The sequence below is a fragment of the Electrona antarctica genome (assembly GCF_951216825.1).
Source record: "Electrona antarctica genome assembly, chromosome: 2".
In the NCBI taxonomy this organism is placed as follows: Eukaryota; Metazoa; Chordata; class Actinopteri; order Myctophiformes; family Myctophidae; genus Electrona; species Electrona antarctica.
The window spans coordinates 51,484,999-51,557,087 of record NC_136807.1 but is presented as its reverse complement, the minus strand read 5'-3'; the positions used below and the strand labels follow the sequence as shown (position 1 = coordinate 51,557,087).

The 72,089-nt window shown below is 44.6% G+C and overlaps 1 protein-coding gene across 1 annotated transcript; it reads right to left on the bottom strand.

Moving 5' to 3' along the window:
• Nucleotides 1-13,088: 13,088 nt before the first annotated feature.
• LOC306934026 (filamin-A-like) lies at nucleotides 13,089-71,411 on the bottom strand (the record flags this gene model as incomplete). The annotated part of the gene is made up of 41 exons (XM_079516441.1): nucleotides 13,089-13,186; nucleotides 21,938-22,282; nucleotides 23,114-23,254; nucleotides 23,984-24,089; nucleotides 24,959-25,027; nucleotides 26,665-26,912; nucleotides 28,767-28,895; nucleotides 30,153-30,342; nucleotides 32,958-33,117; nucleotides 34,208-34,331; nucleotides 40,762-40,925; nucleotides 42,723-42,846; nucleotides 44,105-44,119; nucleotides 44,453-44,619; nucleotides 46,788-46,911; nucleotides 47,179-47,342; nucleotides 47,437-47,560; nucleotides 48,001-48,164; nucleotides 50,103-50,226; nucleotides 50,339-50,502; nucleotides 50,584-50,707; nucleotides 51,786-51,949; nucleotides 54,180-54,303; nucleotides 55,861-56,024; nucleotides 56,106-56,229; nucleotides 56,328-56,491; nucleotides 56,585-56,708; nucleotides 58,920-59,083; nucleotides 59,202-59,325; nucleotides 59,755-59,918; nucleotides 60,007-60,130; nucleotides 61,567-61,730; nucleotides 61,815-61,938; nucleotides 63,602-63,765; nucleotides 65,449-65,572; nucleotides 65,683-65,846; nucleotides 68,013-68,136; nucleotides 68,432-68,559; nucleotides 68,689-68,812; nucleotides 69,410-69,573; nucleotides 71,377-71,411. 41 exons carry the CDS (start codon nucleotides 71,409-71,411, stop codon nucleotides 13,089-13,091), a joined length of 5,823 nt encoding a protein of 1,940 aa, XP_079372567.1.
• Between the last annotated feature and the right edge of the window lie 678 nt (nucleotides 71,412-72,089).

The following is a 72,089-nucleotide window of genomic DNA, read 5'->3' as shown; positions in this document are numbered from 1 at the left end:
TAGCATGTATGAACCATGTTTACCTGTATGACTGTAGCAACCATGTTTACCTGTATGACTGTAGCATGTATGAACCATGTTTACCTGTATGACTGTAGCATGTATGAACCATGTTTACCTGTATGACTGTAGCAACCATGTTTACCTGTATGACTGTAGCATGTATGAACCATGTTTTACCTGGGACCCTGGCCTCGGCACTCTGCAGACCCAGGCCCCACGCCTGCACCCTGTGGGGGCCCCCCTCCCCCAGGGGCCCCACGGTGTAGCGGTAGGGGCTTCCCGGGACGTCCTGGCCGCGGTACCGGACACTCACGCCGTGGACCCCCGTCTCCGAGGGCACGAAGTTCACCCGACACGCGTCGCGTCCCGTCGCGCTGACGCCGGCCCGGCTCACGCAACCTGACGGACTGGAGACCTCGGCGGAGATGTGCTGGAGGTCCAGACCTGGTCAGGCAATGAGACATGCCCATTTAGGCCTGACGTCAACATTTAAAAAATGTCTCCTAAATCATCACAGTTTTCTGAAATACCTGTTTCTATGTGAGTGGTGCTCAATATTTCATGTCAAGGACCTCAAAAAATATATGTAATAGGCCGCCGACCCCCATCTGTTCCAGGGACCCCCACCCCAGAAGCAAAGATTTGAGTTAAAAATGTTGGCTCTGAAAGAATATTCAAAGATTTGCAGCACATTTTAACGATTTTTCAAAAATAGCAGACCTACAAGCTCGTAGCGCGGAACTCGCTATGAGCTTGTAGATCTGCTATTTTCCAATAGCTAAAGCATAACATAATGCTTAAAACACCAACAGGGGTTCCCGTCCAGAATGGGTTAATAGGTCCAGACCTGGTCAGGCAATGAGACAGTATTTATGTATGTATATATCACGATATCTGTAACTGAAAATGAAAAAATAAACCATAAAAGGCGAACATCTGGAATCATGTCTATTTATTCCAAAATCTTACAAGATTATTTGCGTCACAAACTGGCCAATAAGTACATGAATCTTGCCTCATACAAACAGGAAAACACTGACTGCAACTTTGCAACTTGTCCACATCAATGGGCAGCCTACTACTACTAGTACCAACTAATCAATATCACCATATTGGGAGGACGATACTATATATATATGCCGTGATATATCGCGATATCGATATATCGTCCTCCCCTACGCCAGATTTTCCAATGGGTTTCTCCAGGCTTTTCTTTCGGAGCTGAATGCGAACGAAAATAAAAGGCCTGGCTATACCGACTCCGCGGCTACTGCGACACAGACCGACCAGGGCTGATGTGACCTTCTGGTTACCGGACGGTACCTCTCAGGCTCTCACCACCGCGAAGACCAGCGAGGGAAGCAGAGAGCATCATGGGTAAAGCTACAGTATATATAGGCCTATAGTATGATACCTGGTATCTTGAGGTTGATGCCACACGCCTTGCCCACGTTGGCGACGATGGCGGCTCCCTGGTAGTGAGTTATGCTGTCCGTCCCGTGGCCTCCGTCTGTCACCGTGGCTCTGAAAGGACTGCCTATGAAGGGACCAATACACAGTTACACACATGAGATTACTGTCCATCTTGTGTCCTCCGTCTGTCACTGTGGCTCTGAAAGGACTGCCTATGAAGGGACCAATACACACATGAGATTACTGTCCATCTTGTGTCCTCAGAGTGTCACTGTGGCTCTGAAAGGACTGCCTATGAAGGGACCAATACACACATGAGATTACTGTCCATCTTGTGTCCTCCGTCTGTCACTGTGGCTCTGAAAGGACTGCCTATGAAGGGACCAATACACACATGAGATTACTGTCCATCTTGTGTCCTCAGAGTGTCACCGTGGCTCTGAAAGGACTGCCTATGAAGGGACCAATACACACATGAGATTACTGTCCATCTTGTGTCCTCAGAGTGTCACCGTGGCTCTGAAAGGACTGCCTATGAAGGGACCAATACACACATGAGATTACTGTCCATCTTGTGTCCTCAGAGTGTCACCGTGGCTCTGAAAGGACTGCCTATGAAGGGACCAATACACACATGAGATCACCTTCACTTAATGTGGCCCTCAGGTTAATGTCAGAATACTGATATAATATTGGTTTCAGCTGTTACAATTCCACAACATGCAAACATGACCCGCTTTAATTACTTCAGTCTAAATTAGTAGCTCAATGCTCAACACAAGTATAATTAAAGGCATTTGAAATTACATAAAAATGTTAATTTTCAGGATTCCAATTCAAAAATAGCAAAAATGTAAGATTTCAATTCGAGTATAGCAAAAATAGCCGATCTACAAGCTCAAAACGCGTCGCGCTGCGACGCGTTTTGAGCTTGTAGATCGGCTATATTTGCTACGACAGTATATGGCCCTATAGAGCGTCGCAGTCCCGCCTCCTACCATGGAACAGGAAATGATTCTCCGTTAATTTTCCTCATAGACATTTCAGAAAGTATTTATTTAAAGACGTTTACGCCGCGGACAAAGCCAACTCGAGTCGTGACAAATCATGACAACAAACACAATTTTTTGGGCCGAACAAATAATTAGAAAGAAGAAAAAAACGGCAGGTTACAACACTTTTTTTGTTGTTTTTCTTCTTTGTAAGTATTTGTTTGGTCCAAAATATTGTTTGTGTTGTCATGAGTTGTCACGACTCGAGTTGGCTTTGTCCGCGGCGTAACCGTCTTTAAATAAATACTTTAAGAAATGTCTATGGGAAAAATGCATTGGGTTTCATTTCCTGGTCCAGGGTAGGAGGCGGGACTGCGACGCTCTATAGGGAGTGAGAGTGGAAATATAGTGGCCCTCTCCATCGTCAAAGTTGCCCACCCCTGGTCTGGAGGGACCAATACACCAAAGAGGTTTGAGCGATTTACAATGTGTTTTGTGTTCCTTTTTCTCCCCAATGTACAGTATTTGTTCGTTGCATTAAATAATGCACTAACTAACCACTAAAGGAGTTAGACCCTCGATGCTTAGTAAAAACAGACCTGAGTTTCACGGTACTTTATGAGTTATTTTTCCATCTACCCCAACTCTCCCAACCGTGACATAATGTGGTGTATCTTATGGGGGAAAGATTTGCATGTTTACGTAGCCGCTATAGCGTAATATGAATAAGTCACTCTGAAGATATATGAGAATATATGAGATTCTAAAAAATGAACAGTGTAATTCAGGTGGTGCCGTGGATGAAAAGGTTATTTACAGGAGGTGACCGGAGACAAAGAAAACGTTTTTTACAGTAGTACCTGGAACGTGTTCGTCTGTAAACCAGAGATGCTGTAGGCTCCAGCCTCGTACAGTACATACATACCTGGAACATATCCGTCTGTAAAGCTAACAGAGATGCTGTGTAGGCTCCACACTCCTACATACCTGGAACATGTCCGTCTGTAAAGCTAACAGAGATGCTGTGTAGGCTCCACACTCCTACATACCTGGAACATGTTGGTCAGTGAACCTCACAGAGACGCTGTGTAGGCTCCACACTCCTACATACCTGGAACATGCTGGTCAGTGAACCTCACAGAGACGCTGTGTAGGCTCCACACTCCTACATACCTGGAACATGCTGGTCAGTGAACCTCACAGAGACGCTGTGTAGGCTCCACACTCCTACATACCTGGAACATGTTGGTCAGTGAACCTCACAGAGATGCTGTGTAGGCTCCACACTCCTATATACCTGGAACATGCTGGTCAGTGAACCTCACAGAGATGCTGTGTAGGCTCCACACTCCTACATACCTGGAACATGCTGGTCAGTGAACCTCACAGAGACGCTGTAGGCTCCAGACTCCGTGGGGCAGAAGGACACGCCGCACGTTCCATCATCCAGCTCCTCCGTCTGGATCTCCACGGCGCTGGGACCCTCGATGGCCAGAGTGAGACCCCCGTAGCCTGTTGACCATGATGTGATGTCATTAAAGTTAAGCGTTAAAACCCCCGTAGCCTGCACGTGATGTCATTAAGTTAGAATGTGATTTCATTAAGTTAGAGTTAAACCCCCGTAGCCTGCACGTGATGTCATTAAGTTAGAATGTGATGTCATTAAGTTAGAGTTAAACCCCCGTAGCCTGCACGTGATGTCATTAAGTTAGAATGTGATTTCATTAAGTTAGAGTTAAACCCCCGTAGCCTGCACGTGATGTCATTAAGTTAGAATGTGATTTCATTACGTTAGAGTTAAAACCCCCGTAGCCTGCACGTGATGTCATTAAGTTAGAATGTGATGTCATTAAGTTAGAGTGGGACCTTGTGATGTCATTAAAGGTTAATTTGTCATCATTTTTCAATGTTCAAAATAATATGGAATAAATATATCGTCTCTGTGGGGTGGAAACCTCATATGTTCGAAACTGTCACTCTTCAGGGTTCAAATTGAAACTGTCACTCTTCAGGGTTCAAATTGAAACTGTCACTCTTCAGGGTTCAAATTGAACTGTCACTCTTCAGGGTTCAAATTGAAACTGTCACTCTTCAGGGTTCAAATTGAAACTGTCACTCTTCAGGGTTCAAATTGAAACTGTCACTCTTCAGGGTTCAAATTGAAACTGTCACTCTTCAGGGTTCAAATTGAAACTGTCACTCTTCAGGGTTCAAATTGAAACTGTCACTCTTCAGGGTTCAAATTGAAACTGTCACTCTTCAGGGTTCAAATTGAAAAGCTCAACCAGGTCAAAACGCGACGCGAAGCGACGCGTTTTGACCTTGTAGATCTGCTACCTTTTATGCTTTTATATGTGGCGCCGCCATATGGTATGTCAGTAGGCCGTTAATTTACGGAAATCAAAACACAAAAAGTTAACCCATTCTGGGCGGGAACCCCTTTTGGTGTTTTAAAGCATTATGTTATACTTTAGCTATTGAAAAATAGCAGATCTACAAGCTCATAGCGCACCACCGAGTGCCGCGCTATGAACTCGTCGGTCTGCTATTTTTTTTAAATCGTGAAAATGTGCCTCAAATCTTTGAGTTTCAGTTTTTAACTCAAATCTTTGCTTCTGGGGTGTCCTTGACATGAAATATTGAGAACCACTGATATAGAAACATATTCAGAATTTTTAAAAAGTCATTTTTTTAAACCCACTTAATGGGTTAAAATATTGGGATGAGAGGTTTCTGCCCAACAAGAAAACAAAGAGAGAGAGAGAGTGTACTGGCCTGCCTGGCGCGTGTCCACAACAAAGTGGGACATGTGGTGGGTGCGTCCCGCGGTCAGCCCCGGGCCGAACACCTCCACCCGGCTGGCGTCTCCGATCTCCAGCTGGGTGATGGTGAGCGGGATAGGACTGTTGGCCACGTGCTGCCCACCCTTCAGCACGCTCACCAGATGCTCCCCCACCTCTTTGGGAATGAACGAGATGCCTGCACGGAACGGAACGGAAGGGAACCGCAAGTAAGAAGAGAGGAGGAAAGCTATTTTTTTTTAAACATCCAAACAATAATTCACAACCATGCACCTGATTTCTTAGCCTGGTTAATAAACCAGACCGAATCAGCCGTTGGCAAAAAAAAATTGCCTACCAGCGGATTACGGTCTGGCGAGGCTCAGTAGCATGCCTCTTTCCTACAACCGAGAACAGGTCGGACCAATCGGGACACGGTATGCAATATGGGCGGGCTTTGGTACAGTGACGTTCAATGCTTGAGACTTTTGACTGACAGTAGCTCTGACCAATTGCGTCAAAGAGAAAATGTTTGAACCCGCCCCCCGGGAAATGAAATCCAAGTGGAGCCAGCCCAGACTAATATACCGCGACAGTGTTGTGTGATATTAGTCTGGCTTATTAGCCAGGCTACTGATTTCTGGCCTAATTCAGTGTTTCTCAAAGGAACGTTTTATTTTACCCTGCAGTGGTGGAAAAAGTACTCAATAGTTTTACTTAAGTAAAAGTACCAATACTGCAATTCAGAACTACTTTGTTACAAGTAAAAGTACGGAATTGAAAATGTACTTGAGTAAAAGTACAAAAGTATCGGGATCAAAATGTACTTAAAGTACTAAAAGTAAAAGTATTCATATTGCAGAATGTCCCATTTCACAAGTTCAAAATGTGTAAAAAATCTATTGAAAATAGTCGATCTATTGTAGATCGGCTATTTTCAAATGGCCGAAATGTATAGGGTTGAAGTGGTTAATGTATGTTTTCTAATCAAAATTAAAATCTCCAAAGTAACTAGTAACTAAAGTTTTCAAATAATTGTAGTAGAGTAAAAGTCCAAATTTTGGCTCTGAGATGTTGTGGAGTAGAAGTAAAAGTACTGGAAATTGGAAATACTCAAGTAAAGTGCAAAGACCTTAAAATTATACTTAAGTACAGTACTGAAGTAAAAGTACTTAGTTACTTTCCAACCCGCTATGTTTAGTGATGACGCATTGCTCAACGTGTTATAAAGTGTTAAACCAATATTTAAATTAAACAAATAATAAAAAAGTGAAGTGAAGAAAGTGGTGCAACTCCGTGTGGGGTCCCCGGGGGGAACGCACCCAGGGTGCCGGCCCGATTTCGGCGAGCCGCCCGCGTCCGAAACGGTTGAGAAATGACAGAGTTACCCAAACGGTAACTCTGTCATTTCGCAACCGTTTCGGACGTGGGCGGCTGTACCCTGTATTGTACTGTACTGTACTGTACTGTACTGTACTGTACTGTACTGTACTGTACTGTACTGTACTGTACTGTACTGTACTGTACTGTACTGTACTGTACTGGCACACCCAAAATCACCATATATACAGTTAATATGTGCGTGTGTGTTTGTGTGTGTGTTAGGTTGCGCACAGGTGGTGAAAAACAACCGTGCTGTTTTCGTGCTCAGACGCACCCAGCCAGCCACCCAGGAAGGCAGGCAGGCACCCACCCACACACACACTTAAGGAAGTGGTTGCACCACTTAAAAATCACACCCGTGTGAACTGAGTGGTGTAAGGTCTTACACCACTCTATAAAAAAATATAAAATAAAGGCGAAAGCCACAAAAAAAATAAAAGAAAGGACTGTACAGTAATAAATACATTAACTATAAATCAATTAGCACTGATCAACTGTGGTCTGACGTAATGTCTGACGTAATGAAATCACACCCGTGTGAACTGGGTGACCATAGCAACCATGCTCATTTTTTGGTACGAACAGACACGTAAACTAACAAAGCCAGTTGTAGGAGTGGTTTACACCACTCAAAAAGGAAAGCACAATAGAAAAATGGTCAAGATTATTAACACATTGGCATCAAAGCTGCATTGGCCACAGTTTTAAATAAATCTACTCATGATGCACACGTAACTATAGTTAGTAGTAACTATTTCACTTCATTTTTCATGTCCAAAGCTGTTACTTTTCAGAATTCAAAAGTGGCAGAAAGAGTGTCAGAGCTTGTACATCTGCCACTTTGTATATGATATATAATAGAACCTTCTGTCTTCAAAATGTTACAGTCGTCGGCAAAAGAACCGTACTTATTGGATCAGCGAAATCAGGAAAAGGGGGTCTCCGGTGTTTAAAACATGATATCCACAGACAGTGATTTTAGGTCACCATAACTAAGTGAGCTAAAATGCACTGATGCCCTGACTTCAGCTTCACTTCCTTCCCAGGCTGAATCAGGGGCCCAGCACTAGTGTTGTATAGCAGGGGTTCTCAACCCGTGGGTCGCGACCCCTCGGGGGGTCGCCAAATTATTGGTCAAAAATTTTTTTTTAGTTTTTTTTCACGATTTTTCAAAAATAGCAGACCTACAAGCTCGTAGCGCGCCACTCGGTGGCGCGCTATGAGCTTGTAGATCTGCTATTTTTAAATAGCTAAATTATAACAATGCTTAAAACACCAAAAGGGGTTCCCGCCCAAAATGGTTTAAGGTTATTGTAGCAGTCAATTTATATTGGGGGTCGGGGCGGGGGTCCCGAGACATTGCCAAAGCATTTCCGGGGGTCCCCGGCCAAAAACGTTGAGAACCCCTGTTGTATAGTACTCGACATAGATATAAACTCTAGATGGCTCAAGGCGGAGTTTCTGACGTCGTTCACCCGGCAGCCATCTTACTTCGGGGCTACAGTACAGTATTATGTTCAATGGTAGCTCAAACAGAAACAGTCATAACTCGCTCAAATCTTGACGGATTGGTTTATTACAAACGTTGTCAACGTGGCTATGATTCAGGACGCTTATCTGCTTATTTGGTTTTTTAAATATATGAACGTCGTATAAAAGCATGTAAGTATGCGGACGTCTCTGACGTTTATAACAAACCAAACCGTTTGAAAATCGGTTGAAAATTGAGCAAGTTATGGTCATTTAAGAGTACATGCCCCATAGACACAATGTTATGTGGCCCGAGGTAAGATGGCCGCCACGTAACGACGTCGCTCTCCATTGGCCAACAACGCGGGTGAGCTATCTAGAGTTTATATATATCTATGGTACTCGAGTCCTTGAAGACTCAATTCTGGCCTCGAGTCCACATTTTCATTTACTCTGTCTCGTCTCGCACACAATTTGAACTTTGACTTGACTCTGTCTCAGACCAAAGGACTCGAGTCGGGACACTTATTCCCCCACGAGTCACTACAATGCAATGAAATAATGTTATTATACAAATCTTATGAGGACCCCATTCACATTAAACTCCTTCTCTTAAAGTGAACACACGGATGGTGGCACTGCATGGGAACTTCATTTATGCTAACAGCTAGCGGGCAGAAACATAATTAACATTAGAAGAGAGATATTCAGGCGCTTATAGACAGCTATCTTGTTAAGTACTGTAACGGAGTGTAGCTGATGCACCTGCATGCCTGCTCTCACAGCGTTTACACAAAAGGCTCTGGTCAGGCTCTGCCAGTGGGCCTAATGAGGCCAACTCCTTTCACCTGGGCCAGGCTCTGCCAGTGGGCCTAATGAGGCCAACTCCTTTCACCTGTGCAATTTCCAGCCTCTGCCTCAGCCAATTGAGGCTCAACCAATCAGGCTCTGCCAGTGGGCCAAATTGATTGCCAAGTACACTTTTCAGTTTGCAGTCTTTACACACACACACACACACACACACACACACACACACACACACACACACACACACACACACACACACACACACACACACACACACACACACACACACACACGTGGGACACCGGCTGACAGTTAAAACGGGTGCTATGACAACGTATATCATTAGGTTCCCAAGTTGCATCGTTCCCAAGTAGGCTGGTGGCCGACTGCGACGGGCACATACAGGTCTAGTATATCAAATGAGAAAGAAGAAACCAATATCTGGTCTCGGTCTCGACTCGGACTCGAGCCCCTCCCACACTCGGACTCGTGCTGTTAGAACACGTACCTATGTGTCTGTCCGGCTGCCTCTTCAGCAGACAGGAGACGTCCTGACCGGACGGGGACGCGATGCTGTTAGAACACGTACCTATGTGTCTGTCCGGCTGCCTCTTCAGCAGACAGGAGACGTCCTGACCGGACGGGGACGCGATGCTGTTAGAACACGTACCTATGTGTCTGTCCGGCTGCCTCTTCAGCAGACAGGAGACGTCCTGACGGGACGGGGACGCGATGCTGGCCGACAGCAGGCTGATGTCGTCCTCCGTGATGTCCAGAGTGAAGTCTGGCACCGTGCCGAAGCGCACCAGAGACCCCAGAGGGTCTGGCACCGTGCCGAAGCGCACCAGAGACCCCAGAGGGTCTGGCACCGTGCCGAAGCGCACCAGAGACCTCAGGGCAGGGCTGACCGGGTCACCGTCCGCCTCCACACTGGAGGACCCTGTAGAACAGTGGTGTCAAAGTGGCGATCCGCGGGCATTTTGCGGCCCGCAGAGCCGCCCAATGCGGCCCGCAACGACATTTGTGAATTAACACTACCTCTGAGTGATGTTAAATGTTCTACCGGGTAGAACATTTAAAAAACAATATAAACCATGAAAAGTTGAATCATACACTTCAATGCAGCCATATTATAACGTTAATCAGTCTTTCTGACATGAACATAGCCTAATAATAATAATAAATCGATTCTGAACTTTAAACTCAATTTTAAATACTGTGGCATGAGAAATCGCGATATTTGAGTGAATCAGGTTCTTTCTTGCCCACCCCTATCAAGTTACCAGAGCTCTTCACAGGGAAAGGACTGTACAGGGCCTGGGCCGTGGCTCAGCGGTCCAGGCACCTTGGCTGGTAATCCAGTCTGGCAGTGTGCCGCGGGTTCGACTCCCGATCCCGACGGCCATTACTGCATGTCACCCCCCCATCTCTCTCCCCATTTCCTGTCAGCCCACTGTCTGTCCCTCCATAACAAAATATAAAATAAAGGCGAAAGCCACAAAACAAAGAAAAGAAAGGACTGTACAGTAATAAATACATTAATTATAAATCAATTAGCAGCTATCTTCACAGTGAAAGGTTACAGTAATAAATTACATAATTATACATTAATTAGCAGCTATCTTTACGGTGAAAGGTTACAGTAATAAATTACATAATTATACATTAATTAGCAGCTATCTTTACGGTGAAAGGTTACAGTAGTATATTAATTACCAGCTATCTTCACGGTGAAAGGACTTCCCGTGATGTGCTCCTCGTTGTGGCGGACCAGGACGTTGTAGTCTCCCGGGACGGTGGGCAGGTAGGTGACGGTGCACGTTCCATCTCTGTTGTTCAGGCAGCGAATCTCTGCCCTGGACGGACCCTCCAGAGCTATGTCCAGTTCACCTGGAAGGATACACAACACACAGCTGTGTCCTGTAATGGGAAATATGAAATCGTGCATTCAAACATAATTGTGTGAATCTGCACTCACACTATTAATTCTTAAAACTGCATATCTTGATTGTCTAGTCTAGCTGGATGTGGTCTACACTGTAAGTAATAGGCCTCTCTTGACTTAATCAACCATTTACGCACATCAATAGGCTTTTGTCATGGAGAAAGTGTTGGTGTGAGATGGCTCCAGTCTCCAGCTGTTTTAGCAACACCAGCCTAGACGATGTCTTTGTAAGGTCATGTTTACCCATCGCAGTTCCTCCAAACCCACCCACACTTGGACCACTTGTCATTCTAATTAGATTTATCCCATTGTCTGATGTAGAGCTACCTGTCTGGTCATGTGACCAACAGTTACTCCTCCTCCTCTGAGTAAGACTGTATAAAATTCACACACATGTATTGTTCTGGAGTTCAGTCATCCGACATGCTGGACGATGGTTGTGCTCTAGAGATCTCTATTAAATTGAACTGAATGGCTCATCGCATCTTGTCCTCACCTTATATTTTAGTCTAAGTGTTATTGTGTTAGTATAATTTCCACAACAATTCTGGAGGTCCCACCGAGATTGATTCATCCGCCGTTCCGGCCGGGCTCTGGTTTCCTGGGATAAACCATCGATGGTGGCTGTCTAGCCAAGGCAAATCCTTTTGTGCACAAAGCAGCATTTGGGCCGGCCCGCGGATTCTGGAGCTGGCGAACGACGGGTGACATCAGCTGTTACTCAAATAAGGTGAGAGGATGTTATGATTCATTCTATATAATTAGTGTATATTTAAACTGTATGGTAGGGGAGCGACCCTGTACAGTAAACTGTATATTTAAACTGTATATTGGTGAGAGTCCAAGTACAGAGTGTATAGGGGAGGGTCCCAGTACAGAGTGCGTTTTTAAACTGTATTTGGGGAGGATCCCATAAATGTATGTTTGAATATTTAAACTGTATATTGGGGAAAGTCCCAGGACAGAGTGTATAGGGGAGGGTCCCAGTACAGAGTGCGTTTTTGAACTGTATTCGGGGAGGATCCCATAGGGTGTATTTTTTTTGGTGGAGGGTTTTCATATATTGTATGTAAGCTCCATATTATGATCGGGTGTCTTTTGCATTCCAATACTAACAACCCGGGTGTGTCATCTTATGTTTCTATGTTCTAGATATACTGTGTGTGTTGTACTGTATGTCCTATACCTATTCAACTCATCATACATGAGTGTGATTATGTCAAATGAATATAAAAATATATAGTCGAATGACAGAGTTCTAAAACAACTTTTACTGTTATTAATAGAATGGTGATAGTTGTGGCGGAATATGAATGTTTTGATTTGCTAAACTAAACCCTTAAGTGATTAGTCTAGCAGCTTTTTGTAAATTGTAAGTTAAAAAAAAAGGGGGAAAGGAAGGAAGAAAGAAAAGAGGGGGAACCAACAGTCTTTCTTTTGGAAAAAGTCGGGAACCAACAGACTTTCTTTGGGAAAAAAAAAAAAAAAAAAAAGGGGGAAGGAAGGGGGAAGAGAATTTATTCTTTAATTCAATTAATTTCTTCTTTGGCCATCTGTTGGTAATCAAAGTAACGCCTGAGGTGTAATAGTGTTGAACCTGTTCATTTGTTTTTTATTTGAACCTGTTAATTTGTTTTTTATTTTGTTCCTTAAGTTTTTTGTAGTGCCATGGGGAATGGACAACAAAAGGTGGCTATGCCACAAACGCTTTCTGGGCCAGCAGTATCAATGGTGAAAAGGTGGGGCACAGATGTGTTAAGTCAAGTTACTTTATGGCACATCATTTCAGAAGGTTTGTTCCCTTTGATAGGAACATTCAGTACAAATAAGTTAAAACTGTGTAGAGATGCTTTAGAACAGTATGAACATAAAAAGAGCAGGAAGAAAAAGAAAATAGATTGGGAAAACTTTAGGAAATGGGAGAGGGAGGCTGAAGCCAGGGACAAGAAACAGACAAAGCCTTTGTTATTAAAACAAGAAACTAAGGAAGAAACTGAGGAAGAAATTGAGAGGAAACAAAGAAAGTTAAGAAAAGACAGAAAAGAAGAGGATCTCCGCCCACCACCCTATGCTAGCACTGTGCCTGTCCACCCAGTAGTCCAACTAACAACAGCCCAGCCGCCGGCAGTCCAACTACCAGCAGCCCAGCCACCAGCAGTCCAACTACCAGCAGCCCAGCCACCAGCAGTCCAACGACCAGCAGCCCAGCCACCAGCAGACCAACTACTACCAGCAACCCAGCCACCAGCAGTCCAACTCGATCAAGTGAAGGCACTGTATGCAGCAGCTTTGCAGCTAGTGACAGCAGCCGTTCTCCCCATCACGGATGGCAACAAACAGCAGGGAACAGCCGATGTTGGTCCCTTTCTCCATGACAACCCTCAGGTGGAGCCCTCTCACCAAACCAACCACAAGATTGTGACACGCAGCCAAGCAGTGCCACATCAGACATTTCCACTGATATCATACCCAAATCCACATCCAAGACCTCCTGCTGACGCTACAGAGGAAATCCGTAATGCTTATTCTGAAACAGTCCAGGTTCAACGGAACTGGACTCTGGATGAGTTGAACGAAATCGTGAAAGAACTCCCAACCCCATCCGAAGATGTAGAACGCTGGTGCACATCGGTTTTGGACTTAATAGGAATGTACGAGCCATCGGCACAAGAATTAGAATCAGTGTTCCGCAAGGTCTTCAAATTGAAATGGCCACACCTGAAAGGAGATTATGATGTCAATGGATTAAGGACTGACATTGTTACAGGACAGCTACAAAATCCACTTGGGCTCTTTTCCAGAATAAAGGAGGCCTACCCAGTCCGAACAGATTGGCAAAAAATCCATTCCATAAAGCAGAACCACGACGAGAGCTGTGACAACTATAGGACAAGAATGGAGCAGTGTTTCACTAGACATGCTGGTCTGACCCATGATAATGCAGCATACAACAGCCTGTTAAAGACTTCCTTAATTAATGGCCTTTTGCCAACCATTCACAACCGTGTCATGATGTCATGCATAGGCTGGGAGACCCAAGAGCTGGACCCAGTGTGGGCACATGCAAAACACGCCGAACGACACGCAATCACACAAGACGACACTAGGAAGAAGAGAATGGAAACAGCACAAATCATGTACTATGAGGGACAGCAATTGATCACACAGCAGCAAGGACCAGAGCCCGATCAGCAAGTGAGTCCACAGCAGATATATTGGCAGCAGCAGGTCCCACAACAACAGAAACAGCACCAGCACCACCAGAAGAAAGGAGAAGACAGATCCAAGAAAACGAATGTAAATGGGAGACTATGTCACAATTGTAGAAGCCCACACCACTACATTCGCCAGTGTCCCCATCCAAGGCCCGCAAATGACACAAACGGCTGGCACAGACAAGGTGACAACAACAACCCTCAGCAGAGGTCTACAAATGAAACAAACAGCTGGCATGGACAGGGAGGCAACAACAATCCTCAGCAGAGGTCTGCAAATGAAACAAACAGCTGGCATGGACAGGGAGGCAACAACAATCCTCATCAGAGGCAGGGACATGGAACACACGACACACATGGTCACAATGGCAATAACTCTTCCCAAAGCAGGCCCTGGACTGGGCCAGACGCCAACATCACAGTCACCAATCCGCAGGGGTTAGCATAGGATGAGGTGGAGACAGAAGAAGTAGATAAAATAGAACATAGGGAATATTCTGATCAGTTTTTCCAAATCTCAGTAACTCCAGATGAATCACCTATTCTTGACCTTCTCGTAAATGGTGAGTCTATTTCTTTTCTTGTAGACACCGGTGCTAGCATTTCAGTAATAAAACGGGAAGTGACGCCAAATGCGTCTCTTTCTAACAAATCTGTCACAACAATTGGAGCTTCAGGCATACCATGCAGTGAGCCATTAACATATCCATTAAGGGTGGCTCATGAAAAAACAACAGTGGAACACAAATTTTTGTCTTCTGCTGTATGTCCTGTTAACTTAATGGGACGTGACTTGCTGTGTAAATTTGGTGTTAAGTTAGACTGTACAAGTGAAGGTATATTCATCTCATGCCCAACACTTGGACTTTTTAATTTGTCTATCAGTGAGGGCAAGCCCACAGACTGGTATTATTCCTGGGACCTCACTGATGAAAAAATATTTGACACATTGCATGGCCTCATACCTGAAGGTTTTGACAGAAACATGCTTTTGCACTGCACTACAAATTGCTCACCAATGACGAGAGATCTGACTTATGAAAATGTCTGGTTCTCTAAACAAGGTCAAGATAGGTTACATTTAGGAACCGTTTACACAAACACCCAATTTTGTGCATTATCCATACAGTTAACAGATGAACAACAATTGTATCACATGACCCCAGATTCAATACCACACATAGCATTAGGTAAAACACATGGGGAATGGGTTCACATAGGCCCCTGGGTTAAAGCAGTAACTCAGGCTGAAGATTGGCAGCATTGTGGGGACAGGCATTATTCCCCTAGCATGGACACTTATTCTAGCCTTTTGAACATTGATTGCCTTATGGCGAGGACATCAACTTTTGTTAATCCCACACAGGGGCCAACATCACTCATGTTGTTGGACACCACTCTGACACAAATGTCACCTTTACTATCACAGGTACCTGACATCTTATGGGCTAAAGACAAATATGACATAGGCTGTATAAAAGGTGCGAGGCCAGTCATAGTCTATCCTAAATCAACATACAGGCCCCATAGAGCACAATATCCATTGAGTAAGGATGCAGAAATTGGAATAGGCGAGGTGCATGCGTCTTTAGTAGCTAGAGGTGCAATAATAGAATGTTTTGATTCACCATGCAACACACCGATACTGCCGGTCAAGAAAGCTTCAGGGGAATGGAGGTTTGTACAGGATCTACGTTTGGTTAATGATGCTGTGCACTCGCCTGCACCCATTGTCCCCAATGTTGTCACCATCATGTCCCAAGTCCCGGCAACATCTCTGTGGTTCTCTGTTATCGATTTAGCAAATGCTTATTTTTCCATTCCTGTCCACCCAGATAGCAGATTCTGGTTTGCTTTTACATTCAAAGGCAAACGATGGACATGGACAGTAATGCCCCAAGGTTTTGTTTCTTCACCCACACTGTTTTCTGCCGCTCTGTCTACTAACCTTTCCGCTTTTGTGCCCCCTCAAGGCAGCACTCTCGTAGAGTATGTAGATGACCTGCTAATCTGCTCTCCGTCAAAACACGCGTGTGAGCAAGATACGCTAGCGTTGCTAACGTTTCTTGCTGACAACGGGCATAGAGTTTCAAAAAAGAAATTACAATTTGTATCACAGGAGGTCAGATATTTAGGTCACATCATTACCCCTGAGGGTAGAAGTTTAGGGAAAGACAGGATCAGTGCTATATTAGAACTTCCAAAACCATTAAATAAACAACAACTTATGTCTCTGTTGGGTGTAGCCGGTTACTGTAGACCCTGGTTAAAAGACTATGCCACAATAGTAGATCCATTGTCTGCTTTAATCCATGGGGGGAAGAAATTAGCCATGTCTGACCCACTGGAATGGACAGCTGATGCGGAAAATGCCCTAACTACCCTCAAACAAACCCTTACATCATCCCCTTGTCTTGGTTTACCAAACCATGATAAACCGTTTAATCTATTTGTATCAGAAATCAATGGTTTCATGTCCGCAGTACTGACACAGTCCCATGGTGATAAACAACGACCTGTTGCTTATTATTCAAAACGTCTGGACAATGTGGCACAGGGATTCATACCTTGTCTGAGAGCTGTAGAAGCTGCCACAAATGCTGTTCTATCATCAGCAGACATTGTAGCAATGCACCCTTTAACTGTGCATGTACCACACGCAGTCCATTCATTGATTTTACAGGCACGCACTGCACATTTAACTCCTGCACGTCTTCTACACTATCAGAACATTCTATTAACTATGACACATGTCACATTGAAGCGCTGTACAGTTCTTAACCCTGCTACTCTCCTTCCTACAGCTGAGGACGGAGAACCCCACAGCTGCACCCAGCTCGTTGATATTATGAGCAAACCCAGACCAGATTTAACAGACTGTGAATTACCTAACTCAGATATGATCTTATTTGTCGATGGCTCAGCACAACGGTGTAAACAATCAGGAGTACCTTTAGTAGCATATGCTGTGTGTACTGATGCATATACTGTTGAAAGCGCTAAATTGCCGGGTCATCTTTCTGCACAAGCTGCCGAGTTATTTGCGCTGACCCGTGCGTGTATCTTAGCAGAAGGACAGACAGTCACCATTTACACTGATTCTCAGTATTGTTTTAGTGTTTGCCATGATTTTCATGCAATATGGGCACATCGTGGTTTCCTCACAACAACAGGAAAACCTATTACCCATCATGTTCTGGTTAAAAATCTGTTAAATGCTCTTTTACTCCCAAAAACGATTGCAGTGTGCAAATGCAAGGCCCACACAGGAGCATCCGATCCTGTCTCCCGAGGAAATTCTGGTGCGGACACAGCAGCAAAGACTGCTGCTACTTCTTCTGTCTCCCCACTTTTGCAAATGGTGTCACTCCCTAGCAATGTTGATCCTTTTTCCCTTAATGATGTCTCTTTGTTACAGACAGGAGCTGACGCACGGGAAAAGGCCTCATGGTCTAAAAAGTGTGCATTAAATGCAACTACTGGCATATGGATGGATCCCATGGGACGTCCTGCCATGCCTAAATCAGTCTTTCACTATTTGGCTAAGATTTCGCATGCCGGTGACCACGCATCGAAAACCAAAATGACTGATCTTGTAAATAGATACTGGTTTGCCCCTGGTTTCTCAACCTATGCTGACCAGTTTTGTACAAAGTGTGTAATTTGCGCTACTAATAATATTGGTCGAGGCATAGTTGTGCCAATGTCAGCACAACCTATGCCGGATGGACCTTTTGAATACTTAATGATGGATTTCATTGAGCTGACCCCCTATCAGGGCTACAAGTATGGCCTTGTCATTGTTGATATGTGGTCACGATGGGTTGAATGTTTCCCATGCCGACGCCAGACAGCACACACGGTAGCAGAAATCCTGCTAAAACATATCATCCCAAGATTCGGCCTAATGTCAAAATTAGGATCGGACAACGGGAGTCATTTTGTAAATAATGTAATACAGAGTCTTGCAGCAAGCCTCCAAATTGATTTGAAAAGGCATTGTGCGTACCACCCTAAATCCGCAGCCCCGGTTGAACGCGCAAACCAGACGCTTAAAAATAAGTTGACAAAATTGATGGCGGAAACACAACTGGCATGGGTACAAGTCCTGCCCCTGGCACTGATGTTTATGAGAGGACGCACCCACGCAACACTTGGTCTGTCTCCTTATGAAATATTAATGGGCAGACCAATGCGAATGACTAACACGCCTTTCCCACAAAATAAGCTGACACTAATGGGAATAGATGACGAAATGATAAAATATTGCCTCGCACTGAACAAAGTTTTAAAGTCCATTCATTCCAGGGTGAAAGCAGCACTCCCTGAACCCAAGGAAGGGCAATTACATGACATCCAGCCAGGTCATTGGGTGGTGGTGAAGGACCTGAGACGACAGCATTGGCACCAACCACGCTGGCTCGGACCATACCAAGTACTACTGACGACTCCTACGGCAGTGAAGGTCGCTGAGAGGGACTCCTGGATTCACGCATCACATTGCAAGAAGTTCAACCACGACCCATCCACAACACTACACTGAGCAGTTCGCACGATGACGTCCAAACATGGATATGGATACAGCCCTTTCAAAATCATTTGTCTCGCAATTGCAGTGGGCATCGTCACATACCTGTCAGTGTGTGTGTGGAAGAAGGGGGAAGAAGAGTTGCAACTGAAAAGCCATACAGAAACGGATATACCTCTGACACACATTAGACCACGGCGTGACATACATCATCCAAATCTGGCCATGTCTATGATCACAGATTTTGCTCTACGAATGAATTATTCAAACTGCTGGATATGTCAACATATGCCAAAAAGCACCACCGCCGCAATGGCTTTGCCCATTCCGTTAACAAAGGAGGAATGGTATCGATATAATTGGCAAAATTTAGGACAGGACTATGACTGCTATACCCACCCAGAACACACCGAACTAACAGCACAAATGACTTACCCTGACAGCTACATCAATCCCTACCTCACACAGAAGGTGTTGGCAGTCGTGTCAGCTGAGGTAAATAAGGGACATTTACCCATGGATTTTTTGAATACCACTGACATTTTTAGGCTAGTAGCCTATGAGAAAATAACCTCACGAAAGACCTCAATGTTTAAAATGAAGTGGAGATTGGAAGAAGGAGACATGGTATTTAAGATTGACACTACACACGCACAAACCAATTGTTCCGCAAGGTCAAAATCCACAAATTGTATAATAACCGGTGTCAGCACTAGACTTAAATGCCAATCAGAAATATTTTATTATGCTGACGAAGCCAAATTTCTGATTGGATTCTTAGAATGTGCAACTCATGTCTGTCATCCTCAGGTAAAAAATAATAATCTGGTCCTCCGAAGCTCATCAGTGCGTCATACTCTGCCTGTAGTTCCTTTACTCAATGTCTCGTACTGTTTTACTGGATACCATGGACAGGCTGGGGTGAATGTAGGTGAAAGCTCTTGTGAAGGAAAAACCATGATGTACACTAATCTTTCAGCTCCATCTCGCCTCCCCGGTCAGGTATATGCGATCTGTGGGGAGAAAGCCTACACACACTTACCTGGAAACAGTCAGGGTTCATGCTACTTAGCTCATATCATTCCAATGATCAGGAAAGTGAACAATGTGGATATCCAAGCATTTTATTCTCAGCATGTGAGTAAGACAAACCGTGGGAAAAGAGCATTATCCTGGTGGCAAAAAGCACTAGGAATAATTATACCTGCTTATGGTGTTTATAATACTCAGAGTGAACAGCAAACTTTATCCACTGTACTAGAGTCTCACATGAATGCATCAAATGCAGCAGTACATGCCTTGGCAACAGAAGTTAATGAAATAAAAACCATTGTTTTACAAAATAGAATGGCTTTGGATGTCATGTTAGCTAGTCAAGGTGGAGCATGTGCAGTTATTGGTACAGAATGCTGTTCTTATGTATCCGACCCGACTCAGGCCATTGACAAGTTGACTGAGGACACAAAGCATGGTCTAAATGAATTGCACAAAACTCAAGGAGGACCCTTCTGGGACTTTGTCGAAGGTTTGTTCGGAGGGATAAAAAGCACACTGATGCGTGCATTAATCTCCATTGCCGTTGTAATTGTTGTGATATTCCTGATATTCATATGTATATCCGTTTGCTTTAGAACTATCATGTCAAAACTAGTTAGCACCACGTCCCACATGATACAGCCACCCTCACCTCCTAAAACACAGTGGATTCCACCATTTAATGAAAGTGATACTGTATGATCTTGTGTTGTGGGAAGGTGAGATGCAGTATTATGGGAAAATGGAACAGCTGTGATTTCCGGACTGGGGAGTGATATGGTGCATGAATAAACTGCAGTATTCATGTATTATGTCCTCTGAAGTTTGAAAGTCATATGCTGTATTTTATGGTAACGTTTGAAACATTTTGTTTTTTGTTTTGTTTTTCTATATTTTCTGCTATGCTATATTGTTTTAATTTGATTTACATTATTGTTTTGATTTTCGTTTTAAATGAAAAATATGTATATAAACTTGTTCACAGACATTTTCATATTGCCATGATGTCAACAACATTGTCGAAATCTATCTCTTCAATGTCGACAAAATTGTCGAAACGGGGGAATGTAATGGGAAATATGAAATCGTGCATTCAAACATAATTGTGTGAATCTGCACTCACACTATTAATTCTTAAAACTGCATATCTTGATTGTCTAGTCTAGCTGGATGTGGTCTACACTGTAAGTAATAGGCCTCTCTTGACTTAATCAACCATTTACGCACATCAATAGGCTTTTGTCATGGAGAAAGTGTTGGTGTGAGATGGCTCCAGTCTCCAGCTGTTTTAGCAACACCAGCCTAGACGATGTCTTTGTAAGGTCATGTTTACCCATCGCAGTTCCTCCAAACCCACCCACACTTGGACCACTTGTCATTCTAATTAGATTTATCCCATTGTCTGATGTAGAGCTACCTGTCTGGTCATGTGACCAACAGTTACTCCTCCTCCTCTGAGTAAGACTGTATAAAATTCACACACATGTATTGTTCTGGAGTTCAGTCATCCGACATGCTGGACGATGGTTGTGCTCTAGAGATCTCTATTAAATTGAACTGAATGGCTCATCGCATCTTGTCCTCACCTTATATTTTAGTCTAAGTGTTATTGTGTTAGTATAATTTCCACAACAGTCCAGTTCACCTTAACAATGATACACAACACACAGCTGTGTCCAGTTCACCTGGAAGGATACACAACACACAGCTGTGTCCAGTTCACCTTAACAATGATACACAACACACAGCTGTGTCCAGTTCACCTTAACAATGATACACAACACACAGCTGTGTCCAGTTCACCTGGAAGGATACACAACACACAGCTGTGTCCAGTTCACCTTAACAATGATACACAACACACAGCTGTGTCCAGTTCACCTTAACAATGATACACACAACACACAGCTGTGTCCAGTTCGCCTTAACAATGATACACAACACAGCTGTGTTCAGTTCACCTTAACAATGATACGTTCGCTGCGAAATAATATATATTCAAAGATTTGCGCACAATTTTCAGTCACAATAAAAAAAATCTACAAGCTCGTAGCGTAGTGAGCTTTCCATGCTCCTTTCGTCTGGAAAGGAGCCAGCTTAGGTGGTTCGGGCATCTGGTTAGGATGCCTCTCGGGCGTCCCACTGGGACATCCCCAGGGGCAGACCAAGGAAGAAACACAGTTGGAGGAAACACATCGACTCACTGGCCTTGGAACGTCTCGGGATCCCCCAGAAGGAAGTCACTAATGTTGCTCTGGAGAGGGAGGTCTGGAGCACTCTGGTGGAGCTGTCGCCCCCGCGACCCTACTACGGATAAGCGGTTGAAGATGGATGGATGGATGGACCACCGTGGTGGGACGGCTTACCTTGTACTAAATCCTTGTTGAAGATGGTGAAGGCTGCGATCTCGTTGGAGACTCCGTGGTGGGACGGCTTACCTTGTACTAAATCCTTGTTGAAGATGGTGAAGGCTGCGATCTCGTTGGAGACTCCGTGGTGGGACGGCTTACCTTGTACTAAATCCTTGTTGAAGATGGTGAAGGCTGCGATCTCGTTGGAGACTCCGTGGTGGGACGGCTTACCTTGTACTAAATCCTTGTTGAAGATGGTGAAGGCTGCGATCTCGTTGGAGACTCCGTACACCAGGCCTGGGCCGTGTGCCATCACTTCTCCTCTGCTGGCGTTGTTCACGTAAAACTGCAGAGGACTCTCTGAGAAGAGTTAGATGATTGTTAACCCATTTTGACCTGAGATTAGATTCTAAAAATGTCTTCTAAATCCTAACAGTTTTCTGAAAAAGCTGTGTTTCTATGTCAGTCGTTCTTTTTCGATTTTTCAAAAATAGCAGACCTACAAGCTCGTAGCGCGCCACTCGGCTGCGCGCGATGAGCTTGTAGATCTGCTATTTTTCAATAGCTAAAGCATAACATAATGCTAACACCAAAATGGGTTAAACATCTTGCATTACGAGGACTCTCTGAGAAGAGTTAGATGATTGTTAACCCATTTTGACCTGAGATTAGATTCTAAAAATGTCTTCTAAATCCTAACAGTTTTCTGAAAAAGCTATGTTTCCATGTCAGTCGTTCTTCGATTTTTCAAAAATAGCAGACCTACAAGCTCGTAGCGCGCCACTCGGTGGCGCGCGATGAGCTTGTAGATCTGCTATTTTTCAATAGCTAAAGCATAACATAATGCTAACACCAAAATGGGTTAAACATCTTGCATTAAGTATACACAAATTAGAGAATGTAAAATAATTGTTTGTTTTTAACGTTTGCCTGTTATCTCTCCTATGGTACAAACAACATCAATACAGCATGGAATTCTGGACAAAATGTTATCCAACGACAACTTGGTTTTGGGCTTGCGAGGCTAAATGTCATCAAACGGTGGCTCAAATGCTGAATAAATAATGGACCTTGACGTGCACACCTAAACCTAACCATAACGCATGTCTAACCAATGACTAGTCAGGTTACCTGGTCTGTGCACGAAGGCAGATTGTATCATTAAATGAGAGAACTCGTAAGATAATTTACCTGACATTGTGACGTCGTTAACTTTAATGGTCAGCTGATGCAAGCCTTCTTCTGTGGGGTCAAAGGTCAGCGTGACCGTCCCGTCTCCGTTGTCGATGACCTCGGCCTGACCTCTGCTCCCCGACGGCATGTGGACCTCTCCTATACGACACACTCGTGTTAATCTCACAACTCGTTGCATGGCGCTCACACGGGCACATACAAAGCTTAGTAGGTGGACTGTAGCTTTGAGCTACAGTCCACCGTTCATTTTTCAATGGAAGCAACAGCGACATCATGAAGATACAAAGATACAGCTGACGTTTTGTAGCTGCTGCAAAAGAACAGCTACAAAGCTACAAACAAAAAAGAAAAAAAAACTTGAGCTTGTTTCAACTTCTCCCGCTACAAAGATACAAAATGCAGCATTAGTCTAGGGATAACGTGGTTAAATTGCCAGTGTGTTTAATTAGTACCTCACCTGTTATCTCAGCGTCGGTGTGTCTTAATTGGTACCACCTGTTATCTCAGCGTCGGTGTGTCTAATTGGTACCTCACCTGTTATCTCAGCGTTGGTGTGTCTAATTGGTACCACCTGTTATCTCAGCGTTGGTGTGTCTAATTGGTGCACCTGTTATCTCAGTGTTGGTGTGTCTAATTGGTACCACCTGTTATCTCAGCGTTGGTGTGTCTAATTGGTGCACCTGTTATCTCAGTGTTGGTGTGTCTAATTGGTACCACCTGTTATCTCAGCGTCGGTGTGTTTAATTGGTACCAGCTGTTATCTCAGCGTCGGTGTGTTTAATTGGTACCAGCTGTTATCTCAGCGTCGGTGTGTCTAATTGGTACCACCTGTTATCTCAGCGTCGGTGTGTCTAATTGGTACCTCACCTGTTATCTCAGCGTCGGTCAGACCAAAGCTCATGACGACGTCGAACGGCAGCAGTCCGTGGTGCTGGTTCACGGTGCTCAGCGGGATGTAGGAGCCATGATTCATCTGGGAATGGACAAGACGACACGTCAAACTCAACTGGGTTTGACCAGATGAAGAGCCTTTGGCTCGAAACAACATTATATTGGAGCAGATGAGTGTGTGGGTTCATTCTTTTCTTCTGATGTCACTTCCTAAGTCAGCACCTCGACGAAGTGATGTGCATATTCTGTTAGTATTTATAGGGTGTATAGGAGACATGCGTCGTCTAGGAACAGACAAGACAACAGACAAGATATATGGAGATCCCTGATGTCATCAATATTGGCCAGCAACTCTACATCTTACCTCAAACCTTAGATCTCCATATATGGAGCTGACCTGTTCTGACATTCCATATGTTGATCCTTCCCCATCCACCCTTCCTCTTTGATGTCTCCCTTCTGACTGATACATGTCCATTCAAACTCTAGACGGGCCTGCCCCAAAGTTATTAGTGCTGGCCCGGGCGGCTGGCGTAGCTGTCTGGGCACCTTGGCTGGTAATCCAGTCTGGCAGTGTGCCGCGGGTTCGACTCCCGATCCCGGCGGCCTTTACTGCGTGTCACCCCCCCCATCTCTCTCCCCATTTCCTGTCAGCCTACTTTCATCTATCCCTCTATCAATAAAAAAAGAAAAAAGGCAAAATCTAAAAATAAAATAAAATTAAAAATAATTAAAAAAAACATATTAGTGCAGCCACGCCCGGCAGCCGGCGAAAACTAGAGTTCTCAACAGGCCCGAAAATGTAGATCTTACTCCCCGTGCCAAAGCGCCAGTGCTCGCCCAGCAGTCTGCTGTCACCCAGGCGGATGCGTGCACGCTTCTCGCCCTCAGGCGTCTTACTGTAGACTGGACGTGGTCTAGTTTATTGTCATGAAGTGTGTTCATAGTCACCGTAGGCTGGATGTGGTCTGTGGACCTGGACGGCTGTCCGTGGTTCATGCTCTCATCCTCATCTTGTGCCTGCATGTGTGCACGTGAAGAAGAAAAAAAACATGTGCACGTGAAAAACACAGCTCATAAAATGGGAGAAGACACAACTATAAACAACTATAAACTTGTTTATATCACAGCATAGTTTCTGTCAGTGAAAAACGGCAGTCAGTCGACAAAGATTCTTAAGTACTTAAGTAACTTTCCACCACTGAGAGTGGGGGAACAGCTAAAAATCAGACCCGTCTGAAGTGAGTGGTACTGTACTGTACTGTACTGTACTGTACTGTACTGTACTGTACTGTACTGTACTGTACTGTACTGTACTGTACTGTACTGTACTGTACTGTACTGTACAAGCCCTCCTCCCTGGCCTGTGTGTGTCTGTGTCTGTGTGTTAGGCAGTGCAACAGTGGCACTTGGTGGTGAACAAAGACTATATATTTTCGTGCTCGGACCCAGGGACCCAGGGACACAGGGACCCAGGGGCACAGGGACCCAGGGACACAGGGACCCAGGTACCCAAGGACACAGTGACACAGGGACCCAGGGACACAGGGACTCAGGGACACAGGGGCACAGGGACCCAGGGACACAGGGACCCAGGGACACAGGGACCCAGGGACACAGGGACACAGGGACCCAGGAACACAGGGACCCAGGTACCCAGGGACACAGGGACACAGTGACTCAGGGACACAGGGACACAGTGACACAGGGACACAGGGACACAGTGACTCAGGGACACAGTGACACAGGGACACAGGGAAACAGTGACTCAGGGACACAGGGACACAGTGACACAGGGACACAGGGACACAGTGACACAGGGACACAGTGACACAGGGACCCAGGTACCCAGGGACACAGGGACACAGGGACACAGGGACACAGTGACACAGGGACACAGTGACACAGGGACCCAGGGACACAGTGACACAGTGACTCAGGGACACAGGGACACAGGGACACAGTGACACAGGGACACAGTGACACAGGGACACAGTGACTCAGGGACACAGTGACACAGTGACACAGTGACTCAGGGACACAGGGACACAGTGACTCAGGGACACAGTGACACAGGGACACAGTGACACAGGGACACAGTGACTCAGGGACACAGGGACACAGTGACACAGGGACACAGGGACACAGTGACACAGTGACTCAGGGACACAGTGACACAGGGACACAGTGACACAGGGACACAGTGACACAGGGACACATTGACACAGGGACACAGTGACTCAGTGACACAGGGACACAGTGACACAGGGACACAGTGACTCAGGGACACAGGGACACAGGGACACAGTGACACAGGGACACAGTGAAACAGGGACACAGGGACCCAGGGACCCAGTGAAACAGGGACACAGGGACCCATGGACACAGGGACCCAGGGACACAGGGACCCAGGTACCCAGGTACCCAGGGACACAGTGACACAGGGACACAGTGACTCAGGGACACAGTGACACAGGGACACAGGGACACAGGGACACAGGGACACAGTGACACAGTGACACAGGGACACAGGGACACAGGGACACAGTGACACAGGGACACAGGGACCCAGTGAAACAGGGACACAGGGACCCAGGGACCCAGGGACACACATATAGCTGTCTAAAGGGGTGGTTGCACGACATCACATCACGCACCGTGACCTGGAAGGGACTGGTGAACAGACTCTCTCCTCCGAAGCAGGCCGAGATGATGTAGCTGCCGGGCTCCGAGGCCGTGTAGCAGATCTCAAACGTCCCGTCCTCCTTCTCCAAGACGTCCGCCTCCACCTGGCTGCCGCCGGGCGTCAGGACGAAGCACGACACCTTCCCCGCGCCCGCCGACTGCGTGTTCACCACGAAACCGATCTCCTCCCCGGCTCCGATGACGGAGCCCAGCTCAGGACCTGCAGGAGGAGGAGGAGGAGGGATGGAGAAACGTTTTGATGGTCGAACCCATTCAGGACGCGAACCCCTTTTTGGTGTTTAGGTGTGGAGTGCCACGCTACAAGCTTGTAGATCTGCTATTTTTTTTTTAAATCGTGAAAATGTTGGAAAAAACTTTGAATATATATTCTTTCAGAGCGAACGTTTTTAACTCAAATATTTGCTTCTGGGGGGAGGGGGGGTCCCTGGAAGTTGGAACAACATATTTTCAGATGGGGGTCGGCGGCGAAATACATATCATTTTGGGGAGAACCACTGACATAGAAACATGGGTTTTTCAGAAAACTGTCAGGATTTAGAAGGCTTTTGTAGAATCTTCATCAGGTCTAAATGGGTTGAAACGATGGTTATGGTTCTCAAAGTAAATGGTAAATGATCCATTTATATGGCGCCTTTATCCACGGCGCTTTACAGAGATTGTGCATTACATTCACCCATTCACACACACACTCGTACACCGATGGCGGAGGAAACCATGCAAGGCACCAACCTGCACATCGGGAGCAATTAGGGGTTCAGAGTCTTGCTCAAGGACACTTCCCCACTCACTCTGGGGGAGCAGCGGGGATCGAACTGGGAAGCGGTTCCCAAGCAGGCCGCTCTACCCCTGAACCACTCCCGCCTAAAGTGGGGTCCGGGGGTACCCCATAGGTTATTTTTGGTTGGTTCCAGGGGATCACCCAGCGAGTGCAAGTTATGTTAGCATTAAAAACAGTTTAACCACTTTAAGAATCACCCGTATGTTTTTTTTTTTTTTTCTTTTTTTAAGATATTTTTATTTTATTTTTGCTTTTATTGATAGATGTTTACAGTATTACGACAGGAAAGGGGGAGAGACGGGGGGGGGGGGGGGGGGAAGACATGCGGCAAAGGAGACACCGAGGAGACGGCTGTCTCTTAGGTGTGAACGGCCCCTAACGGTGCGTTGACACCAAGGGGGCAGGCAGACTTTCCAACGTTGAAGCTCTGGGTCCTAGTGGTAGGAGGAGGGACTACAGGCGGACCCGTGGATTCATGACCGGGAAACCCCGTGCAGCTGGGCTTTAACGTTGAGCGCTCGGTTGCCCTACGTCACTCAGGACCTCAAAGTTGAGGTCCTGGGAGGGACTTCCGGCAGTCTTCCGGGTGCTTCAAAACGCCACTGAGCAACTTCCACTGACATGAATAGCTGGGGGGGCGGAGCTTCGCGCCAGTTCAGTCTCTATTATATATATACTCTATGGTTGACACGGACAGATGAAAAGATGCAAAGACGTGTTGTGCCACATGCACCATTGCGTCTCTGCAACGTCATTCCGCTGGCTTCCATTGACAATGCATGGTAGACTGCATCGTTTCATCTGCGCCATGTGAACGCAACACAAGACTGACATTGTCAATATGACATAATCAACAACCCGTCTTGTTTTCTCTTGGTTAGAGATGTTTTTTTTTGTTTTTTTTACACACTATTTTGGTCATGGCTGTCAGTTCCCACCTGATGTTGTGTGGGAGTTCAGACTGATCCAGACTATGCTGAATAACTGCTAGCTTACACAATGTCTTCAGGCTAGGACTGAAGTCTAAGACGTACAGATCATCAGGTGTTATGGCTCCTCCGAAGAGGATAACACGATCTTCCACCATGCAACAGCAAATCCAATACATCTGAGACAGGCTTTTCCCCTTGGGCTTAACCCTCTTCCAGTACAAGGTCTCTGGATTGAATTTCCACAGATCATTGAAGGTCTGGGTATAGTTGTGGACACCATATGCATATATGTACAGCTCTCCGTTGTAGGTAAATGCTGAATGATGGTAGCGTCCTCGCGGACGAGGCAGTGCAGGAGGTGTGTCCAGCCAGAGGTTGGTCTCTGTGTCAAACACTCTGATGATGTTGTTGCTGGAGGAGGTGTTTCCCTCAAATACAAACATCTTTGTCCCGATGATGGTGGCGGTGTGACCTGCTGAAGCAAGAGGTGAAGTTCCTCTGGTGTTAATTAAAGTCCAGAGCATTGTGCTGGTGTCTAACTTGTACAAGTCGTCATGGCGTCCATAATTGCTGTTGCATCCTCCATAGATAAACATGACCTTCCCCACGACACAGGCTGAGTGCTGGTACCTCACCTCTGGAACACACCCAGAAACCTTGGGTTTAAACCATGTGTGTGCGTCGACATCAAATGCATAAAGCACATTGCAGAAAGGAGCACCCCCCCATATGTAGACTGTATTTTCTATCAGTACAGCTGTGTGGCAGTAGCGCACGCATGGCGCCTCAAGGTGATGTTCCACTGGAGGTAACTTCTTCCAGCATAAAGACACAGTGTTGAAGACATGGACACCCATCTGATCCGTGGTGTTGCATCCATAACAGTAGCCTCCAAAGGAATACAGTTTGTTCCCCACTGCTACAGCAGCATGAGGGGATCGCTTTGGTCCTCCTGCGTTGGAAATGGTCCAAGACAGCATCCGTCTGTCTGTCTGTCTGTCTACAGTCATTTTCAACACGGTGCATCTTCTTATATCTTCTGGTGTGAAATCACCCGACGCGACACAAACTGTTGCCATGCACGCCTTACCGACGGCAATTTGTGCAGCTGATTTGTATGTTTTGATTAGGCGTTCCATCATGCTCGTTTAACACGTTGAATCCGTATGACGAGTATACCTGTCCAAGACCTACTGTACCTGACGCTGGGTACAGATGACGAGCAGGCTCGTCTTAAGGCGTTTGATATCGCTATAGCATTGTCTCGCTGTGTTTCATTTTTTTAACCGCTCCGGTTGCTATGCACGGTTGCCAGGGCCCCGCCCGCACTGGTGTTTTTTCTCAATAGCCATTATCTTCTGCTTTAGGCCACGCCTTTGCAGGCTTTTTTCTCAGAAACTACTGCGCTGTTCGTGGTGTTGACCAGAACGCGATGTTCGGAGGTATTTTCTGATTGTCCAGTGAGCGCGATGGGAACATTGGCGTTTTCTAGAGTGAGGATTGGCCTTATTTTAGCTCGGTAGCATTAACGCTAATACTTTAGCGTTCAACATGGAAGACAAAACCGGACGCGAGTCATAGTGGAATAGCCTGAAAACACCCGGCACCCACTTTTGTCCACCAGGCGGCACTCAATGTGTTAGCTAGATGGCTGTTTCAAACAATCAGATTGCTTCCTTGAAAAGAAAAATAAACGACCCGTTGTATAATTGTGCGTTAAAAGTCCCACCTGTGACGATGCATTTGTTGGCGTCGCCCGTGGCGACGGCACAGACGCGGTAGGGCGACGCGGCGACCCGGTCTCCGCTGTAGCGGACGGTGACGTCGTAGCGGCCCACCCTGTCGGGAACGTAGGACACGTCCAGGGTGCCGTCGTAGTCGTCGCGGATCAGAGGTCTTTTAGATCTGCCCTCTGGGTCCTGGAGCCCCGATTTGACCCAAACGAGAGACGAGAGAAAGAGTGCAATCAGAATAATGTGTGGAGTTTGCATGTTCTCCCCCTAGGGTAGGTAGGTACCCTCACAAAAAACATGCAGCAATCCTGGTCTATACTCTCTATACTGCCTCCCCGTGGTCAGCCAGGGTGCCTGATGGAGGGGAAAGGAACTGGTTGGAATAAGGTGTAGTGTTCCTTCCACGTGCTAACCATGCAGGAAAACTCCCCCCTGGTGAAAAAAGACTCCTCATGCATAGATGGAAGCATGAGGTCAGTCCGTTGCTCTCCCCAGGTTGGCAGAGGAAGTGTAGCGCCCAGGATTACATGCCCAGGATTACATTAGATAATTGACACTGGGTGAAAAAACATATTGTGGGATAAAACAAATTTATATGTGAATGTCAATTATATAGTGTTAAACACAGTGGTTCCAGGTGGTCCCGACTCCCCAGCTAAATGATGGAGAGTTGGTAACCAAATGGACCCTTATAGATCTTTAACTCTTGCGAGCGTAAGATGAAACCAAATGGACCCAGAGTACAACTAGAAAAAGTGCCCTTCTGGGCACAGGTCTCCACCAGGAGGATAGGACTGTGTGAGATGTTTGGCAAAATGTTTAGGAGTAATATAAACATGTTTGCCTTTGATGGCAATTGGATGATTTGAGGCATTTTGTTCCAAAAATGTGTTTTGCAAAAATCAACCTGTTGGTGGCGCTATAACAGGCCAATGTGAAAAGGGTGGGATATATTCCTCAGCCTAGTAAGAAAATGTGTGAAAGATTTCACGTAAATTGCATGCTGTGTTCATGATTTGAGGCTTTTGTTCAAAACGGGGCAATCTTGCAAACTGTGATAGCCAATTAGGATGGAATATGAAATATCGGACAGATCCGACTTGCGCACATGACCATAGAGATACTGTGTAACGATTTGTGAGATTTTTGGACAGAATCTGGAGGAGTAATATCAAAAAATGTGTTTTACAAAAGTCGGCCTCCTGGTGGCGCTATAAAAGGCAGATGCGGAAAATGCAGGTCAAAGGTTTGTCCTTGGCCTCTAGGGAGTGTGCATGCAACGTTTCACGCAGATCGGTGCAGTTTTAGGTAACAAATGTGAAAAGCTGCCTCATGGTGGCGCTATAACAGGCCGTTCTGGAAAATGCGGGGCAGAGGTTCATCGTTGGCATCCAGGGAGTGTGTGTGCAAAGTTTGGCCGGGTTAACGGTGCTGGAGATTAGCTGGTAACGGACGGACGGAAGGACACACACACGGACGGAGTGCAAAACATACTCTCTCCCCATGCCTTCGGCCTGGTGGAGACAATTATTGTTAAACATCTGCATTACTTAATTTGCAAGAAGTCTATACACTTAGAGAATGTAGAAGAATTGTTATTTTGATCTACATTTGCCTGTTATCTCTCCTAATGGTACCAACAAAATCCATTGTAATAACACCCATTAATAACTCACCAGAATGTCCACATGGGTGTTTATTATTAACTCACCAGTATGTTCACTGTCCGTTTATTAAAACTCTTTTTTTTGCAAGTACGAATATATTCGAACCCCCCCCCCCCCCCCCCCCCCCCGTTATCTGCTAGGTACATATGCTATGCTAACTGCACAATGAAGATGGAGTGCTGTGTCACCTTGAAATGGGCTCTGAAGCTGCAAATCACTGGGCGCACTGAGTGAATGGTTCCAGATACCCCTGGGCAATAAGAGTGTTAAAACCACACTCATGCTACCACCTATAGCAGCACAGAAAGATTGAAGAACTCACCAGGATGTCCACAGTGAGGTGTCCCTCTCCGGCCTCAGACGTGTCCACAGTGAGGTGTCTAATATTAACTCACCAGGATGTCCACAGTGATGTGTCTAATATTAACTCACCAGGATGTCCACAGTGAGGTGTCTAATATTAACTCACCAGGATGTCCACAGTGAGGTGTCCCTCTCCGGCCTCAGACGTGTCCACAGTGAGGTGTCTAATATTAACTCACCAGGATGTCCACAGTGATGTGTCTAATATTAACTCACCAGGATGTCCACAGTGAGGTGTCTAATATTATCTCACCAGGATGTCCACAGTGAGGTGTCTAATATTAACTCACCAGGATGTCCACAGTGAGGTGTCTAATATTAACTCACCAGGATGTCCACAGTGATGTGTCTAATATTAACTCACCAGGATGTCTACAGTGAGGTGTCTAATATTAACTCACCAGGATGTCCACAGTGATGTGTCTAATATTAACTCACCAGGATGTCCACAGTGAGGTGTCTAATATTAACTCACCAGGATGTCCACAGTGAGGTGTCTAATATTAACTCACCAGGATGTCCACAGTGAGGTGTCTAATATTAACTCACCAGGATGTCCACAGTGATGTGTCTAATATTAACTCACCAGGATGTCCACAGTGAGGTGTCTAATATTAACTCACCAGGATGTCCACAGTGATGTGTCTAATATTAACTCACCAGGATGTCCACAGTGAGGTGTCTAATATTAACTCACCAGGATGTCCACAGTGAGGTGTCTAATATTAACTCACCAGGATGTCCACAGTGAGGTGTCTAATATTAACTCACCAGGATGTCCACAGTGAGGTGTCCCTCTCCGGCCTCAGACGTGTCCACAGAGAAGCGTGCAGGCAGACTGGCAGGAACCGGAAGGCCAGACGTCAGGCCAGGACCGCTGACACGCACCTTCTGAGCATCGTGGACGGACAGCACGTGGAACTGGAAGGGACTGACACATCACATAATTTACAATTTACAATTTAGGCATTTAGCAGACGCTCTTAATCCAGAGCGACTTACATTAGGCAAGAACAAAAGCATGGGAATACATCACATATATAAAATGCATTTATCATGAAACATGCGTAAGCTAAGAACGTAACTAGGACATATCTATATAATGACACTATACATATAAACTATACATACTATACTATGCTATACATATGTACTATGATGTGCTATGACTACATACAATGCAATTATTGTGCTGTCTACATGACATGCTATAAGTCTGTTTCAAATGCTATCTAAGTCTAAAAGTGCTATCTAAGACACACACACACACACACACACACACACACACACACACACACACACACACACACACACACACACACACACACACACACACACACACACACACACACACACACACACACACACACACACACACACACACACACACACACACATCTATGTGAAGGTGTATGAATGTGTGTGTGAATGGGTGAATGTAATGCACAATCTATGTAAAGAGAAATGCACCATTTACCATTTAGGGCGATGCCATACTGTGTGTATACTGTAGGCTCAATATGTCAGTTTGTCACATTCAATTGATCCTGTGATCTTTGGTGGCCAGATATAATTTCTTGGCGTAATGACTAGTGACTATAGTAAATAATCACCATATTGTAAAAAAAAAAAAAAAAAAAACATATTTAGGACCATGTTCGAATGCCCTCGACCCCTTTCAAAAATAGCTAAAATCGCTAAAAACGAAAGAAAGCAGCAAATGAAAAACAATTAACCTTCATCTTTTACTTTCTCTAATAACCTACAACATGAACCTTGGTTGAGAAAAACCTAAAGTTGTCCTTTAAGGTTATTGTAGCAGTCAATTTGTATTGGGGGTGGGGAGGGGGGCAGCCAGGCAGGGGACACGAGACATGGCCAAAGCATTTGAAAAAAAAACCTTGAGAACCCCTGATATAGTATACTTCAACGTACAGTATAACCTAAGGTGGCACCAGGTGGCAGTCAACTTGTTAAAGTGAGCAAGCGAAAGAGAGAGAGAGAGAGAGAGAAACTCTTACCTGCAGAATTGATCCTCGTTGGCATATTTGACCACCAGGGAGTGAGAGCCGTCCATGGTTGGACACCAGACCACCGTGTACTTCCCATCTCCACGGTCTGTCAGGTCCACACCTTCTACCTTTCCTGAAGAGTTGGATTAGTGTACAGTCTGTCAGATCCACACCTTCTAGTCATGAACATTATTAGAAATAATAAAAGTAAATAAATAAAAAGTATTCTGAAAGATTATATATTCAAAGATTTGTGCCACATTTTCACGATTTTTTTCAAAAATAGCAGACCTACAAGCTCGTAGCGCGCCACTCGGTGGCGCGCTATGAGCTTGTAGATCTGCTATTTTTCAATAGCTAAATAATGCTTAGTTAAAACGCCAAAACGGTCCACACCTTCTAGCTTTCCCCGAAGAGTTAAATTAGTATACAGTCTGTCAGATCCACACCTTCTACCTTTCCCGAAGAGTTAAATTAGTGTACAGTCTGTCAGATCCACACCTTCTACCTTTCCTGAAGAGTTAAATTAGTATACAGTCTGTCAGATCCACACCTTCTACCTTTCCCGAAGAGTTCAATTAGTGTACAGTCTGTCAGATCCACACCTTCTACCTTTCCCGAAGAGTTAAATTAGTGTACAGTCTGTCAGATCCACACCTTCTAGCTTTCCCCGAAGAGTTAAATTAGTATACAGTCTGTCAGGTCCACACCTTCTACCTTTCCTAAAAGAGTTAAATTAGTATGCAGTCTGTCAGGTCCACACCTTCTACCTTTCCTAAAAGAGTTAAATTAGTATGCAGTCTGTCAGGTCCACACCTTCTACCTTTCCTAAAAGAGTTAAATTAGTATGCAGTCTGTCAGGTCCACACCTTCTACCTTTCATAAAGAGTCGGAACATTATTAGAGTCAAGATTAATTTGATTTGTCAAGTTGCAACCTATAAGATAAGATTTATGTACAACATGCATGTGCACCAAGGGGCCAGTGAGGCGCTCCAACGTTGAAGCTCTGGGCCCTAGTGGTAAGAGGAGGGACTACAGGCGGACCCGTGGATTCATGACCGGGAAACCCCGTGCAGCTGGGCTTTAACATTGAGCGCTCGGTGGCACTTCCGCATTTGCCAACCAAAATTTGGTTGGCAAATGCGGAAGTAGACGTTTTGAGACGGTCCTTCCGGGTGCTTCAAAACGCCACTGAGCAACTTCCACTGACATGAATAGCGGAGGGGGCGGAGCTTCGCGCCAGATCTCTATCCTTTTATATATTCTATGATGTGCACACATAGACATCAAAGGGGGTTTGAACCTTTGCCCCATCTGTGAAAAAAAACTGCCCTCTCCAGACCATGAATGAACGCAGTTTTACTGTGGCGAAAGAAATGCAAATGCAGCATTCAGGAGAACTGCCGCCTTTCCGAACTCTCCTGAACGCAACATTTTGAGCTGAAACTAGTTTTGTGTACAAATCCGTGTCATATACGCCGCATCTTCAGCAACTCAAGAGTGCAGGGTCGCGCCTGCACGAAAATAGCTGATCTACAAGCTCTCAACGCGTCGCACAGTGCGACGCATCGAGAGCTTGTAGATCCGCCACTTTCGCAATGTTTTGCCAAAAAGTGCCCTTCTAGGGAATTTAAACCACTACCCATGGCCCATGCCTCTCTAACATTTAAACCACTCCCCATGGCCCATGCCTCTCTAACATTTAAACCACTCCCCATGGCCCATGCCTCTCTAACATTTAAACCACTCCCCATGGCCCATGCCTCTCTAACATTTAAACCACTCCCCATGGCCCATGCCTCTCTAACATTTAAACCACTCCCCATGGCCCATGCCTCTCTAACATTTAAACCACTACCCATGGCCCATGCCTCTCTAACATTTAAACCACTCCCCATGGCCCATGCCTCTCTAACATTTAAACCACTCCCCATGGCCCATTCCTCTCTAACATTTAAACCACTCCCCATGGCCCATGCCTCTCTAACATTTAAACCACTCCCCATGGCCCATGCCTCTCTAACATTTAAACCACTCCCCATGGCCCATGCCTCTCTAACATTTAAACCACTCCCCATGGCCCATGCCTCTCTAACATTTAAACCACTACCCATGGCCCATTCCTCTCTAACATTTAAACCACTCCCCATGGCCCATGCCTCTCTAACATTTAAACCACTCCCCATGGCCCATTCCTCTCTAACATTTAAACCACTCCCCATGGCCCATTCCTCTCTAACATTTAAACCACTACCCATGGCCCATTCCTCTCTAACATTTAAACCACTACCCATGGCCCATTCCTCTCTAACATTTAAACCACTACCCATGGCCCATTCCTCTCTAACATTTAAACCACTCCCCATGGCCCATTCCTCTCTAACATTTAAACCACTACCCATGGCCCATGCCTCTCTAACATTTAAACCACTACCCATGGCCCATTCCTCTCTAACATTTAAACCACTCCCCATGGCCCATTCCTCTCTAACATTTAAACCACTCCCCATGGCCCATTCCTCTCTAACATTTAAACCACTCCCCATGGCCCATGCCTCTCTAACATTTAAACCACTCCCCATGGCCCATGCCTCTCTAACATTTAAACCACTACCCATGGCCCATTCCTCTCTAACATTTAAACCACTCCCCATGGCCCATTCCTCTCTAACATTTAAACCACTCCCCATGGCCCATTCCTCTCTAACATTTAAACCACTCCCCATGGCCCATGCCTCTCTAACATTCTCTGCATGTCAAACCAGGGTTTGAAGCACCTCTCCTCTATACTACCCACCAGTGTTGTTTTCGTCGACTAAAACTAAGACGAAAAATGTTCGTCGACTACCTTTTTCCACTGACGAAAACTAAATGGAAACTACATGACAACTAAGCTATGGTGACTAAATATACTGACGATTTCCTCAACAAATAAAAACTAGACTAAAATGTTAGGAAGGGACTAGTGGACAAGAGATCCAGTATGAGTCATTTTACACTTGGTTGCATGCTGAAAATAGCCGATCTACAAGCCCACAACGCGTTGTGAGCTTGTAGATTGGCTATTTTCAGTAAGTGTAAAAACAGTCATTACGATGGCATCAAGGCCCGCCAAAATTAATTTTGTTCGACTAAATCAACAGAGTACCACAGACGAGGTGTCTCCAAATTTCATTCTGACCCCTCCACGAAAAGGCCTCGTTGTCCTGAACCCTTATCTATCATTTATACATTATGGATCAATAGTGTGGACTGTTATTCGTCTGTGGCATTGAATTATTTAGTCGACTAAAACTAGACTAACACAAAAACATTCCAGGTGACCAAAATGCGACTAAAACTAAATGGAAACTATTCAAGAGATTTAAACCACTCCCCATGGCCCATTCCTCTCTAACATTTAAACCACTCCCCATGGCCCATGCCTCTCTAACATTTAAACCACTCCCCATGGCCCATGCCTCTCTAACATTTAAACCACTACCCATGGCCCATTCCTCTCTAACATTTAAACCACTCCCCATGGCCCATTCCTCTCTAACATTTAAACCACTCCCCATGGCCCATTCCTCTCTAACATTTAAACCACTCCCCATGGCCCATGCCTCTCTAACATTCTCTGCATGTCAAACCAGGGTTTGAAGCACCTCTCCTCTATACTACCCACCAGTGTTGTTTTCGTCGACTAAAACTAAGACGAAAAATGTTCGTCGACTACCTTTTTCCACTGACGAAAACTAAATGGAAACTACATGACAACTAAGCTATGGTGACTAAATATACTGACGATTTCCTCAACAAATAAAAACTAGACTAAAATGTTAGGAAGGGACTAGTGGACAAGAGATCCAGTATGAGTCATTTTACACTTGGTTGCATGCTGAAAATAGCCGATCTACAAGCCCACAACGCGTTGTGAGCTTGTAGATTGGCTATTTTCAGTAAGTGTAAAAACAGTCATTACGATGGCATCAAGGCCCGCCAAAATTAATTTTGTTCGACTAAATCAACAGAGTACCACAGACGAGGTGTCTCCAAATTTCATTCTGACCCCTCCACGAAAAGGCCTCGTTGTCCTGAACCCTTATCTATCATTTATACATTATGGATCAATAGTGTGGACTGTTATTCGTCTGTGGCATTGAATTATTTAGTCGACTAAAACTAGACTAACACAAAAACATTCCAGGTGACCAAAATGCGACTAAAACTAAATGGAAACTATTCAAGAGACTAATGACTAAAACTAAAAATAGAAATTTGCTGCCAAAAACAACACTGCTACCCACCACAGCAGTGTTCATATTTTATCGCCTGGATCGCCTTTTTCCTACCTGATTTCACACCAGTGAGGGGCGGGAGGGCGAGAGAGCCCTGTATGCAGATTTGCACTGCCTTATTTACCACAGCAAACAACGTTTACAATATTGTTTTACTTGCCTTCAGGTTCATGATTCATAACTTGTAAATATGCTATCGGCTGTTTGTATTCTTTTTGGAAAAATATAAAAAAAGATACTCATGGAAAGGCTAGAATATTTGACTTATATTGACCCTTAGGCCTGACGTCGAAATAAAAAAACGTTCGCTCTAAAAGAATATATATTAAAAGAGCTTGTGCCGCATTTTTACGATTTAAAAAAAATAGCAGATCCTTGTAGATCTGCTATTTTTCAATAGCTAAAGCATAACATAATGCTTAGTTAAAACACCAAAAGGGGTTCCCGTCCAGAATGGGTTAAACAATTTAGTATAATTTATTTAGTATATGTATAGGTTTTGCCCACTCAAACTGTAGTAGGCTAGTAGGCTTTTCATGAATTATATTTGTACTTAGGCCGCCGTGAACGTTTATATTTAGAGAAATTCACGACGCCCCTCAACTTCTCCAACGTGTCCAAAATAACCGCCCGCCTCTCATTGAAGATGAATCGCGGAGGCACGTTCACTCTCTTCCAGCATGAAAAGGCCTTGATAATCTGCCGTACAGATTGGTTCAAATAATACGTACACATGTGTTTTCTCATGCCAATAAAGCTCCTTTGAATTGAATTGCCAAAAAGCGGAATACAAAGAAAAAGCAAAAGAAATGTATAAATACTAGAATTTCGCGGGCCTTCGGCCCGCTCATCCCAGAGTTGCGTTGCCCCGCGTTGCGATACAGAAGTCCACAGATACAGAAGTCCACAGTGACACGCGTTGTATGCAGCCGTTTTGTGTTGCAGCGCGTGCGTGCGCGTGTGCGTGTAGTGTTGTTGTTGTTATCCATATATGCGCCTTGGTTCGTCCCGTTTGTTCCACGCCAGGTGTCGACGCAGTCGTTCGCGCAATTTTCGTGTTTGCATTATTTGTTATCGCGGCGCTCTCCATCCAAGTTAGAATCGGTTGTTGTTCTTCTTCTTGTACTTTTGTTTTCCGACAGGCTGTACAGTGTGTGTGTGACTGTGTGTGTGTGTGTGTGTGGGGCTGGCAAGCGTGTGTATGTGTGTGTGTGTTTGTGTGTGTGTGTGTGTGTGTGGCTGTGTGTGTGTGGCTGGCAAGCGTTCGTCTTGTTGTTATCCTAATGTGTGTGTGTGTAGTGTGTAACGTCCGGTGGTGCATCCGGATGTAAGATACGTAACAGAAAAACTCCTGGGTCACGTGGTGGGCTTTGAGCAAATGGGAGAGGGAATATAGTGTTGCCAGGTCCGCGTATTGTAAGCGAGTGGTAGTGTGTGTAAGTAGCGTGTTGAATGGCATTTTTTCTGTGCTTGTTTTCATAGACGTGGCAACAAATTAGGCGGGGGTGTCGGTGCTTGTGGCGTGTTTGTGTTTATTATTGATATTGATATTGTTTGTGAGTCTGGACGGGAGGCGGCTTTAGTGGCAGTGCAATGACAATTTTTACGCGGGTGGTGTTGAGTGTGGGCGTGCTGCGCGACATGAGGAGATAGCCGTGGATCGACGCGGAGGGTAAGTCTGTGACGTGTTAGTGTGTTTAGTGGGTTGTTGCAGTGTGTGTTGCAGTGTGTCAGTGACGTAGTAGCTGGTGACTTTTTTTCCTGGGTTGCGTACAGCTTTTTGGGTACACCTTTTCAATTGTATAATAGAAGTATAATGTGCACTTTGAATGATATTTGTGGCCCTAACCCATTCTGGGCGGGAACCCCTTTTGGTGTTAGCGTCATGTTATGCTTTAGCAATTGAAAAATAGCAGATCTACAAGCTCATAGCGCGCCACCGAGTGCCGCGCTACGAGCTTGTAGGTCTGCTATTTTTGAAAAATCGAAGAGCGACTGACATAGAAACATAGCTTTTTCAGAAAACTGTCAGGATGTAGAAGACATTTTTAGAATCTGATCTCAGGTAAAAAAATCACACCCGTGTGAACTGAGTGGTGTAAGGTCTTATATAGCCTGATCAGCTGTGGTCTGACGTAATGTCTGACGTAATGAAATCACACCCGTGTGAACTGGGTGACCGTAGCAACCATGCTCATTTTTTACGCACAGACAGACTAACAAAGCCAGTTGTAGGAGTGGTTTACACCACTCAAAAAAAGGCCTAAACAGATCGCCTTACCGTTGGGAAGCAGCATGGCCACAGACACCGGGGCCTCTCCTCCAGGCCTACAGTCGATGGTGAAGGTCTGAGGGACCTTGGCACAGGTCTTAGACACCAGTCTGCCAGGAGGAGACGAGTCCAGCTCACTGGCACCGGGCGCGAGAACGTGGAACTTGTAAGGGCTGCAGGAGGAGGGGGAAAAAACGGGGTGCATACTTAGTTTAGACTAGTCATTGGTTAGACATGGGTTAAGGTTAGGTTTAGGTGTGCTGCCCCGTGGGAGGTTAGGGTGAGGGTTTGAGATAGGTTGTAGTTGTAGGACTAATGACTGGTCTAACCAATGACTAGTAAACCAAAAACTGTCTAAACTAAGTACTGCACCCGGAAAAAAAAACATGCATGCACCAGGGTTAATTTCGTTGACTCAAACTCGGACGAAAAATTACAAAAAACTAAATATAAAAAAAAAATAATCACACCCGTGTGAACTGAGTGGTGTAATATAGCCTGTCTGACGTAATGAAATCATGTCTGACGTAATGAAATCACACCCGGGTGAACAGGGTGAACATAGCAACCATGCTCATTTTTTCTGCACAGACTAGCAAAGCCACCCGGGTGAACAGGGTGAACATAGCAACCATGCTCATTTTTTCTGCACAAAAAAGCCAGTTGTAGGAGTGGTTTACACCACTCAAAAAAAAAGCCAGTTGTAGGAGTGGTTTACACCACTCAATAACCTATCAAGACTGAGACAAAATGATAGTGAAATGTTAGGGAGGGACTACTGGGGAAGAGTAGAACTAGTAGATCTAGTAGAACTATACGACGAAAATAGCCAACGAGATGAGGGCAAGGCGTACAAATGCCTTGGGAAGAGTTCCTGAAACGCTGGCCAATCGGAGGACAGAATAGAGTTATATGCATGATTTTAACGATTTTAAACAATTTAAATGTTTTCAATGATTTAATTGAGCGCTGTAGTGCAATAACAATAGAGGGTATATGGCCGCGCATGCATAAAGTGAGTGGCAAATTTTAGTGGCAAAGTTAGTGGCATATTGAGTTTAACATCGTTTAATACAATCAGACAGGACTTTTCTGTGTGGATGTATATGGGCTGTCAATCAGACAGGACTTTTCTGTTTGGATGTATGGGCTGTCAATCAGACAGGACTTTTCTGTGTGGATGTATGGGCTGTCAATCAGACAGGACTTTTCTGTCTGGATGTATGGGCTGTCAATCAGACAGGACTTTTCTGTGTGGATGTATGTATGGGCTGTCAATCAGATAGGACTTTTCTGTTTGGATGTATGGGCTGTCAATCAGACAGGACTTTTCTGTGTGGATGTATGGGCTGTCAATCAGACAGGACTTTTCTGTGTGGATGTATGGGCTGTCAATCAGACAGGACTTTTCTGTTTGGATGTATGGGCTGTCAATCAGACAGGACTTTTCTGTTTGGATGTATGGGCTGTCAATCAGACAGGACTTTTCTGTTTGGATGTATGGGCTGTCAATCAGACAGGACTTTTCTGTGTGGATGTATGGGCTGTCAATCAGACAGGACTTTTCTGTGTGGATGTATGTATGGGCTGTCAATCAGACAGGACTTTTCTGTTTGGATGTATGGGCTGTCAATCAGACAGGACTTTTCTGTTTGGATGTATGGGCTGTCAATCAGACAGGACTTTTCTGTGTGGATGTATGGGCTGTCAATCAGACAGGACTTTTCTGTGTGGATGTATGGGCTGTCAATCAGACAGGACTTTTCTGTTTGGATGTATGGGCTGTCAATCAGACAGGACTTTTCTGTGTGGATGTATGGGCTGTCAATCAGACAGGACTTTTCTGTGTGGATGTATGTATGGGCTGTCAATCAGACAGGACTTTTCTGTTTGGATGTATGGGCTGTCAATCAGACAGGACTTTTCTGTGTGGATGTATGTATGGGCTGTCAATCAGTACTTAGTCATACCTGCGAAACTCCTCTTCCTCCGCGTATTTGACCAGCAGAGAGTGGTCACCCCCCACAGACGGAGAGTAGGCCACGGAGTACGTCCCGTCTCCGTTGTCCGTCACCTCCACCAGCTCCATCTGACCTGGTCAAACCATTAACATAACGTTTAGAAGCTCACATGGTAGCCGTCTATTGAAATAATATCCTCATCATCTTCTAGGAACCTGGTTCCTATACTCTGCATCCTAATAAATAATCGGCTCTTTGGCTATCAGTGTGTGCGGCCACTCTTTTGTCTTTTTAAGACTTAACTCTTTAGATGTTTCTGCCGTGAGCTGGCACCACTACTAAGACTGGTGTGCGTTTAGCAAGTAACATGGGTCTCCCATAGTCTCTCGCTATAGCTCCAACAGAAACTACATTTTCAGGTGGGTTGCACATTTCATTCAATCTCAAAAAGATAATTCATGAACTTGTGTTCCAGTTCAAATGTTGTCTGCTGTAATTGTTTATCTCTATCTGATTGGATAAAAGTGGTATCCTGACCTGAAAATGTATTTTGTGTTTATTAAAGAGCTGGAGGGAAGGGGGGTGTATTAACTGATTAACTTACAGTAATACAATAATCACACCCGTGTGAACTGAGTGGTGTAAGGTCTTATATAGACTGATCAGCTGTGGTCTGACGTAATGTCTGACGTAATGAAATCACACCCGTGTGAACTGGGTGACCATAGCAACCATGCTCATTTTTTTTGGTACGGACAGACAGACTAACAAAGCCAGTTGTAAGAGTGGTTTACACCACTCAATAATGTCTGACGTAATGAAATCACACCCGTGTGAACTGGGTGACCATAGCAACCATGCTCATTTTTTTTGGTACGGACAGACAGACTAACAAAGCCAGTTGTAGGAGTGGTTTACACCACTCAATAATGTCTGACGTAATGAAATCACACCCGTGTGAACTGGGTGACCATAGCAACCATGCTCATTTTTTTTGGTACGGACAGACAGACTAACAAAGCCAGTTGTAGGAGTGGTTTACACCACTCAATAATGTGAGGGGTGCTCTTATCATTACACATCATCATACATACATCATCTCATGAACATCTGAATGTATGTGATTGGTTAGCCGATTTGCTCGTCTACATAATGACGTACATTTTCCCTTCATTGTCAATGGCAGTTAACGTTTGTGTTGCCACAACTTTACGTCATATTTTACGGACATAATTATGAACTAATTTCTCCTTTCATTGTCAATGGCAAATATGAAACGTGTGGGGAACAAAAGCTGAATATAGGAGGGGCTAGCGCCTCTCAAATCGTACGCTCTTATCATCGTACATCATCATCATCTCATTCCGGCCAATCACAATGTGCGTCCTCACCTTCGTCGTCAATGTCTGTGTTACACAATATTTGTGTTTACAGTTTACAACTTTACACTATGAAGTAAAATTGTCCATTCATTGTCAATGGGAATTTAATGTTTGTGTAGGACACATTTTGCGCACACACACACACACACACACACACACACACACACACACACACACACACACACACACACACACACACACACACACACACACACACACACACACACACACACACACACACACACACACACACACACCAAAAGCTGGACATAGGAGAGGATAGCACCCCTCAAAAAAAAGGACCGAAACGGCAAAGTAAAAGAAGAAAATGACTGGAAGTAAGATAATTCTTCTTACCACTAGGTGTCATCACAGCCACAGATTCGGGGGCCTCTCCGGTCTCGCTACAGTCTATGGTGAAGGTCTGAGGGAGCGTGGAACACAGTCCTCCTGACTCCAGCACTGGACCAGACAGCTTCAGCTTGTTGTCCGTGTTGGTGGGCAGCACCTGGAAGCTGTTTAAACTACAACAACCATCAGACATGTTGGTGGGCAGCACCTGGAATCTATTTAAACTACAACAACCATCAGACATGTTGGTGGGCAGCACCTGGAAGCTGTTTAAACTACAACAGCCATCAGACATGTTGGTGGGCAGCACCTGGAAGCTGTTTAAACTACAACAGCCATCAGACATGTTGGTGGGCAGCACCTGGAAGCTGTTTGAACTACAACAACCATCAGACATGTTGGTGGGCAGCACCTGGAAGCTGTTTAAACTACAACAACCATCAGACATGTTGGTGGGCAGCACCTGGAAGCTGTTTAAACTACAACAACCATCAGACATGTTGGTGGGCAGCACATGGAAGCTGTTTTAACTACAACAACCATCAGACATGTTGGTGGGCAGCACCTGGAAGCTGTTTGAACTACAACAACCATCAGACATGTTGGTGGGCAGCACCTGGAAGCTGTTTTAACTACAACAGCCATCAGACATGTTGGTGGGCAGCACCTGGAAGCTGTTTAAACTACAACAACCATCAGACATGTTGGTGGGCAGCACCTGGAAGCTGTTTGAACTACAACAGCCATAAGACATGTTGGTGGGGGGCACCTGGAAGCTGTTTGAACTACAACAACCATCAGACATGTTGGTGGGCAGCACCTGGAAGCTGTTTGAACTACAACAACCATCAGACATGTTGGTGGGCAGCACCTGGAAGCTGTTTGAACTACAACAACCATCAGACATGTTGGTGGGCAGCACCTGGAAGCTGTTTTAACTACAACAGCCATCAGACATGTTGGTGGGGGGCACCTGGAAGCTGTTTAAACTACAACAACCATCAGACATGTTGGTGGGCAGCACATGGAAGCTGTTTAAACTACAACAACCTATTGAAAAATAGCCAATCTACAAGCTTACAATTGTCAGCTTGTAGATATGCTATTTTCAAAAGATTGTTATACATTTGAAAACTTGAAATGAGACATTCTGCATAATGAGATTTTGATGCCAATACCTTTGTACTTTTACTCAAGATTTTTTTAAATACCAGACTTTTACTCGTAACAAAGTATTTCTATGTTGCAGTAGGCTTATTGATACACCTACTTAAGTAAAAACCGTACTTTTTTCCACCACTGACAGTATATGAAGAAGACGAAACATCATTATTTATTCTCTGCGTCCTAAAATAAATAATAGAGCGCCGAAGTCCTGACGTCACTCGCTCACCCCCTGGTTCATGGACGTTTTTATCTATGGAGAACAACATGGGGTCATCTTAAAATCGTCTCATATAAGAACTGTGGTCCAAAAATAAACAAGCTGTCTCTGCGATTGTCGGGGAGGTGTCTCTGTATCGTTTACGACAGTCAGTCACTCATATTTGATACAGTCTGTTTCTAGCGAAAATGTAACTAATTCAGCAGCAGTAACATTAGCGTTTTCTGTAAGTTGATTCTTCATATCCATATGAGTGAAACGGCCGGGATGGTGTGTTTATTTTTCAAACACAGTTCTTATATGAGGCGATCTAAAATACCCCTATGGGGATTACAATGCAAATAAAAAGTACATGAACCCGTGGACTTTATAGCGCCCGCCGCCCTCTGCCGATATTGACGCCAGACTTCGGTGCTCTATTGGCCCTTTGGCTAGTGTGTGCCGTGCGGCCACTTTCTTGTCTCTTGGAGACGTACTTTTTAGTATATAAAATGTAAACAAAAAGGATGGGGAAATCCCCATACATTATAGTCATCTAAACCAGGGGTTCTCAACCCGTGGGTCGCGACCCCTCGGGGGGTCGCCAAATTATTTTAGGGGGTCCCCAAATTATTGAAAAAAATAAAAATAAAAATAAATATTTTTTTAAAATTTTATTTTCACGATTTTTCAAAAATAGCAGACCTACAAGCTCGTAGCGCGCCACTCGGTGGCGCGCTATGAGCTTGTAGATCTGCTATTTTTCAATAGCTAAATTATAACAATGCTTAAAACACCAAAAGGGGTTCCCGCCCAAAATGGTTTAAGGTTATTGTAGCAGTCAATTTCGGGAGTCGGGAGGGGGCGGGGGAGGGGGGGGGGGGGGGGGTCCCGAGACATTGCCAAAGCATTTCCGGGGGTCCCCGGCCAAAAACGTTGAGAACCCCTGATCTAAACTTAAAGACTGAAGTGGTATACCTGCTATATTCCTCCTCTTCGCCGTATTTAACCACGATAGAATGAGCACCATCCGTTGAAGGAGAGTAGTCCACAGAGTAAGTCCCATTGCCGTTGTGTTTCACTGTCAACGCCTCCATTTTACCTGAATGTAAAACAATTCTTCATATGTTATTAATATACCAAAAGCAGAAGGGAGTAATACAGTAGTTCCTGGAATAAAAAAATCACACCTGTGTGAAGTGAGGGGCGCTCCTATCATCGTACATCATCATGAGGTAACATGTCTATTTGCTCGTCTACATATGACGTTAAATTCTCCATTCATTGTCAATGGCATTTAATGTTTGTGTTAGGACAAAAATCTACACTATAGCTGATACCCCTCCAAAATTGATAATCACATTCTTACCACTGGGCATCATCACAGCCACAGATTGTGGGCTCTCTCCAGTCTCACTACAGTCAATAGTGAAGGTCTGAGGGATTTGGGCACAGACTCCTGATTCCAGTCCTGGTACTGATACTTTCACCTTCTTACTGGAACCACCAGGCAACACTTGGAACTGATGAGGACTGTTAACAAACAAAGTAAATAAATGAACAGACTGTCAGGTGAAATAAATGCACCACCCTAATTATAATTGATACAACATTTACAGGCATTTACCTGCAGAACTCGTCTTCATCAGAATATTTCACCACCAGAGAATGAGCACCTTCTGTAGACGGGGTGTAGCTTATGGAATATGTTCCATCTCCATTGTCTGAAACCTCGACCAGCTCCATCTTACCTGGTTGGAGGAATAAAGACCATTCAGAGAAATAAACAATAAAAACAAGTAAGACGCGCAAACGCGGGAAGCGAACGCAGCTCGTAAATTGCAATAGCAACAATTAGAATAAATTACGTACTTTTTTAAGGTTTTTTTTAAGTTAAGTTATTTTTTAGTGTGTGTATGTGTGCGTGCGTGTTTTTTTCTTTTAAAGTTTTTTTTTAAAGTTAAGTTTTGTGTGTGTGTGTGTGTGTGTGTGTGTGTGTCTGTGTGTTTTTTTGTGATACAGCTGCGCCCTCTGGTGGCGGGCGGGTGGTGTTACAGCATGACACACAGACACACACACACACACACACACACACACACACAGACAGACAGACATGTTCTGCTAGGTCTCATCGCAATCACTCTTCGCAACCATAAGAAAACAGCTCATATGATTAATATACTGTCCTCACCACTAGGTGCCATCACAGCCACACACTCGGGCCTCTCTCCAGTCTCGCTACAGTCAACAGTGAAGGTGTGAGGAACTTTGGCACACACTCCTGACTCCAGTCCTGGACCAGAGACTCTCAGTTCATTGGCGTCATTAGTGGGCAGCACTTGGAACTCAGACACACTGAGACACACAGAGTTGACAAACAAAACATATGAAACATTATTCACCTTCACCAACTTCACACAAACACACAACGCTGGACATAGGAGGGGCTAGAGCCCCTCAAAAAAAATCCAGAGGCCTATGATGAAAACAAAAGAAATGCAACCCCCGCTATGCATGATGGCATGATGCATGTCTGTCTGTAGTACTCTCTCTGAATGAGAGAGATACTCTTTAAGAGTTTTAACTTGACTTCAGTTCTATGTAGAAGCTGTAGAACTGTATTCACTCAAATTAACCAATACATCATTATTTTGCTATGATTCCATGCTTTCATAGAAAGAAAAAAAAAAACACAATGACAGTCATTCTAATAAAAGTAGGATATAGTCACATATTGCCTTTCAATAATTGAAAGGCAAAACAACAGACTAGACTAGAGTGACATACATTTGCTATTGTGATATGGCATAAGTGTTATATACAAATCACACCCATGTGAACTGAGTGGTGCAAGGTCTTATATAGCGTGGTCAGCTGTGGTCTGACGTAATGTCAGTGACCATAGTAACCATGCTCATTCTTTTGGGTCACATACACACACACACACACACACGGGTACTAACAAAGCCAGTTGTTGGAGTGGTTTGCACCTCTCAAAAAAATATGAAGATCGGATCGGGAAAGATCGGTATCGGTATGTCTCAAAATCAAATGATCGGAATCAGATCGGGAGCAAAAAAACGTGATCGGGACATCCCTATAGTTTCTAGTGAAGCGCTTTCCACATTTCTTTCCTTTATCCATCCTGGTGTGCATGTATGAAACAAAATGAGTCACAAGATGTATTTATGTCGGCCACATGACGTCTTACGTTGTCATATAAGTCACGGGTTCCCAAAGTGGGGTCCGGGGACCCCTAGGGGTACTTGGGGGTGTTGGGTACCTAGCTCAATTAGAGGTATAAGGAACCAAATGGACCCTTATGGGTCTGTAACTCAGAGAGTGTACGAATGGAACCAAATGGACCCTAACGGGTCCATTTGGTTCCATTTGTACACTCTCTGAGTTAAATTAGCAGTGGTTTTACAATATAAATTGGGGTACCACAGATAGAAATGCCATTAAATCGGGGGTCCGTAGCATAATGCGTGTGAATTTGGGGGTCCTTGACACGAAAAAGTTTGGGAACCACTGATATAAGTGCTTAGACTTGGCTGCCATATGTGACCATATTTGACTGAGAGACTGCCATCGCGCAAATTACAGCTTTTCACCAGAGGAGAAACACTTTTTTTGTTTTGTTTTTTTCAAAATGAGTTAATAGCACAGGCAGACTCTTCACATACTAGAGCATGTCTGAAATATGTGTCAGAGCTGAAATCTGTAAATATGAAATAAATATGAAATAAATGCTTAAACATGTAGCTAGGTGTAACGTTAGAGTCCACAGAAGTAAACCTTTCAAGCCTGTTTTCTCAACTCGCTGTTTTCTGCAAGACATTACTCTATAAGCCATATCTCCAAAACTGGTGGGCCAAACTGAACAACCAATATGTCAATTTGAAGCTATGATTCCCTACTTTCACATGACATGAAAAAACGAAAATTCAAAAAAATCCAATGGCAGTCCCTCAGTCAAATTTAGTCACATATGACGTAATCTTCAAAAAGCCATGCATTGGAGGGGACGGCACCCCTCATAAAGAATACATAATCACTCATCAGTAGTTTTGGTAGAGATATAAACTTCTGGATGAAATCCTTCTAGTTTTGTATCAATGACATTAGTTTTTGACTAAAAAAAATAAGATCATGCTGTTTGTTAAAATAATAAGAATTAAGGTCCCTGCACACTGCTGCGTTTTTTGGATTTTTAGCAGCGTTTTTCCACCGGTTTTCCGGAAAAAACGCGTCCAGTCTGCAAGGACCTTAGAGCTCAATGACACATCTCACCGTTTGAACTCATGGTCATCTGCATATTTAACCATGACAGAGTGAGCTCCATCCATAGAAGGAGAGAAGGCAACGCAACATGACCCATCACTGTTCTTGGTCACTTCCAACACTTCTAGCTTACCTGGAAATATAAATCACAACATACACTTTAGATATGAGACATTTAAACTACATTACTAAGCTACACTTTCACTTGACAAAGACGAGGAACATCTGCAACATAGATATCTCACCACTGGGCGTCATCACAGCCACAGATTGTGGGCTCTCTCCAGTCTCACTACAGTCAATAGTGAAGGTCTGAGGGATTTGGGCACAGACTCCTGATTCCAGTCCTGGTACTGATACTTTCACCTTCTTACTGGAACCACCAGGCAACACTTGGAACTGATGAGGACTGTTAACAAGCACAAGGGTTTTAGTCAGTAATAGAAAGAAACATACAGTACTACAATTCAAAACCTAAGTGGATCTTTACCAGCAAAACTCGTCTTCATCTGCGTATTTGACCAGCAGAGAGTGAGCACCGTCCACAGAAGGGGAGTAGGACACTGAATATGTCCCGTCTCCATTGTCTGTCACCTCCACGAGCTCCATCTTACCTGAAGAAAGGAGAGAAATAAACAATAACGTCAATTGAACATATAATACTATATACTTGAACTATATCTACGGTCTATGACTATAGAGCGTATGCGTGTGACATCATCATCATGCCTGGAAGTTATGCGGGAACGCCTACATACATCCAAACAGAAAAGTCCTATTTGATTGCATTAAATGACTTTAAACAACATTAAATTCACTTTGTCACTAATTTTGCCACTCGATCTGCCATTCACTTTATGCATGCGCATACCCTCTATAGTTCTGTTTAACATTTTCTGAAATGTTAATATTTTTTTTATTTTACACAAAAACACAGCATTTTATGCTTTTCACCAAAAACGAGGTCACTGGGTTAAACCTTTTCTTTTTTTTTTATTATTTTTTATCCCACGATTTTGTAACCCATTTTTCACCCCTGTGTCAATTATCTAATGTGATCCTGGTCTCTACACACCCTCCGCCAACCTAGTCCCCATATATGGGGGACATGGGGAGAGCAACGGACTTGAACTCATGCTTCCTTCATGCCTGAGTGTCCAGGTTGCTCCTTTACACCTGACAGGGGGGAGTTTCCGTGGTTGGACGTAGCGCGTGGAAGGAACACGTTATTCCAACCAGTTCCTTTCCCCTCCATCAGGCGCCCCGGCTGGCCAGGGGGAGGCAGTTTAGAGACCAGGATTACTGCATGTTTTTGTGAGGGTACCTACCCTAGGGGACACGGGGAGAACATGCAAACCCCACACAGACGGGCCCTTTCGCCAACCCCGCCTCGGGTATGGGCACTGATGACGCGGAGGAGGAAACACGCCACCAGCACCCACAGCGTCCCGAGCGGGAATCGAACCCAGGACCTTCTAGCTGTGAGGCGACAGCACTACCCACTGTGCCACCGTGCCCCTGCAGGTTAAACCTTTTCAGTGTAACTTCAGTGGTGTTTTCAGAAACATACAGGAGTCTTCTCATTTAGTATGGCCGCCAATGGAACATTTAATTAACTTACAAAACATACTGCATATAGAGAGATAATGTGGGGAATGGTGAAAGTGTCTCCATAAATGATATTCTCCTCACCATTTGGAGTCACAACAGCCACGGACTGTGGGATCTCTCCAGTCTTATTACAGCCTATAGTGAAGGTCTGAGGGATCTGAGCACACACTCCTGATGTCAGTGCTGGGTCCACAACGTTCAGCTTGTTGGCCTCGTTGGTAGGCAGCACGTGGAAGTTGGACAAACTGAAACAGCGTGTAGGAAATCAGTAGTGCTTTCACTTGTGTATATTTCACAATATGTTCATCATATATTCATTATAGAATATTTTTTCTTTTTTCTCTTTATTGACCTTTATGTAATCAGCGAAGACCATTGAGAGCATGCACTCTTTTGCAAGGACGTCCCGAGTACAATCACACATACAGAAAGAAAGACAGACAGACAGACAGACAGACAGACAGACAGACAGACAGACAGGCAGGCAGGCAGGCAGGCAGGCAGGCAGACAGACAGACAGACAGACAGACAGACAGACAGACAGACAGACAGACAGACAGACAGACAGACAGACAGGCAGGCAGGCAGGCAGGCAGACAGACAGGCAGGCAGGCAGGCAGGCAGGCAGGCAGGCAGGCAGGCAGGCAGGCAGGCAGGCAGGCAGGCAGGCAGGCAGACAGACAGGCAGGCAGGCAGGCAGGCAGGCAGGCAGGCAGACAGACAGAAACAACAGCAACTAACACAATTGTATATAAGATAAAATAGAGATGAGCAATATTAAAAAGAACATCTTAATGCTAATACATTAGGGGCTACTAAAAACAGGTACAGTCGCTATGTGTTGCATCCTCGAGTAGTGCCTTAAATGACTCCATAGAGACCAGATTGTCCAGTTTAAGAGAGTCCTGGATTTTCTTCCATTTGTCTGGAGCGTAAAAGATGAAATAGATAATATATTTGTTTAATCTTACCAGCTAAAGTCCTCTTCAGCATTATATTTCACCATAACAGAGTGAGCACCCTCCATGGAAGGAGAGTAGGGCACAGAGTACGTCCCATCCCCATTGTCTGTTACGTCCACTATCTCCATTTTACCTATGATGACAAAAAATATATATATATTAATATTCCATATGTATCCACTATGTAAGGAATATAAGACAGGAAGCAGAGCTGGAGGTAGCAGAGACTAAAATGTTGAGGTTCTCTCTGGGAGTAACACGGATGGATAGGATCAGGAAGGAGTACATCAGAGGGACAGTGCATGTCAGATGTTTTGGAGATAAAGCCAGAGAGGCCAGACTGAGATGGTTTGGACATGTACAGAGGAGGGATAGTGAGGTGGTTTGGACATGTACAGAGGAGGGATAGTGAGATGGTTTGGACACGTACAGAGGAGGATAGTGAGATGGTTTGGACACGTACAGAGGAGGATAGTGAGATGGTTTGGACACGTACAGAGTGAGGGATAGTGAGATGGTTTGGACATGTACAGAGGAGGGATAGTGAGATTGTTTGGACATGTACAGAGGAGGGATAGTGAGATGGTTTGGACATGTACAGAGGAGGGATAGTGAGGTGGTTTGGACACGTACAGAGGAGGATAGTGAGGTGGTTTGGACATGTACAGAGGATAGTGAGGTGGTTTGGACACGTACAGAAGAGGGATAGTGAGGTGGTTTGGACATGTACAGAGGAGGGATAGTGAGGTGGTTTGGACATGAACAGACTACAGAGGAGGGATAGTGAGATGGTTTGGACATGTACAGAGGAGGGATAGTGAGATGGTTTGGACATGTACAGAGGAGGGATAGTGAGGTGGTTTGGACATGTACAGAAGAGGGATAGTGAGGTGGTTTGGACACGTACAGAGGAGGATAGTGAGGTGGTTTGGACATGTACAGAGGATAGTGAGGTGGTTTGGACACGTACAGAAGAGGGATAGTGAGGTGGTTTGGACATGTACAGAGGAGGATAGTGAGGTGGTTTGGACACGTACAGAGGAGGGATAGTGAGATGGTTTGGACACGTACAGAGGAGGGATAGTGAGTATATCGGTAGAAGGATGCTGAGGTTGGAACTGCCTGGCAGGAGGCCTAATAGAGGAAGACCAAAGAGATTTGTGGATGTAGTGAAAGAGGACATGAAGTTAGTTGGAGTGTGAGAAGAGGAGACAGAGGAGACAGAGCCGAAAGCAAAAGAAGAAGATCTCACCGCTGGGCGTCATCACAGCCACAGATTGTGGGCTCTCTCCAGTCTCACTACAGTCAATAGTGAAGGTCTGAGGGATTTGGGCACAGACTCCTGATTCCAGTCCTGGTACTGATACTTTCACCTTCTTACTGGAACCACCAGGCAACACTTGGAACTGATGAGGACTGTTAACAAGCAGAGGTTGTTTTTTTCTTTAGTCAACTGTAGAAAGAGGGCATATGGAAGTCAATCTGACTAATTCACAACCTAAGAGGATTTTACCGGCAAAACTCGTCTTCATCTGCGTATTTGACCAGCAGAGAGTGAGCACCGTCCACAGAAGGAGAGTAGGACACTGAATATGTCCCGTCTCCATTGTCGGTCACCTCCACGAGCTCCATCTTACCTGGTTGAGTAAACAAGAAGATAAAAATCACACCCGTGTGAAGTGAGGGGCGCTCTTATCATCATACATCATCATACTGTACATCATCTCATTTTGGCCATTCCCAATTTCTGCTCAACCAAATGGCACATCTCCCCACCCAATCACGCCGGCCAATCACAATTTGCGTCCTCACTTTTCCATCGTCACTTTGCTGGCCTCACTTTTTGAGTGGTGTAAACCACTCCTACAACTGGCTTTTGTGTGCATAAAAAAATGACCATGGTTGCTATGTTCAAAATAATTTCTGACGTAATTAAATCACACCCGGGTGAACTGGATGACCGTAGCAACCGTGGTCATTTTCTCTGCACAAAAAAAGCCAGTTGTGAAATCACATCCAGGTGTGATTTCATTACGTCAGATCGGAGCTGATCAGGGTATATAATACCTTACCTTATATAATACCTCACATCGGACAAAAACTCCAGCTGAATCAACTTCATGGTCACAAATCATCACATCAGAAGACGAGTCTACCTAGCCAAAGATCTTTAACGTCAGACATTACGTCAGACCACAGCTGATCATGCTATATAAAACCTTACACCACTCAGTTCACACGGGTGTGATTTTTATCTTCAATATGTACTTTGCTCGGCCAATCAAATCATCGCTATGGGGTGATCAGCCAATCGCAGGGCCCGGGCGGCTAGTGTAGCGGTCCGGGCACCTAGGCTGCTAAGCTAGCCTGACGGCGTGTCACGTGTACGACTCCCGATCCCGACGACCTTTGCCACGTGTCAACGCCCCCCATCTCTCTCCCCATTTCCAGTCACCATACTGTACAGCATGTACGCTATCCAATAAAGGCAGAAAAAGCCCCAAACATATCTTTAAAAAAAAGAAGAAAACGTGTGCAGTAGTGAACACAGACATCCAACAAGGTGTCAGTTTATCTATACAAGTGTTCATGAGGCATTAGTTAGGTGATTAATGACTTCTCCCTCGGCCAATTATAAACCTTTTTTCGATGTATTGTGGTGTTATGTTTTAACCCATTTAGACCCATTCAGACCTAACTAAAAACCCTAACCTGAGGTTTTCTGTCAAATTCTTATTAAAGAAAAATCACACCCGTGTGAAGTGAGAAGCGCTCTTATCAGCATTATACATCTTCATACATCATCTCATGAACAACTGAATGTATCTGATTGGTTAGCCGATTTGCTCGTCTACATAATGACGTACATTTTCCCTTCATTGTCAACGGCATTTAATGTTTGTGTCGCCACAAATGTACGTCATATTTGACAGACATCTGACCTAATTTCTCCTTTCCTTGTCAATGGCAAATATTGAGACGTGTGGGGAGAAAATCTGTATATAAAAAACAAAACATTGGTGTTGCTATTATGAGACACAGAGGGCATTTAAGGTAAAACAACTTATAGGTTACACCAGGTCTAAATGGGTTAAATTATGTGTAAATCCACTCGTCGTAGCTGCTTGAGATAACCTGCTAGCTAAACTGACAGAAAGACGGACAAACTAGAAATCGTAAAAAGAGAATCTCACCATTTGGAGTCACAACAGCCACGGACTGTGGGATCTCTCCAGTCTTATTACAGCCTATAGTGAAGGTCTGAGGGATCTGAGCACACACTCCTGATGTCAGTGCTGGGTCCACAACGTTCAGCTTGTTGGCCTCGTTGGTAGGCAGCACGTGGAAGTTGGACAAACTGAAACAGCGTGTAGGAAATCAGTGTATTTATATCGTCAACTCATCACTAGAATATGTTCTCTTTCGTATATAATCTTACCAGCTAAAGTCCTCTTCAGCATTATATTTCACCATAACAGAGTGAGCACCCTCCATGGAAGGAGAGTAGGGCACAGAGTACGTCCCATCCCCATTGTCTGTTACTTCCACTATCTCCATTTTACCTGTGATGACAAATGAGTATTAACATTCCCTATGTATCCATTATGAAAGTAAATAAGTAATATAACTCACTTATTGCTATTAAAGGAATATTACTCACCGCTGGGCGTCATCACAGCCACAGATTGTGGGCTCTCTCCAGTCTCACTACAGTCAATAGTGAAGGTCTGAGGGATTTGGGCACAGACTCCTGATTCCAGTCCTGGTACTGATACTTTCACCTTCTTACTGGAACCACCAGGCAACACTTGGAACTGATGAGGACTGTTAACAAACAAAGTAAATAAATGAACAGACTGTCAGTGAAATAAATGCACCACCCTAATTATAATTGATACAACCCTTCAAGGCATTTACCTGCAGAACTCGTCTTCATCAGAATATTTCACCACCAGAGAATGAGCACCTTCTGTGGACGGGGTGTAGCTTATGGAGTATGTTCCATCTCCATTGTCTGAAACCTCGACCAGCTCCATCTTACCTGGTTGGAGGCAGAGAGTGTTAGAGAGGCAGGGGCTCAAATCCCTTTTGGACAAAAAATAGCAGATCTACAAGCTCACAACGCGTGGCAGCGGGATCAGCTGTTTTCGGGGTCGCAACCCCAGCGCTCTTTAGTTACTGGAGATGCGGTGTATAGCGACAGGGATTCCTAAACAAATTTGTTCGAGTTCAGGAGACTTCGGGAAAAAAAAGCAATTCTACTGAATGCTTGGCATAAAGAAGTGGCATTTGCATTTCTTTCACCATAGTAGTAAATGCTGCATTCGTGGTCTGGAAAGGGCAGTTGTTTTACAGACGGGTAAAAAGGGCAAGGGTTGAAGCCCCCTTTGATGTCTATGTGTGCACTTCCCTCGTTGGAGGAATGTCTATGTGTGCACGACCCTGGTTGTCTATGTGTGCACGTCCCTGGTTGTCTATGTGTGCACGACCCTGGTTGTCTATGTGTGCACGACCCTGGTTGTCTATGTGTGCACGTCCCTGGTTGTCTATGTGTGCACGTCCCTGGTTGTCTATGTGTGCACGTCCCTGGTTGTCTATGTGTGCACGTCCCTGGTTGTCTATGTGTGTGCACGTCCCTGGTTGTCTATGTGTGCACGTCCCTGGTTGTCTATGTGTGCACGTCCCTGGTTGTCTATGTGTGCACGTCCCTGGTTGTCTATGTGTGCACGTCCCTGGTTGTCTATGTGTGTGCACGTCCCTGGTTGTCTATGTGTGCACGTCCCTGGTTGTCTATGTGTGTGCACGTCCCTGGTTGTCTATGTGTGCACGTCCCTGGTTGTCTATGTGTGTGCACGTCCCTGGTTGTCTATATGTGTGCACGACCCTGGTTGTCTATGTGTGCACGTCATGGTTGTCTATGTGTGTGCACGTCCCTGGTTGTCTATGTCATAGACAACCAGGGACGTGCACACACATAGACTCTATGTGTGTGCACGTCATGGTTGTCTACGTGTGCACGTCCCTGGTTGTCTATGTGTGCACGTCCCTGGTTGTCTATGTGTGCACGTCCCTGGTTGTCTATGTGTGCACGACCCTGGTTGTCTATGTGTGCACGACCCTGGTTGTCTATGTGTGCACGACCCTGGTTGTCTATGTGTGCACGACCCTGATTGGAGGAATACATGTCTATGTGTGCACGACCCTGGAGGAATACATGTCTATGTGTGCACGTCCCTGATTGGAGGAATACATGTCTATGTGTGCACGTCCCTGATTGGAGGAATACATGTCTATGTGTGCACGGCCCTCGAGGAATACATGTCTATGTGTGCACGGCCCTCGAGGAATACATGTCTATGTGTGCACGACCCTCGAGGTATACATGTCTATGTGTGCACGGCCCTCGAGGAATACAAAACTCCCACTTGTGCGAAGAAGTGAGGGAGCGACATTATCATCGTACATCGTACATACATCATCTCATTCCGGCCAATGGGAATGTCCGTCCTCACCTTCGTCTTCCATGTTTGTGTCACGCAATGTGTGTGTTTACACACACCGAAAGCTGGACATAGCGCCCCTCAAAAAAAAGGGGGGGGGGATGTGGGCAGGGAAACAAAGCTAACGGTGGCTCTGGCGCTCGGTGGGACAGGTAGTGCTCGTTGTTCCTCCTGGGTGGGCCCGGTCCCGCTCAACACGTGGCCGACCAGTGTTGTTTTTGGCAGCAAATTTTGATTTTAGTTTTAGTCATAGTCTCTTGAATAGTTTTCACATTTTAGTCACCTGGAATGTTGTAGTGTTAGTCTACTTTTAGTCGACTAAATGTCAAATTAATTTAGTCCACTAAATCTGCAGTTGATTTAGTCGACTAAAATGTATTTTGGCGGTCCTTGATGCAGTCGTAAGGACTGATTTTACACTTTTAGTTTTTTTTTCTTAGTTTTTTTCATATAAAAGAACCACACCCGTGTGAAGTGAGGGGCGCTCTTATCATCATACATCATCTCATTCCGGCCAATCACAATTTGCGTCCTCACCTTCGTCTTCAATGTTTGTGTTTACACAAACACTCAAAACTGGCCATTCATTGTCAATGGCATTAAATGTTAGTGTTTACACAAACCCTCAAAGTTGGACATAGGAGGGGCTAGCACCCCTCAAAAACGATTAGGTTAAATAAACAAAAGAAAAAAGAAAGCTAATATGATTCATAATACTGTCCTCGCCACTAGGTGTCATAACCGCCACTCACCACTAGGTGTCATCACAGCCACACACTCGGGCCTCTCTCCAGTCTTGCTACAGTCAACAGTGAAGGTGTGAGGAACTTTGGCACACACTCCTGACTCCAGTCCTGGACCAGAGACTCTCAGTTCATTGGCGTCATTAGTGGGCAGCACTTGGAACTCAGACACACTGAGAAAAGGGATTTACAAAAAATGTCAACTTGAAATTGCATTAAACTTTGAGCATGTTGTAAATAAGATAACGAAAACTACAATGCTTTATAATTAAATTCAATGACATATCTCACCGTTTGAACTCATGGTCATCTGCATATTTAACCATGACAGAGTGAGCTCCATCCATAGAAGGAGAGAAGGCAACGCAACATGACCCATCACTGTTCTTGGTCACTTCCAACACTTCTAGCTTACCTGGAAATATAAATCACAACATACGATTTGAGACATTTTACCCAGATCTACAAGCTCGTAGCGCGGCACCGAGTGCCGCGCTACAAGCTTCTATTTTTGAAAAGTTGTGAAAATGGGGCGCAAATCTTTCAATGTATATTCATGCATATAAGATTTTTAACTCAAATCTTTACTTCTGGGGTGGTCCCTGGAATAACATTATTTTCAGATGGGGGTCTGCGGCCAAATACAGAAAATTCTGGGGGTTCTTGACATGAAAAAGGTTGAGCACCACTGACATAGAAACATCATTTTTTCAGAAAACCTTTTAGGATTTAGAAGACATGTTTTTAGAATCGGCCTCAGGTCTAAATGGGTTAAACTATTACTTTATTAAGTTACACTTTTCACTTGACAAGACAAGGAACATCTGCAACATAGATATCTCACCACTGGGTGTCATCACAGCCACAGATTGTGGGCTCTCTCCAGTCTCACTACAGTCAATAGTGAAGGTCTGAGGGACTTGGGCACAGACTCCTGATTCCAGTCCTGGTACTGATACTTTCACCTTCTTACTGGAACCACCAGGCAACACTTGGAACTGATGAGGACTGTTAACAAGCACAGGGCTTTTGTTAGTCAAATGTAGAAAGAGACATTTGGACGTAAATCTGATTAATTCAGTAAGTGGATCTTTACCTGCAAAACTCGTCTGCATCTTCGTATTTGACCAGCAGAGAGTGAGCACCGTCCACAGAAGGAGAGTAGGACACTGAATATGTCCCGTCTCCATTGTCTGTCACCTCCACGAGCTCCATCTTACCTGAAGAAAGACAAATCACACTTGTGTGAAGTGAGGGGTGCCCACTGTGGCTGCCACATGACGTCTCGAGAGGTGTCGTTTTAAAGCCATTTGTTGGAGCTGGGGCTAGCGCCCCTCAAAATAGGTTACAACTAGAACTGCACTCTGTCGAGATGCCAACTTGCGCCTTCCACACAAGTAGGCCATGTATGGCCTACTTGTGCACAAGCATAGCACTTGTGCACAAGCATAGCACTTGTGCACAAGCATGCACAAGCATAGCGCGCCATGAGGTGCGCTCACCACTGCTGGTACGACTGCTGCTCTGAGTCCTAAAGCTCTCTGCTGCTGTCTAGGTTTGAAATGCAGCAGTGGTCAGTGGTCCCTCATTGCCCCGATGGAGTACAGCGACATAAACACATACCCAGCCGATACATACCCCCTATTGACCCCTATACCAACTTTGAAACATACTTTAGTTACGTCATCGAGAACAGTGGTTTCTCATTGGCTGGTGGAATGTACCGACATACTGTACATACCCAGCTGATCGCTGTTCTTGGTCCCTGATTGGCCGAGCGATGCCACCATGCAATACATACTTGGTCCAGTACTTGCGCGCTCTGCTTGTGCAAGTAATTACGCAACTTGAAGATAGAATCTAACACACACACACATTTAGCCTCGTAGACCCAAAACTAAAGAATATTTTGTTATCGTTGGAAATGATTTTGCCCACAATTCCTTGCTGTATTGATGCGGTACCATTAGGAATGATAACAGGCAAACGTTAATCGAAATACAAAATATTTTACATTCTCTCTTCTTTTAAATTAAGTAATGCAGATTCTTAACAAAAAAGTAACTGTTGAGAGTGTAAATTTAAACCAAATGGACTCATTTTACGCTTTAATTTTACGCTCTTAAGAGTTAAAGATAGGGTCCATTTGGTTTCCAACTCCCCATCATTTAGCATGGGGGGGACCACCTGGAACCCCCTCAAGGACCACTGGTGGTCCCACGGACCACTGGTTAATGAAAACCACTGCTCTACAGCAGGGGTTCTCAACGTTTTTGGCTGGGGACCCCCGGAAATGCTTTGGCCATGTCTCGGGACCCCCTCCCCACCCCCAATACCCAAACTGACTGCAAAAACAACCTTAATAATAGAGAAAATATATCATAAATAAATACTGAAACCAGATATAATCATTAAGGAAAGTGTATGCATGTACTCTGTGTACTATGTAAACTCTTCATTTCCATTTTCCAGCCATTCACTTGCAATTTCTTTTTTTTTTCTTTTAATATAATTTGGGGACCCCCCAAAATAATTTGGCGACCCCCCTAGGGGTCGCGACCCACAGTTTGAGAACCCCTGCTCTACAGCATAGATAGAGAGATAATGTTGAGAATAATGTGACAGTGTTTATCTTTATTATGTTATATATCCTCACCATTTGGAGTCACAACAGCCACGGACTGTGGGATCTCTCCAGTCTTATTACAGCCTATAGTGAAGGTCTGAGGGATCTGAGCACACACTCCTGATGTCAGTGCTGGGTCCACAACGTTCAGCTTGTTGGCCTCGTTGGTAGGCAGCACGTGGAAGTTGGACAAACTGAAACAGCGTGTAAGAGATCAGTGTATTTTCATCGTCAACTCATCACTAGAATAATTTATGTTCTCTTTCGTATAATCTTACCAGCTAAAGTCCTCTTCAGCATTATATTTCACCATAACAGAGTGAGCACCCTCCATGGAAGGAGAGTAGGGCACAGAGTACGTCCCATCCCCATTGTCTGTTACTTCCACTATCTCCATTTTACCTGTGATGACAATTAAAAAATAAATCACACCCGTGTGAACTGAGCGGTGCAGCTATACTTGTATTGTGATAGTTACACTACTGTACTGTACCGTACAGTGTTCTGCACTGTGTACTGTACTGAACTCAGAGTACTGTACTATGTACTCTGCACTGTACTCTACACTGTACTCACTGTACTGTACTGTTCTGTACAGTACTAGTGTAATATAGTTATAGTGCACAGTGTGAAGCTCAACAGTGCCACTGGAAGGTAAGTCACCCAGCGGTATTGCAACTGTTCCTACTCCAAACAGACGTATATTACATAGCATAGAGTATTAAAAGGATAGAGACTGAACCGGAGCGACAGCAACCCCCCCCCCCCCCCCCCCCCCCCCCCCTCCGCTATTATTTCTGGACTCCCAAAAAAATCTATCAATCGCCTTCAACTAGTTCAAAACACAGCAGCTAGAGTTCTTACAAAAACCAGGAGATATGACCATATTACTCACTAGCCTGGTTAATAAACCAGACCGAATCAGCCGTTGGCAAAAAAAAGTTGCCTACCAGCGGATTACGGTCTGGCGAGGCTCAGTAGCACGCCTCTTTCCTACAGCAGAGAACAGGTCGGACCAATCGGGACACGGTATGCAATATAGGCGGGCTTTGGTACAGTGACGTTCAATGCTTGAGACTTTTGACTGACAGTAGCTCTGACCAATTGCGTCAAAGAGAAAATGTTCCCCGGGAAATGAAATCCAAGTGGAGCCAGCCCAGACTGATATACCGCGACAGTGTTGTGTGATATTAGTCTGGCTTATTAGCCAGGCTAATTACTCACTGCATTGGTTACCAGTCGTGTTCAGAATTGATTTTAAAGTTAACTTGTTTGTTTTTAAATCACTAAACGGACTGGCACCTGGGTATATTTCTGACCACTTGTCCCCGCACATACCTTCCCGTAACGCAGGCAAAGTCTTACTTGACCCCCCCAACACAAAGCTGGTGACGCAAGGTGGCAGAGCCTTTGCTGCTATAGGGCTCCACTGCTGTGGAACCAACTTCCACTGGACATTAGACAGACCACTTCAGTGTCCACTTTTAAAAGACTCTTAAAAACCCACTATTATAATAAAGGCTTTTAATGAGTTTGAATGAACATCCAGTTTCTGCTTTCTCTTTTTATCTTGTTGTATTTTGTATTTTATTAATTTCCATTGTTGATTTGAATTGCCTGTTTATGTATTGTATGTGAAGCACTTTGTAAACTTGTTTTTGAAAAGTGCTATACAAATAAAGTTATTATTATTATTATTCATTTCAGTGGAAGTTGCTCAGTGGCGTTTTGAAGCACCCGGAAGAACCGTCTACTTGTGCGTTTTTCTCTCTCGATTTGGACACCAAATTTGGTGTCCAAAATGTGGAAGTGCAAACGGGCGCTCAATGTTAAACCCCAGCTGCACGGGGTTTCCTAGTCATAACTCCACGGGTCCGCCTGCAGTCCCACCTATTACCACTAGGGCCCAGTGCTTCGACGTTGGAGAGCTGCACTGGGGGCTTGGTACATAGGGACACTTGGGGACATTTTTGAGGGGTGTGCACCGCTCAAAAATATTAATATTCCATATGAATATTAATAGGCATATAGAGTAACTCACTGAATGTTAGTATACTGTACTCACCACAGGGCGTCATCACAGCCACAGATTGTGGGCTCTCTCCAGTCTCACTACAGTCAATAGTGAAGGTCTGAGGGATTTGGGCACAGACTCCTGATTCCAGTCCTGGTACTGATACTTTCACCTTCTTACTGGAACCACCAGGCAACACTTGGAACTGATGAGGACTGTTAACAAGCAGATGAGTATGTATTAGGGGTGTAACGATACATTATAACAGCGATACGATACGTATCACGATACATCGTTGACGATACGATACATGGACGATATTGGTTCATTATGGCGATACGATACGATACGATTCAATTATTTGAAATCGATACAGTAACTATTTCAAATACATTGACATTATTTTAAATTAAGTAATTAAACCCCTCTTTCTAAAAAATCTAAAAATTGCTAAATACCACGCACAAAAATTTAGTATTGATACAATCGATTAATTGCATAGCAAAACGATTCCATACCGATTATTTCCATTGCAAAACGATACGATACGATACATAGTCAATGTTGCTGTTTTCATTTCGATATACTTCGATTCTTGAAATTAAAATCCATTTTTCAATGCAGTTACTATATCGTTATTTATCAAGTACTACAGGGGTTCTCAACGTTTTTGGCCGGGGACCCCCGGAAATGCTTTGGCAATGCCTCGGGACCCCCGCCCCGCCCCCTCCCGACCCCCAATATAAATTGACTGCTACAATAACCTTAAACCATTTTGGGCGGGAACCCCTTTTGGTCTTTTAAGCATTGTTATAATTTAGCTATTGAAAAATAGCAGATGTGGCGCGCTATGAGCTTGTAGGTCTGCTATTTTTGAAAAATCGTGAAAATAATTTTTTAAAAAAACCCTTTTTTTTCCTTTTTTTTTTGAAAATAATTTGGGGACCCCCTAAAATAATTTGGCGACCCCCCGAGGGGTCGCGACCCACGGGTTGAGAACCCCTGAAGTACTACACCTGTACGTGCCCGTCGCAGTCGGCCACCGGCCTACTTGGGAACGATGCAACTTGGGAACCTAGTGATATACGTTGTCATAGCACCTGTCAGCCGGTGTTCCAAAAGGAGAACTGTGTGTGTGTGTGCCTGTGTGTGCCTGTGTGTGAGGTTCAACCTGGTTGGTTGAACCTCAATTAGCTGAAGCAGAGGCTGGAAATTGCACAGGTGAAAGGAGTTGGCCTCATTAGGCCCACTGGCAGAGCCTGAGCAGAGCCTTTTGTGGTGGTTCTGGAGAAGCGTGGGTCCGACCGACTCGATACCAGGCCCTGCACTCCCTGTGGGGGTGTGGAATGTGTGTGTCGAATTTGAAGTCGGTGGGTCAAACGGTTCTCGAGTTATGTGCATTACAACCGTACACACACTCACACGTACGTACGCATGCACGCACGCAGAGACGTGGCACATTTATAGTAGGATAATAATGACACAATACACTGACACCACGGCGCGTAAACAGCGCCTCAAACTGTGACTCCGCCCACAACCGGGGGAAGTTGTAATTTGCGCTCGTTCACTGCAATGCAATTTGCGGCATTTTCAAAACAATATTGAGCAGAGTAGCGATTATCAAATATCAAACGTATTTGCAATGCCATACGTTGAAAGATCTGTTGCCCATGGACAAGGCACGCTACCTCCGCAAGTTAGATAGCATCGGCATAGATGTTTGTCCGTATGTGATTAAGGATTGGACCAAGTTGCATTGGCAGCCATAGAAAACTCTTACCCCAGGCTAAAACCGGATGTGATGTTTTTGGGCGTTCCTGTCTAGCGTGGTGTCAGTGTATAGGGAATGGGGAGGGGAAATGGAAAATATTTAACACATAACTGTAGATTGTTACCTGCAAAACTCGTCGTCATCTTCGTATTTGACCAGCAGAGAGTGAGCACCTTCCACAGAAGGAGAGTAGGACACTGAATATGTCCCGTCTCCATTGTCTGTCACCTCCACGAGCTCCATCTTACCTGGTTTAGATGAAACAAACAATAAATAAGTCGATGAAGACATTACGATAGTGATACTAAACGCCATTTAAATACTGTCCTCGCCACTAGGTGTCATCACAGCCACTCACCACTAGGTGTCATCACAGCGACACACTCGGGCCTCTCTCCAGTCTCGCTACAGTCAACAGTGAAGGTGTGAGGAACTTTGGCACACACTCCTGACTCCAGTCCTGGACCAGAGACTCTCAGTTCATTGGCGTCATTAGTGGGCAGCACTTGGAACTCAGACACACTGAGACACACAGAGTTGAGAGAAAAATATGTCATGAAAATGTGGAGCTTATCATTTTGAATTATGAATGATATCAATGTTTTGCAAATAACAATGCTGGGTGAATTCCACCCGAACAATACATTGTATTTATGTGATTTTTCAAAATGTTGCTGATGGCTGAGGTGTCCGGGTCCTTCGGTACCTTCAGGATGCTCAGTGACGCAGTGGAAGGTAGGTTAGTTTCCCTGCCCACGTCCATTTTTTTTTGAGAGCCCCTCTGTCCAGCTTTTGGTGTGTGTAATAGGGTTTAATATTTTCCCGGATTTGGCTCATTTTAATTCCCGGGAATTTGCGGACCTTTTCCCGGGCTCCCGCGGGAATTCCCGTCAGAAAAAAAAGAAAAGAAGTGCCCACCAAAATGCATTTATATGTATAGATACTTCATATGTTCAATAGAATAGTGATATTTTTTGGTTTAAAACGTTTTATTTGAACGAAATATGAACATATAGCCTACAATAAAAGTATTACATTAAAATATTAATAATGTTATAGGCCTACTACGCTATTCAGAAAAAGGGACACAGGAGTTTGCACTAATGTGACTGTCGAAGCACGGGGAAAAAACGACCTCACGTCTTTCACATAGATACCTTAGCCATGGTCTTTCACCCTTTGAGCATGCAGCCATGCAGTGGGTCCCCTTCTCCGCTGCAGAGAATGTGATCATCCCGCTTTGTACTTTATGAAAAGTCCGATTGGGTGTTAAATTAGCCAGCACGTCCAGTGCACAGCACACTGATTATTAGAGAGAGAGAGCGAGAGCGAGAGAGATAGAGAGAGGGAGAGAGGGAGAGAGAGAGAGAGAGAGAGAAAGACGCTGCGTGCTGGTGGTTATTATAAAACAAATTGTAGCCTACTCATCTTTGTTTGTGTTCCGTTTCACGTTATTGCTGCACACATGCAGGCAAAAGCAAAAAGGGGTTTAGAAGTGACAATGTCCATCACAGGGACAGGAAACTCCTCGCTCAGTCGCTCCGTCCGTAATACACACAATTCTCACAGAGTGACTGATTAGGCTAATGATTGACAGGTGCAGCAGCTTTGGGAGCGTGCCTGAAGATGTCTGTCAGACATTCATATTTTGCTAAAGTGTATATAAACTCTGTAGGCCTATCTGATTAATTGCGGGAGGATGCAGGATTCGCGGGGTCCCACTGATTTCATCTTGACCGGCCGGCGGCCGTGCCTGCCCGCCCGCAGGTAGGCTATTTAAATACCGCCCGCGCCGCAAACATTTACATTGGGTCCCGCTGGCTCCAGTTCCCGTTGCAGGCTTGCAGCCCTCGAGTGTAATCCATAATTCCATATAAATATCATCTAACATGTTTGAAAATGATGGGAGGGTTCAGATTGAACATTTGATCACTCATAGATAAGGGGAAAGAACGCGCACTGTGTGAAAACTCCAATAGTGTAATTTCCCTACAAGAAAAAAAAAAAACTCCGGGACAACGGGTCCCGAAGAAATTTCCGGGCGGGAAATTGCGTGCCCTATAACCGGGAGGACCGAAATCCCGGGATCCCGGCATTAAACCCTAGTGTGTAACCCAAATGTTGTCCTAGCACAAACATTAAATGCCATTGACAATGAATGGACAATTTGGAGTGTTTGTGTAAACACAAACATTGCGCAACACAAACCTTGAAGACGAAGGTGAGGACGCAAATTCTGATTGGCTGGAATGAGATGATGTACAGTATGATGATGTATGTACGATGATATGAGCGGCCCTCACTTCACACAGGTGTGATTTGTAAATGGGCACTAGCCCCTCCTATAAACAGCTTTTATTTGTCCCCACACGTCTCAAGATTTGCCATTGACAATGAAAGGGGAAATTAGGTCAAAATCCGCTAAATATATAATATATAAAATGAAACATCAAAACATTAAACGCCATTGACATTGAAGGGAACATTTACGTCATATGTAAATGAGCAAATCAGCTAACCAATCACAGGCAACAGGCATTCTGATTGGCCAGTATGAGATGATCCATGAGGATGTATGATGATAAGAGCGCCCCTCACTTCACACAGGTGTGATTTTTAAAACAATCCCGACATTTTTCACAGTTTTGCAGTGTTCTAGGGTTGATAATAATTGCAATGACATCTCACCGTTTGAACTCATGGTCATCTGCATATTTAACCATGACAGAGTGAGCTCCATCCATGGAAGGAGAGAAGGAAACGCAACATGACCCATCACTGTTCTTGGTCACTTCCAACACTTCTAGCTTACCTGGAAATATAAATCACAACATACACTTTAGATTATGAGACATTTAACCATTAATTAATTCACCACATGAACCCTAAGCATCCAAATTGTATGTTATGATAGGTGAACATTCAGCAAAAACAAGCATATATTCAGCAAAAAATAGCAGCTTGTTGTGAGCCGTTATGAGCTTGTAGTGCAGATCATCTATTTTCATTGTTCAACGTGCAACAAAGCACATACTGTAGGATTTCAATGTCTTAAGTTACACTTTAATTTGAACAGTACAGTGGAACATTTGTAACATAGATCTTACCACTGGGCGTCATCACAGCCACAGATTGTGGGCTCTCTCCAGTCTCACTACAGTCAATAGTGAAGGTCTGAGGGATTTGGGCACAGACTCCTGATTCCAGTCCTGGTACTGATACTTTCACCTTCTTACTGGAACCACCAGGCAACACTTGGAACTGATGAGGACTGTTAACAAACAAAGTAAATAAATGAACAGACTTTCAGTGAAATAAATGCACCACCCTAATTATAATAGAAACAACCCTTCGAGGCATTTACCTGCAGAACTCGTCTTCACCAGAATATTTCACCACCAGAGAATGAGCACCTTCTGTAGACGGGGTGTAGCTTATGGAGTATGTTCCATCTCCATTGTCTGAAACCTCAACCAGCTCCATCTTACCTGGTTGGAGGAAGAAAAGGATATTGAAAGAAATAAACTATAGATGCATTTCCACTCCAGACAACCTCACACTGACAAGAACCTGTGTGCAAGACCTATGCAAGACCTCCAAGCTCACATCGGCCGCATCCACGACGCGATGTGAGCTTGTATGTCAGCTGTTATACAGTATTTGTCTCACTAGGGGTGCGTATCACCAGCCAACACACAAGAGGAGGTTGAAGGAACAGGTTTGGGCATCTGTTGGGAATTGATTACATGAATCCGACACCTGCATTTGCAGTCTCAATGTTTGTAAACAAGAAACCCATCTATCAAAGTTCCAGTTTAATAGTTCAAACCCGGGCTCCGCCAGAGTTAGTGTCCAAGTGTCCTTGAGCTCTGAACCCCTAATTGCTCCCGATGAGCAGGTTGGTGCCTTGCATGGTTTCCTCATCGGTGTGTGAATGTGTGTGTGTGAATGGCTGAATGAATGTAATGCACAATCTCTGCAAAGCGCCTTGGATAAAGGTGCTATATAAATGCACCATTTACCACTTCAGATTCATTCATATTGATATACTGTCCTCACCATCAGGTGTCATCACAGCCACTCACCACTAGGTGTCATCACAGCCACACACTCGGGCCTCTCTCCAGTCTCGCTACAGTCAACAGTGAAGGTGTGAGGAACTTTGGCACACACTCCTGACTCCAGTCCTGGACCAGAGACTCTCAGTTCATTGGCGTCATTAGTGGGCAGCACTTGGAACTCAGACACACTGAGACACACAGTTGAGGGAAGAAAATAATAATTAGAAACAAGGAGAGAAGCTTGATTTTATTTTATTCAGAGTAGTCAACTATCTGTACGTCCCCAATTTTGTCCCAAGTTTAATAATAGTTATGCTAATACATTCCTCCCACTGCTGTTGTACCATACTGGCTCACCTGCCAGTGAGGAGCCCCCACCGGGAGGACGTTACTGTTGTACCATACTGGCTCACCTGCCAGTGAGGAGCCCCCACTGGGAGGAAGTAGAGTGGTAGAGCCTTCGCCCTACTCCTCCCGTTCGACATTCTTTGTTAGGAGTACGTGCAGTGACAGTATCACTCTCCCCCGCCCGTCTCCCTCCCCGAACGAGCCAAACAACCCAGAGACTACATTTCCGGGTAGGCTGCTTCTGCCTGCAGCCCGTCGCACAACAGAAACTGAACGTTAATTACGTTTATTTTTATTTTTATTTTATTGATATATAATGTATCGTGGTTAGTACGAGTCGAGTCACCACCAGCTGAGCTTACGTCAACGAGGAATCTCAGGAACGCAATATGTTGACAGCTGGGCATGACGTATATGCTCAGCGACATTGCATTCATATGTAGTTTCAAGGCTTTTGCGGTCACATTAATTCCATTTTCTCTAGAAACTGGCTGTATCAAATATGAATGGACATCATTAACGACGCACAGCCACTCCCCTGACAGAAACGCCGGGGTGGTCGGTTTATTTTTCAAACACAGTTCTTATATGAAGCGACATAAAATCGCCATATGGAGATTTCAATACAAATAAAAAACCTATAAACCTGTGTGTTGGTGCCCTCTACTGAAAGTGACGTCAGACTTCGGTGCTCTATACTGACTCACCTGCCAGTGAGGAGCCCCCACCGGGAGGACATACAGTTGTACCATACTGGCTCACCTGCCAGTGAGGAGCCCCCACCGGGAGGACATACTGTTGTACCATACTGGCTCACCTGCCAGTGAGGAGCCCCCACTGGGAGGAAGTAGAGTGGTAGAGCCTTCGCCCTACTCCTCCCGTTCGACATTCTTTGTTAGGAGTACGTGCAGTGACAGTATCACTCTCCCCCGCCCGTCTCCCTCCCCGAACATGGCCTCATTGTTTTCGTACATGACGCCCGACCAAGTGATATAGTGAGTGGGATTGCAATGCCATTGGTCATGATATTTGCATATAAATACGCCCCACAGAGGCTGAAATGCACACAAATTTAAAATCTTTGAACCTATGACCTTTGACCTTTAACCCTAATAAAAGTAAGTAAAATAATTGTAATATATTTTATATAGAATGTCTAGAACATGTTTTATTAATTATTGTGAAAGATATCCCCCAAATGTAAATTATGAATGTATTATTATTATTTTAATAATTATTATAAATGTGCATAAAATTTGCAAAAAAAAAATATATATATTTTTTTACATGATTTCCACTGATAAGTCCTAGTAGTAAAAAGTAGTAGTATAAGGTTGAAATCGGTTTTTTGCAAGTAGAAATGAATCCGGGTTTTACAGGGATAAACCTAACCCAACCTAAACCTGAAAGTGGTAAAAAAAAACCTAAGAAAAACCTAAAATGCACACAAATCCTCTCCCCACGCTCCCCCCCCCCCCCACCTTCAGATACCCTATGACACCCCTGCGACCAAGCGTGGAATCGAACCCCAGGACTCGAACACAGTGCGGTGGGCATCCGCTTTTCCACTGCACCGCCCGATTTCCCGCTTTTATTTATTTGTTTGTGTTTTTTTCTTTTCTTTCGTTTGAATGACATCTCACCGTTTGAACTCATGGTCATCTGCATATTTAACCATGACAGAGTGAGCTCCATCCATAGAAGGAGAGAAGGCAACGCAACATGACCCATCACTGTTCTTGGTCACTTCCAACACTTCTAGCTTACCTGAAAATATAAATCACAAAATACACTTTAGATTTGAGACATAATTTAAACTATTACTACACTTTCACTTGACAAGACAAGGAACATTTGCAACATAGATATCTCACCACTGGGCGTCATCACAGCCACAGATTGTGGGCTCTCTCCAGTCTCACTACAGTCAATAGTGAAGGTCTGAGGGATTTGGGCACAGACTCCTGATTCCAGTCCTGGTACTGATACTTTCACCTTCTTACTGGAACCACCAGGCAACACTTGGAACTGATGAGGACTGTTAACAAGCACAGGGCTTATTTAGTCAACTGTAGAAAGAGACATGTGTCTCTTTATTAAGAAACAAAGTTGATAATTAACTTTGAATTACCTGCAAAACTCGTCTTCATCTGCATATTTGACCAGCAGAGAGTGAGCACCGTCCACAGAAGGAGAGTAGGACACTGAATATGTCCCGTCTCCATTGTCTGTCACCTCCACGAGCTCCATCTTACCTGGTTGACAGACAAAAAGAAAAAAGAGAGATTACACAACAATCATATATCACTTCAATGTCTATGAAATAAAAAGCTCACATGAAGAACAAGTCAAATTA